Source organism: Lepisosteus platostomus, chromosome 16, assembly GCF_059453375.1.
Source record: "Lepisosteus platostomus isolate fLepPlt1 chromosome 16, fLepPlt1.hap1, whole genome shotgun sequence".
In the NCBI taxonomy this organism is placed as follows: Eukaryota; Metazoa; Chordata; class Actinopteri; order Semionotiformes; family Lepisosteidae; genus Lepisosteus; species Lepisosteus platostomus.
The window spans coordinates 26,579,732-26,651,820 of NC_142626.1; the positions used below are offsets into that span (position 1 = coordinate 26,579,732).

Below are 72,089 nucleotides of genomic sequence, written 5' to 3' on the forward strand. Positions count from 1 at the left end.
TCATACTATATGTACACATCGGTATCGCATGGTGTAGGGTGCAAACTCACATGAGCCAAAATCGCTACATCATTCATATAGTAATATCTTCCGTGTCACATTAACAAGTTTAAAAGGAGGAGACACTTTACATTTTACACTTCACAGAGAAATTTCGCCAGAGCCTCTTCTCTTGTTGTGTCTAATTTAGCATAATAGTTTAGCAGGATTCAAGCACGATTTCAGATGAAAGGCAGTGACGTCAAGCGAGCCCAAATCATAGTTTAACCCGTTAAGAGCCTAAATTACATTTTAGCGTTGCATTTTGAGCTGAAGACCCTCACAAATGAAGAAGGCTTCATAGCCGAAATGTTGCGTTTTCTCTCTTCTCTTTTAAGCATGTGTATGATGCTGTAATACAGTTTAAAATAATTAAAAGTCTAAACAGTATCAACTTGAATTCTTGTCTCTAATAATATAACTATCAAGTGGCATTAAATAAATACGGTCTTTTAGTATAGATTACACTTTTCTAAAATTTATTTAAAAAATAAAAATGATAACAATCTAATCTATCCACGTTTGATCCCCAGATCCCAAGAAAAATAAATCTAAACAGGGAGAAAGCTATGCTGAAAGTTTATCAAGATACTTAGAAGACAAAGATAATGATTTACCTTTCATTTGTCAGATTGTGAATCAATAAAGACATTTAATTAAACACGCGTTAGCGATTTAAATCAAAATAGGGGTAACAGGGACTCTTATTATTTCTCTTTCTCTCTTATTATCAACACTCATTCAATTGTGGTTCCTTTTGGTTTCACGGAGGGCTTCTCAGATAGTTGGGCATTCAGATAGATTGGCTAAAGGATTAGTAACTATATTTTGTTAAAGCAAGTCAGTTTTTTGTGACACATAAAAGACATATTGTGTCATTATTATATAGGAAGGACACAGTGACTCAGACTCACGTTGAATTTTCTTTGACTTCTAAATCCCTTAATTATCATTAAGCACAGGTTTCTCTTTTGATACCATCGTTAGACAAAGCAGGAACTTACTGAACTTTCTAATGACATTACATGTGGAAAGATTACAGATTACAGATTTTAATTGTCTTTAATTTCGTTATACATTTTAGAAAAGTTTAATCTATGCATATACCACAAAACTATTCTCGTTTGTATTTCTGAATGCTATGTATAAAAAAAACTTGCAGCTTCAGTCAACGATTCTAAGATGATCACGAGGAAATGTATTGCATGTCTAATGCAATTCTAACCCCATTTACCCCATTTTGATTAAAATCGCAAACGCATGTATAATAAAATGCCTTTATTGATTCACAATCTGACAATGCAATGTAAATCATTATTTTTGTATTCTAAGTCCCTTAATTCACTTTAGTCATAACTTTCTCACTATTTAGATTTATTTTTCATAGATAAGCTCTCTATTAAAGCTCAGATCAAAGATCAAACAGCAATATCTCATACACTGGGACTGATCTGTGATCTGGAATGTGGTTGAGTGCAAATTGTGGCACTCTAGCAGGCTAGCTGGTGTCTGTGTGGTTCAGCCGGCTGGCTGTGCCGAAAAATAAAAACTGGTATAACAACTCTTAAGCATATTGTAGTTTTTATTAGACCATTAGACATGCAATACACTTCCTCGTGATCATCTAGAATCTTTGAGTAAGCTGCAAGTTTTTTTTTAATTATACATTTTAAACACTTTAATTTTGAAAACAGAACATACATTCCATAAAGATACAGTACAATCACATTCTCCTGTCTTCCAGTGGTGTAAAACGAATAAGTAGGTGATTGAGATAACAATGCAGTGCCCACACTGGGGTAAAGTTTGAAAATGATGTTGGCATGCCTGTAGCCTCCTAGAGTTACAAAAACACTTGCTGTGTGTACAAAGTACATTGTGACTGTTTTCACAGCCTTCACTATGTCGTTTTTAAGCCATTTTTTTTACCATGCTCCAATATTCTTTTGTTCATATCTTCGGAAGGGAAACAGAATGCCTTCAAACCAAATGCATTTTAAAGACCACGACTTGTGAAAATGTTCACAGCTTGCATATAAAACTATGTTTATAAACCTCTGTTTTTTCATCTATGCATAATTACGCACTAACTGGAACCCTAGGGGATCGCTGTGTAGACATGTTCACAGCGCAAGAAATACTGCTCTATATGGTTTCGTGTGAAAAACCTGTATATCACGATAGGAATCATACTAGTGTAGCCTCCAATTACCCAGACTGTAAGCACAGGAATAAAGCTTTGTTTGATTTCTGAAACCCTTTCTTTATGTCCTGTTTTCATTCAAGTAACTGTCAGCTATATACACGATACTGCTGACAGCAGGAAAATTCCTATACTCAGCAGCGTCTTAAAAACAGCACCCATGGTATTCAAACCGATTTTCTTTACACAGAAGACTGAAACAACTTCGCGTTGTGAATCAGTTTTTCTAAGTAAACGTGTCCGTGGCGGGGAGGTGGAGTGTCTGTCATCGGAAGACTTGCCCTGTTCTACTTTGAAAATACCTGTGAAACCGGTTTGTTTACAAACAATGTAGACACAGAGACTCAGACAGTGGAGTGAAATTCGGCACAGGTGGCACTCCCGGGGGGGAGGGAGAGAGAGAGATGTGAAAACTGCTCAGCGCCAGGCGAATGCACAATATTAATGTAGGGCTTTCGGGCTCACATGGATTTGCTCCCTACACCTTGCGGTACCACTGTGTACATACAGTATGAACATGTTGTGATATTTAGAAATATAAAAAAGTCAAAAGAGTGTCCATAATTTTGCTATTGCTATTTTAGTTTGCTATTTTAGTTTTTCGAAGAAATGTTTGTTAAAAGAAAACTCATGGCATTAGCTGGATTTGAACACCCGACTTCTTGCTTATAAGTCAGTCAATTAAACCATCACACGACAGCTACTGGAACAGCCATACACATATACTACTGTTTGTGTTACAGTACATGAATATAATAATATCATTATTAATTTCTTTAGATACGCGATTCCATTTTATATTCCCTATTAATCAAATTCTAAAAGTATGCTTTGTTTACTCCGATAACGAGCGTATTCGCAGAAAAGATTAAAACGATCACTTTTCACAAAGTATATAAACGCACAGTAATATGGTCTAAAGAAGCACGTAAAAACATTTTCAAAACAACCACATGTAAGACTTTGATGCTTAAAATGGAATACTGGTGTGTATTTTTTCTTTAAACTACCAGTACCAGCAATATACAGTTTACATAATATGTTTATGTTCCTAAATTAATATAGTTTATGAGCATCTGAAAGGCATGGTGAATTGGAAATTCTCAAAACTTACTTTGTATGATTGGAAACAAATACGTGATCGGATCAACGAAAAGCTGTGGTATTAATTTTTGTCATTGAAAAAATAGTCTTTTTCGTTTACAAAGATGGTTACAAAGAATGTGGACCAGGGTAATACTTTGAGTTTTCAGCTTGTCCAAGGTCATTCATCATTAATACTATTAGTAATATCTTCAGTAAAGACTTTGACGCATAAAATATTTCTGCATAATTAAAATATTTATGATAAAGGTAGGTTGTGTACTTTTGCCCAACTGAGCAATCTTGCTTTCATAAAATATACCAACTTTTTAATGACTGATGATTAACATGCTGTAATACACAGTTTAAATTTAAATGCTCAAATGCTGTACATGAAAGGTTAAGCTTTATTAGCTCCTTCTGGCGGTTTTACAAGATGATTCAGGATACTATTAACATAATCTAATTTGCATACGGTAATTTGCAGTGTGACGCTAAATGACGAGTTATACCGCATTTTGATGCGACAAACCCACCGCATTATACCACAGCGTACCCCACTTCTTTTGAATGGCTGCATCTGTAGTTTCAACAGTGCATATCTAACAAATAAATAGTGTAGAAACATGGTCATACATCCTTCTAGGATTATTTTTTTTTCCTTTGTTGTGTGATGTGTTCTTTCTTGTTTGCAGGGAGAAAGAAAGACTAATGAAAGAAATAAGGACCTTAACACCAAGACACGAAGTAAAACAAATAAGAATCATGATAACTGGGCAGATCAAGGCTGGAAAGTCTAGTTACATCAATAAAGTCGATTCTCCGTTTCTAGGTCATGTGTCAAGACGGGCCTTGGCTGGTGAAGATGAACACAGTTTTACCAAGGAGGTTGGCGAACTGATTTTACTAGAGATTAATAATTGATAAGTAATAGGTTTATTCCATGCTGAAAAAAAGAAGAAAGAGAACACAACGTTTCGGCCGTGGAGCCTTCTTCAGGTGTGAGAGAGACAGGGCAGTAGGCAAAGGTAAAGTAGCGGGAAAACAAAGGTTGGGAGGGAGGAGTGAGAGGCGGGAGCAGGGGACAGAAAGAGAGGCCAATCAAGAGGTGTGAAGTCAGAATGGGTGCAGAGAGGTGTGAAATGAAACTTCCAATGAATGGAGAAAATGTAAAAGAACAGTAGTCTGTCGTTAAGGGAAGGGAGAATGTGTGATCCTAGCTGCAGAATAATTTTAGTTTCGGTGGTCTTTCTGATGTATGAGTTCGGAAAACCCTCTTTGAGAACACAGACGGAGAGATTAGAGTGGTCATGGCCGTCAGAGGTGAAATGAGAAACGATGGGCTTGGAGAGATCTTTAATCTTCACAGCCCTGACGTGTTCTCTGAAGCGGTCTCCGAGTCTCCTTCCTGTTTCTCCAATGTAGATGGCTGGGCATTTACTGCAAGAGATACAGTAAATAAGGTTGCTGGAGGTACAAGATGCTGTCTGGGTGATCCGGAATTGTCCTGAGGGGCCTTGAATGAGTGTGGTGGTGGCTGTGTACTTGCAGGTGATACAGCGAGCTCTGTTGCAAGGGAAAGTGCCTGGTGTGGATGGTTGTTGAGGGCGGTCAAGGGAGCTGTGAACAAGGAGGTTACGCAGATTAGGTGGTCGGCGATATGAGATGATAGGGCGATCAGAAAAGAGGGCCCCAATGGAGGGATCATCCTGTAGCATGAAAAAGTTCTGGTTAATGGTCCTGGGGATAGGAAGTGTGTTAGGGTGGTAAGGAAGCACCAAAGGAATGCGAATGTTACGGCGGGAGTTCCTGATTGGGTTGATGGTCCGAGGGGTGTTTTTGGCTCAGGCAAGGGCCCTGTCAATCACACTGTTGATGAAAAATGAGTACATTTCGAGGGCTTGGTTCTCGAAGTCGATGTCGTCGCTGCATAATTGTCGTAACCTAAGGAACTGTGAAAAAGGAAGAGAGTTTTTAGTGTGGTTGGGGTGAAATGAGCTGTACAGGAGGTAGCTGTGTGAATCTGTGGGTTTGTAATACCCCAGCAGTGTGATTGACAGGGCCCTTGCCCGAGCCAAAAACACCCCCCGGACCATCAACCCAATCAGGAACTCCCGCCGTAACAACCGCATTCCTTTGGTGCTTCCTTACCACCCTAACACACTTCCTATCCCCAGGACCATTAACCAGAACTTTTCCATCCTACAGGATGATCCCTCCATTGGGGCCCTCTTTTCTGATCGCCCTATCATCTCATATCGTCGACCACCTAATCTGCGTAACCTCTTTGTCCACAGCTCCCTTGACCACCCTCAACAACCATCCACACCAGGCACTTTCCCTTGCAACAGAGCTCGCTGTATCACCTGCAAGTACACATCCACCACCACACTCATTCAAGGCCCCTCAGGACAATTCCGGATCACCCAGACACCATCTTGTACCTCCAGCAACCTTATTTACTGTATCTCTTGCAGTAAATGCCCAGCCATCTACATTGGAGAAACAGGAAGGAGATTCGGAGACCGCTTCAGAGAACACGTCAGGGCTGTGAAGATTAAAGATCTCTCCAAGCCCATTGTTTCTCATTTCACCTCTGACGGCCACGACCACTCTAATCTCTCCGTCTCTGTTCTCAAAGATGGTGTTCCGAACTCATACATCAGGAAGACCACCGAAACCAAAATTATTCTGCAGCTAGGATCACACATTCTCCCTTCTCTTAACAACAGACTACTGTTCTTTTAAATTTTCTCCGTTCATTGGAAGTTTCATTTCAAACCTCTCTGCACCCATTCTGACTTCACACCTCTTGATTGACCTCTCTTTCTGTCCCCTGCTCCCGCCTCTCACTCCTCCTCCATCCCAACCTTTGTTCTCCCGCTACTTTACCTTTGCCTACTACCCTGTCTCTCTCACACCTGAAGAAGGCTCCATGGACGAAACGTTGTGTTCTCTTTCTTCTTTTTTTCAGCATGAAATAAACCTATTACTTGTTCCTTTGCAGCCTACGCATGCTGACGCAGCTACCCACCTGAATCAATAGACATTGTACAGCGTATACTATTGTGTTGCAGTACATGAATATAATTATACCGTTATTAATTTCTTTAGATACGCGACTCCATATTATATTCCCTATTAATTAAATTCAAGAAGTATTCTTATTTACTCCGGTATCGAACGTATTTGCAGAAAAGCTTAAAACTACAACTTTTTATACATGTTATTTCACATGTTAAAGACTTCGATGCTTAAAATGTTTAGGGAGAAATTGAATACTTGTGTGTGTTTTTTCTTTAAAGTACCGAGACCAGCCATATACAGTTTACATACTGTAATACTGTATGTTTATGTTCTAAAATTAATATCGTTTATGGCCTTCACACACTTTATGCTCCTATTCTTTTAATGCTCAGCTACTAACATTTCCCTTCAGTGGTAAAATTCCATATAAATATTCAATACTAAAATGGGCACAGTAAAGACATTTTAATCTTGATGAAGCACGATGATGTAGCCGAATGCCTGCGGTACGTGTTTGTGCTGCGCACTTTGAATGGCTGCATCTGTTGTATTGTGCATTTAATATAATATTGGTTACACCAACTTGTTAGACTGTCTCACTAACATGCTCAAATTCAGATACGCCTAAGTAACTGATACTTTAATTAAATTGATATCAGCATGTATCAGGATAGCAACTGAATTCTCCAGGCATTGAATATCTAACTGTATGACAGTGGAATCATAACTCCCACATAGAAAGACAAAGGAACAGCTGATGATCCCATCCATGCTCTGCTGGCTTGATGCCACTGGGGCTGTACTTTAAGTTTTGAAATAGCCTCAGGAGACAAGTTACACTGGAATTAAAAAGTAATTGTAAGGACCTGAGCACCATTGATGTAAGTAATATAAGAGTAATGTTATAAAAAGATCTTGAAGGTGGAGAAATGGGTACTTTCTTTTTCGAATTGCATGGGATCCTAATTCATGTTTTCAAGGGGTACATGGTTTCAAGGGCTCAAGGACTGCTGTCTCCTGGTCCCATTAACACCTCTTTCAGCAGCAACCTAGCTTTCTGAGGTCCAGGTACTGGCCAGGCCAGCTTCAGTGGGCTGCTTGATAAAATGATATACAGTATCGGCTACTTTATATCTTGGAGTAAAGCAGAACCTCATGAATGATTTAATTCATATTAGCATTAGGTGGTTTTTATTATTTTTTCTGTTCATATTCTTATACAAAGGCATTTTTCCCTTGTCAAATTTCTAAAAAATATATGAGAATATCAGAAAAACAAGAAACAAAATTGAGTTAACTTAGCTGTTAATTTAGATATGCATCAGCGAAATTTCTAAAATATAGTGCATAGTTATTAATACTTTACAACTTTATTTCTTATATCCCATTTGCGTCAAGTTTAGTAAGTGTCCATTTGCAAATCTGAGTATCTGCAGCAGTGCTGTCAGGGCCAGGACATCAATGTCATCATTCAGGCTGATTTCCTCACTGTAGTTCTTCACGGGAAGAATGCAGTTTACAGGAATGCCCGATATCTGATGAAACCTCTCTATCTGAAATATAAAGAAAGACAGATGATTGATTAAATATAACATACAAGTCCAAGGAATTTAATTGTACTTTAAACATTGCAGACATACTGTAAACATCAAAGAATCTAATGTCTATTAATGTCAAATGTCCCAGTGAATGCCTGTGTGTCTGCAGATCTTGGTATGCAGGGAGACTAGTGACACAGCCTGTGCTCTCCAGACTCTGTTCTCCTTTCTTTTGTGAGAAGATGCTTCAGTTCCTCAACAACACATTTCTAAATTACTGGGCCAAGCAAAGAGGCTGCAACCTGCTTGTCTCAGACCCAAGACCCACCTCAGTAATGCATCTCCTGCATAATCTTCAAGCCTACTATACCTCACTGAGAGTCTCAGAGGCCGTTAGACTCTAACAAGATCCCTTAACTTCAGAGCTCTTACTGTCTCCTTCCAGCCGGAGCCTAGATGGCGACTGATTATGAAGCAAATCAGCAAAAGTAATTTAAGCTGATTACAATATTTTAATAAGGTACAAACCTTGAAGGAGTATTTCTTGAATATTAAGGTCAGGTTTGCATTCTCTTTATTAAAGTGTAACTTGAGACAGTAATATATTAATATTAAATAGCAAAGTTTAAACTCACCTGTGATTTGATGTATTTACTCCTGTACACCTTCCTGACATCTTTTCCTACCAATGGACAGGCTTTATCCACCTTAGTTAACAGCACAGCCTGGGGAATATCTGCAGAAACAAAACAAAATAAATTTGTTTTTTTATCAAACCTTCGTTATGCAGAAGTTAAGATTTCAGAGGCAGGGAAATGGCAAAGGTGGAGCTATTATTGACTATTATTTCTGAGCTTCTTCCAGGCAATTTGATTTTATGCACTGTATTTTTGTACTTCACTAATTCAGCTTTAGAATATTCCTCAGATCAGTCTATCAGGTGTAGTGGATCATATTCTTGGGGTAATGTAAGGCTATACTTGTCATGAAATACTATTCATTCAGAATTATTGGAACAAACCTCTCTTTTATTTGGGATCTTTAAAACTTTTATACGTTTTAATTTTGTTTTTCAGATGTAGTGAAAGTTTTGTCTGTACCATTTAGATTGCGTTGTGTTGTGTTTTACTTTCATCATTTCACACTGATGGAGAAAATAATCCGTCATTGATATTATTATATATTTTAGAGTTTTTCTCACAATTTTATTTGACAATGTTTTAGATGTTGTTGTGAATCTGTATTTTACCAAGCAGTTTAATAGTGCTGAATGGAAGTTCCCAATTTATTACAGCATTGATCAGGTGTAGAATTATTTGGTGCATATGTGTAAATGGTAGGTGCTATTTTTTGTATTGTAAGACCTAATATCCTGTAGCGGCAATGCTTGTTAATAAGACAGAATTAAGTGTTGCTGTGCTTTCCCAAATGAGGCCCCATCTCTCTCTTCATCTCTGTGGTGCAGCCACAGAGAAGCTATTCATGCAGGCTGATTTAAAGATGTTTTCTTTCGATAAGGGACAGCTCCCAAATGGGGATGCACTTAGCTAAGCCTGGCTATCATGATCAATGGTCACCCATTGGCGCCTATCTGTCTAGGGAGTGCCAGATGGACATCTGGACTGCATTCCTAGGTGTCAGGAGTAAGTGAGTCATATCTCACCTTGATCAACCAATCAGGGACTGGTAGGGCCGAGTAACCCACGTGGGACTCTGATGCCCATGGAACTTTCAGCCAATGAATGAGCTGAAGTTCCTCCAGGTAAAAACAGGCAACACAGAGAGCCTGTAGGAGACTATTCTAGGGACTATTCCAGTAGGTGAATTCTAAATGAGTATTCCAGGAGCAGAAGGCTCCCAAGGGCAGGACATTCTCGCAGCGCACCTCCTGACCATCCTGAGACTCAGCCCGGACAACCACGGAACGGCCAGTGTGTCCGAGTGCCAGAACTTTCCTTTGTTCTAAGAGTCGAGAGCGGAGGTGGCCAGTGCGTAACCAAAGGATCCACCCAAGGTTAGCATCAGCAGCAAGCCTGCTGAACAGGTCGGAACTGTGGACAGCTGAATCACTATCCAGAACTAGCGCTTCATCAGGAACGAACCGGTCTTCTTCCTGACTTGCTGACCCACAGTATCTTTTCTCCTGTGCACAAACTTTGCTAGTTAAAGCCAACACTAACTAGCCGGTCAGTGAGCATCAGCAGCACACCGTCGCAAGCCGCACAATACAGCCTGGCACGGAGCCAGAGAGCCCGCAGGAGATCTGAATCCCCAGAGATTGGATGAGTATTCAACTTCAATGCATTACAGCTCGAGAATTCAATTGTTATCCCAACCAGTTGATATCAATTTAATTCCTAAGAGTTATGTACTTGTTTTGAGTATCTAATGTAGAAGTTGTAACCAAGTTCAATTACGAAACAGTCTAAATGAATGATATACTGAATGTATGTTTTCTTGATATATGTAACTCTTCGTAACTGATTGAATATATACCTTTTGTATTCTGATAACCCTCTCGATAAGATCTGTTAGGTTTACATGCATATTCTATGTATTAATAAATGTATCCTCGTGTATTAGTACCTGTGTGTGTGCATTGTTTGAGTTATATCGCATGGTTGGATTCTAAAGCCATTAAAAGAATCATTTTGTGATTTACTGCTACAATTCATAATTGTCCCAGTAAATGCCCAAACCCTACAGAACTGGTGCCTCGTGAGAGCACACTACAATCCTCATCTCTGTTTTATTTCTTGTCTTGGCCACAAAACTGTCCATGTGTCATTACAACTCTCCAGGGTTTAAATTCAGTTTAGGTTGATGACCACAGCAAAGTAATTTTAAAACTATCCTTTTAGACAGGACCCTTTAGCTTTAACAGCTGTGATGGCTATGAGCAAGGTACCTACCTCCAGGAGTGAGTGAGCACTGAGGGCTCCTGTAGTGGCGAATTCTGAATTATTGCTGTGCAGTGATTGCAGTCAGTGTGACCCAAAACTTTATTAATGTCTTTCGTAATTACTATACAGCCAAAGAGCAGTCGTCTTTTGCTAATTTGTGCAGATTGCATATATGAGCCTGATTTAATAATATTTAAAAATGCTCTCAAATTCTTTGTTTATATTGTATCTTCTATGATACTAGAGGCTTTCATTAAATCCACTGTTGTTTCTGCAAATGAATGTCTTGAACAACATTTATTATTATTCAAGCTCTAAAAAGGTACTTGTACTTATATTTTGGCATAAATCTTTTAAAGAATCTTAATTTATTTTTTAAATTGAATAGCTAGTTGCTGTTTTATGCCCAGTCAGATTAAATTGAATTGTCTGTTGTTACTCATTTCAGTTTGCATTTACTCTCTAACTCTGACACCTGCCTGTCAGATCTATACATTGTGTGTCCTATAATGAGCTCTACAAGAGAATCTATACCAATCTGAGGGTGATCTTATCCCTCCTTAAAGTCACTATTGAGCAATAAAACAAGGCATTCCTGTAAGCGGTTCCATGGGAGAGATAACTGTTTGACAAATTGTAACAAAAAGTATATTAATCACAGGCAGCCAAATACAAGTTTTTTTTTACTTGTAAATGTTAACTATCTGAGAGATAAAATCATGTTAGCTTAAGTCTCATCAATTAGAAATACGTAGAATGCATTTTCAGCATTTGAATGTTACACATAATTGTGTAGAAAGCTGTGTGTTCATTGAGTCCTTGAGTGTTTTTACAATGAGCTCTAGGCTGTCAGCCAGTTTGGGAAAACATAGGTGTAGTGAATTGAGGGTTTGATGAGCTACAGCTGTGATGGTCTCTATATCGAGTATACAGATGCAGCCATTCAAAACAAGTGCGGTATGCTGCGGTATAACACAGTGGGCGTGTCACAGTATACTGCATCCTACCATATGCAAATTAGATTATGTTAATAGTATCCGGAATCACCTTGTAAAACCGGCAGGTGGAGGTAATAAAGCTTAACCTCTCCTGTACAGCATTAGAGCTGTCACCAGAAAACATTAGGTTTTGAATCCTGATCACTGCTGAGGGACTATCTCTATTCAATTAAGAATTTAAGTTGTATACTCTTTAGACTTTTAAATTTAAACTGTATTACAGTATGTTAATCGTCATATATTAAAAAAAATGGTATATTTTATGAAAGCAAGATTGCTTAGTTGGACAAAAGTACACAACCTACCACCTTTATCATAAATATTTTAATGATGCAGAAATATTTTATGCATCAAAGTCTTTACCGAAGATATTACTAATAATGTTAATAATGAATGACCTTGGACAAGCTATAAACTCAAAGTATTACCCTGGTCCACATTCTTTGTAACTGTCTTTGTAAACAAAAAGACTTTATTTTATTCATTGACAAAAAGTAACACCACAGCTTTTAATTGATCCGATCACGCATTCGTTTCCAATCATACAAAGTAAGTCTTGAGAATCTTCTATTCACCATGTCCTTCACATGCTCATAAAAGATATTAATTTAGGAACATAAACATATTGCTGTATGTAAACTGTACTGTATATGGCTGGTCTTGGTAATTTAAAGAAAAAATACAGACCAGTATTCCATTTCTCCCTAAACATTTTAAGCATAAAAGTTTTATAAAACGGTCCCCAAATATGCGATTTCTGTATAGAATGAATTTTAATTTTTTAAATTTATTTAACATGAAAATTAAGCTGTTTACATTCCTCCACCTGAGAATATAGTCCCTCGTTGCTACGTAACGCAGAAACACAGCCACAAGTAATTAGCAAAGAGAGGACATTAGCTAGCCAATATGATAAAGGAATAAATGATTTGTTTTTTGTTTATTTCTTTAGCACATTTATTTGAACATTTCCATCGATTGTACAAGCACTGAAAAAGTGTCCAATCCCTAGTTTGTCAGGAATTTTCTTTTACTATAACAGACATAAAAACTCCCTTGCTTTAAACTGGGTGTTTCATAATTTCTAAGAATGAAAATGACTTAAACTATGCGACACTTATCATTCAACGAGAGCTCAAAATATCACAAGGATCCTCAAGCAACAAAGACAGCAGAAAAAGATATCAGATACATGAGAATCCAAGCTTTTTTATTTACGCTAAGAAGTAGTCTTTAAAATTTCTTTATCACTCAGTGAAGTCAAAATTCCGGGGTGTGCGTATATTAGAGAATATAGCACGGCTTCGAATGTGTATCAGCCAATCAGATTTCAGGACCGGAATTATTCGTTTTATAATAGGGAATATAGTATGGAATCATGTATCAAAAGAAATAAATAATTATATTAATTTAAGGATCTAAATATCTAGAAAATATGTATCTATATAGCAGGTAGTATTACTGTATTCCACTTTCTTTGTAAACATGGAAAAACAGATTCACAAGGCGAAGCTGTGTCACTCTTCTGTGTAAAAAACCGTGGCTGCTGTTTTTAATAAGTTGCTGAGTAAAGAATAGGAATGTTCCTGCTCTCAGTCTTTACCGAAGATATCACTAATTGTATTAATAATGAATGACGTTGGACAAGCTGTAAACTCAAAGTATTACCCTGGTCCACATTCTTTGTAATCGTCTTTGCAAATGAAAAAACTTTATTTTTTCATTGACAAAAAGTAACTAGTATTTAGTTGATCCGATCACGTATTCATTTCCAATCACACAAAGTAAGTCTTGAGAATCTCCGATTCACCATGCCTTTCGCATGCTCATAAAATATATTAATTTAGGAACATGAAAATATTATGTAAACTGTACTGTATATTGCTGGTCTTGGTAGTTTAAAGAAAAAATACACATCCGTATTCCATTTCTCCCTAAACATTTTAAGGATCAAAGTCTTACATGTGGTTATTTCGGAAACGTTTTTACGTGCTCCTTCTGACCATAATAAGATTATATACTTTGTGAACCTTTTCTGTGAATTCGCTCGTTATTGGATTAAACAAACGCATACCTTTAGAATTTGATTAACAGGGAATATAATATGGAATCGCGTACCTAAACAAATTAATAACGATATAATTATATTCATGTACTGTCTGGCAGAATAAACTGAAGAGTTAGTTAATGCGACACGGAATTGTTAAGAATTATCACCTCTTTTTATATCTGAGAACAAATGAGAACATTCCACTCAATGGGCGATGCATTTTTATCTCAATCACCTGCTAATTCGTTTTACACCATGGGAAGACAGGAGAATGTGGTTGTACTGTATCTGTACGGAATGTGTGTTGCATTTACAAAATTCAAGTGTTTCAAGTGTATAATTAAAAAGTAAAAAAAAAACTTAAAGCTTACACAAAGATTCTAAGATGATCACGAGGAAGTGTATTGCATGTCTAATGGTCTAACCCCATTTTGATTAAAATCACAAATGCATGTTTATTAAATGCCTTTTTTGATTCACAATCTGAAAATGAAAACCGGGGAAGGTCAAGTCAGCTAAAAGTTCAAAAACGATTTTGGCACGCCTGTAGCATTTTCACAAAACCTCTTAGAGTTGTGAGAACACTTGCTTGTACACACGTTCACAACGCGAGAAATACTTTTCAATACGGCTTTGTGCGAAAAACCCATATATCAGCATAGGAAGCATAACAGCATAACCCAGACTGTAAGCACAGGAATAAAGCTTTGTTTGATTTCTGAAACCCTTTCTTTATGTCCTGTTTTCATTCAGGTAAGGGTCAACTATATACACAATACTGCTGACAGCAGGAATATTCCTATTCTTTACTCAGCAGCTTATTAAAAACAGCTCCCATGGTGTTCAAACCAATGTTTTTATACAGAAGACTGATGCACGCTTCGTGTTGTGAATCTGTTTTTCTAAGAAAACATGTGTCCGTGGGGGAAGGTGGAGTGTCTTTCATGGAAAGCTCGCCCCATTCTAAGTTGAAAATACCTGTAAAACAGGTTTGTTTACAAACAATGTAGACACAGACTCAGAGAGTGGAGTGAAATTCAGCACAGAGAGAGAGAGATGCGAAAACCACGCAGCCCCAGGCAAATACACAATATTAATGTAGGGTTTTCGATTTGCACCCTACACCCTGCGGTACCGCTGTGTACATACAGAACATATTGTGATATTTAGAAATATAAAAATGTCAATATAATGCCAATAATATTTGCTATTTTAGTTTTTCAAAGAAATGTTTATTTGTTAAAAGAAAACTCATGGTGACAGCTGGGTGGAACACCCAACCTCAGGGTTATAAATCAGTCACTTGAGCTGTCACACCACCAAGGCCAGTCAAGTGACAGCTACACACATAGCAATGGAAAGTCTAATACTTCTGTTTGTGCTACAGTACATGGATATAGTTATACCGTTATTAATTTATTTAGATGTACGAATCCATATTATATTTCCTAAATCAAATTCTAAAAGTATGCTTTTGTTTACTCTGATAACGAGCATATTTGCAGAAAAGGTTAAAACGATCACTTTTCACAAAGTACATAAACGTACAATAATATGGTCAGAAGGAGCATGTAAAAACGTTTCTGAAATAATAACATGTAAGACTTCAATGCTTAAAATGTTTACGGAGAAATGGAATACTGGTGTGTATTTTTTCTTTAAACTACCAAGACCAGCCATATACAGTACAGTTTACGTACAGTAATATGTTTATGTTCCTAAATTAATTTCTTTTATGAGCATGTGAAAGGCATGGTGAATCGGAGATTCTCAAGACTTACTTTGTATCATTGGAAACGAATGCATGATCAGACCAACGAAATGCTGTGGTGTTACTTTTTGTCAATGAAAAAAGAAAGTATTTTCGTTTTCAAAGACGGTTACAAAGAATGTGGACCAGGGTAATACTTTGAGTTTACAGCTTTTCCAAGGTCATTCATTATTAATACTATTAGTAATATCTTCGGTAAAGACTGTGATGCATAAGATATTTCTGCATAATTAAAATATTTATGATAAAGGTGGTAGGCTATGTACTTTTGTCCAACTGAGCAATCTTGCTTTCATAAAATATGCCAACTTTTTAATGTTTAATTTTTAATTAAATTAAATTCTTAATTGAATAAAGATTGTCCCTCAGCAGTGATTGGGATTTGAAACCTGGTGTTTTCTGGCGACAGCTCAAATGCTGTACATGAGAGTTAAGCTTTATTATCTCCACCTGGTGATGATTCCAGATGCTATTATTTTACTGCAGTATTATGTGGTATGACGCGATATGACGGGCTATGACGCATTGTGATGCGACACGCTCACCGCGTTTTACCATAGCTTACCCCGCTCATTTTAAATGGCTGCATCTGTATCAAGACCAGCCATATAAAGTAGAGTTTACATACAGTAATATGTTTATGTTCAGAAATTAATATCGTTTATGACCTTCAGATGCATAATGCTCCTCTTCTTTTTATGCTACTAAAATTTCCCTTTAGTTGTAAAATTCAATATACAGATGCAGCCATTCAAAATGTGCGGTACAAACCCGCGGTAAGGTAATCTACCCACAAGCCACCCTACGGTGCCCTGCGGTAAGTGATTGGCTGGCCAAAATGACCGACAGGGGCACTCGTGGTGCATTGGTTGGTAGTGAAAAGATTTAATCATTTAATGTCTTTACTGTGCACATTTTAATCCACTTAGTTTTCAATATTTAAATGGAATTTTACCACTAAAGGGAAATTTTAGTAGCTGAGCATAAAAAGAAGAGGAGCATAACGCATCTGAAGGTCATAAACGATATTAATTTAGGAACATAAACATTACTGTATGTACGTAAACTGTACTGTGTATGGCTGGTCTTGGTAGTTTAAAGAAAAAATACACACCAGTCTTCTAATTCTCCCTAAACATTTTAAGCATGAAAGTTTTATAAAACGGTACCCAGATATGCGATTGCTGTATAGAATGAATTTTAATTTAAAAAAAAATTATTTAACACGAAAATTAAGCTGTTTACATCTTCCGCCTGAGAACAGTCACCCGTTGCTACCCAACGCAGAAACACGGCCACTAACTAGCAAAGAGAGGACATTAGCTAGCCAATATGATAAAGAAATAAATGATTATTTTGTTTTTTCTTTTGCACATTTATTTGAACATTTCCATCGATTGTACAAGCACTTGGAAACTGTCCAATCCCTAGTTCATCAGGCATTTTCTTTTACGCTGCGGGCATTCTCCCGGTCTGGCGCCGGTCTGTGTCTTCTAGGATATAATGCCAGTGAACTCTTTTTTTTATGTCCATTATAACAGACATTCTCCTTTGCTTTTAACCGAGCGTCTAACCCCTCTGATTGGAGAAAAAAGACGTGCTGGTTTGCTATACATACTGTACCAGGAAGATGATTTCTTCCTATTCGAAATGTGTATTTTAAAAGTTTAAGAAGTAAAAACCTTACAGCGTACACAGATTTCTAAACTGATCAGGATCGTTATCTTTGTCTTATCCATAATAATGTTCACCGCTCTGTCCAGCAAATTAATAATAAACTTTATTTTATATAGTGTTTTAAATTAATAAGTAATTAGGTTGCTCATAAACCTAATCACTTTTTCTACATAAACACAGCGTAATTGCTCTCTGAAAATGCCTTTTCTTTTTATTAAGGCTCAGATTTCAACTATAGATCGTATTATTATATACTTTCTTGGAAAAATGTATTTTATGTAAACCATGTTTGCTATTAATTCATTTAGGGCTAGAATATGTTCATTGTCTTCCAATCGAGTCGAGTTGACATTAGAAGCTTGCCACGCCCGGACTGTTACACCAACGCATTAGCATGTTAAAGCGATTTCATTGAGGAGCCTAGCTTTCTTAACTAGTAAGTACTGTACTTCCTTGGTTTTGGAGGGGGGAGGTGTCTTTCGCTGGAAATCTCGCCCCCTTCTACTTTGAAAATACCTGTGAAACCGGTTTAATTCGTCACAGCCAGCACTCCCGCAGAGAGGGGGGTTTTACTTGTTAATGTCTTATCTGGAACACATCATTATATCTCATTTTGTATTTCTATGAAAAAATCGTTTGCCCAGCCTAACACTATTGTTGTTATTGTTTTTATCCTGTAAAGCGCTTTGAGGAGCACAGCTTTCTCACCACTTAGATTATTTTTTGATACCATCCTTACACAAAGCAGAAACTTCTTGTATTTTCCGATGACATACAAGTGGAAAGATTACAGATTTTAATAGTCTTTTTTCTGAACCAGGGAAAATCTGATCATGTTTCTCTATAACAATAATAAAAAACTTTATTTTACATATCACCTTTAAAAGTGGCATCTCAAAGCAATACAGTAGATGTAAACCACAGATTACAAAGTAAATACCCAGACAAACACAAACGCGTTTTTAATAAAATGCTTTTATTCATTCAGCAGAGAGAGAGCGTAAAACCTGGGCGTAACAGCTTTTCCTTTTTCTGATCACTCGCTCTTTGGATAAACGTCTCACCTGTCCTGTTCTTTGTTTTCCTAATTTGCTGATTATGCCTTCTGTGATCCACTCCTGCCCTCACAACTAAAGAAGACTATTTTAAATTTCTTTGCGCGGTCCATTGTGCAATTAACCCTTGTATGTGCTGTCCTTAAGGTGATAGAGAAAAAGAGCTGACTGACAAGATTTAAGATGTGGCTGTCAATGTTGGATTAAAAAAAAAAACATTGCCCGACTTTTGTTGCATTGCTTGAAAAATAACTTTATTTCGAGAGACTGGATAAGTAATTCAAGTTTTTTTTTTAGCTTCCTTAAAAACAACTAATAATTTAACTATATGTGCAAACGTTTTATGATATGTCGCTGTTGTGAATGTCTGTGGAGTGTATCTTATTTGCCTGTCTGTCCTGGCTCTCTCGCTTGCCCTCCCCCCCTCTCTCCCTCAATTCAATTCAAGGTACTTTATTAGCATGACAGATGGGTACAATCAGTGTTGGGTATTTACTTTGCTTTGAGATGCCACTTTTAAAGGTGATATATAAAATCAAGGCTTTAACTTGCTTTAACTCCGCAAGTCTGAGTTCTCGTGTCTGTCCTATCCTAACTCGAAAGTATTACAATATGTATCTTTATAGCAGGTGGTGTCCAGCTTTTTAGTATAGATTACACTTTTCTAAAATGTATTTAAAAAATAAAAACGATTACAATCTAATCTTTCCACGTTTGATCCCAAGATCCCAAGAAAAATAAATCTAAACGGGGAGAAAGCCATGCTTATTAAAAGCTATTGTTTATTAAGATACTTAGAAGACAAAGATATCAATTTATGTTGCATTTGTCTGATTGTGAATCAAAAAACACATATATTTAAACCCGCATTTGCGATTTAAATCAAAAGGCGATTTAAATCAATATAAATGTTTATATTGTAATGCCTAGACGACTATTCATTGTTATTAAAATGACTTAAATTCGATCATGTTGTGATATTTAGAAATATAAATTTGTTTGGTGCGAGTGAGGTTTTATTTAATCTCTGACTCAGGGAAACGTTTCATTTTTTCAAAGAAATGTTTGTTAAAAACAATTCATGGCTCCAGCAGGATTTAATCACAGACCATGTGACATGGGAGTCAGGAACCTAACCCACTGTGCCACCAGCAAGGTCACATACAGAGTGCTGAAAAAGCACTACAGAAACATTATCAACAGACAATGTACAGCGTGTACTATTCTTGTGTTGCGGTACATGAATATAATTATATTGTTATTAATTTCTTTAGATACGCGATTCCATATAATATTCCCTTTTAATCAAATTCTAAAAGTATGCTTGTTGACTCCGGTATCACGTTACTTAAAGGCTTCGATGCTTAAAATGTTTAGGGAGAAATGGAATACTGGTGTGTATGTTTTCTTTAAAGTACTGAGACCAGCCATATACTGTATGTTTAAGTTCCAAAATTAATATTGTTTATGGCCTTCACACGCGTTACAGTATGCTCCTATTCTTTTTATGCTCAGGTACTAAGATTTCCCTTCAGTGGTAAGATTCCATATAAATATTCAATACTTAAACGGGCACAGTTAAGACATTAAATATACATACAGTATACATACTGTATACAGTACAGTTTGCATACAGTAATATGTTTATGTTCCTAAATCAATCTCTTTTATGAGCATGTGAAAGGCATGGTGAATTGATTCTCAAAAATTAATGTACTTTGCATTATTGGAAACAAATGCGTGATTGCGAAATGCTGTGGTGTTACTTTTACAAAGATGGTCAATGAAAAAAAGAATGTGGACCAGGGCAATACTTTGAGTTTACAGCTTGTCCAAGGTCATTCATTATTAATACTATTAGTAATATCTTCGTTAAAGACTTTGATGGCGACATCTCAAACATGAGAGGTTGAGCTTTATTAGCTCCACCTTGCGGAAATTCCGGATACTATTATTTTGCTTGCGGTATTATAGGAGAATTTACGGTAACTCGCGGTAGACTGCGTAAAGCGCAGCACAAAATAATGCGGTATCGCCCGTGCATTTTGAATGGCTGCATCTGTAAATATTCAATACTAAGCTGATTAAAATTTGCACAGTAAAGACATTAAATGATTAAATCTTTCCACAACTGACCAACGCACCATGAGTGCCCCTGTCGGTCATTTTGGCCAGCCAATCACGTACCGCGTTATGACGCGTTATGACGTAGTGAGTTGCCTGCGGTACGGGTTTGTACCATGCAATTTGAATGGCTGCATCTGTATGGCCTGTCTGACTTCACTGGAGAGACTTATGTTCTGTCTCTCAGAACAAGGAGAATATAAAGGAATACCACTTCTCCCTAAGTGCGTTTATGTTGGTGGAAAAGTCTGCCAGATGTGTTTTCTGTGTGTTCTCATCAATTAGAAATATAAAGAATATACTAGCATATACAATACTATACAATATACAATATACAATATACAATACTGGTAACTGAAAGAAAGTGTGTGTATGTTTGTGAGGCAGATGGTATTGTTGATTTTGATGCTACTGAGAAGCAGAGCAGAGAGGTGGTTTTGTTTGCAGGTTCTGCACCCAGTATGCTATGAGCATTATTGTGTCTCTGAAGAGATACAGCTGAAAGTCAACACTGTCCACTGGGGCTCTGAGGGAGTGCCTGGTGATAGAAGACCCATAGGCAGCAGAGACTGCTGGCTGTACGTGCCATCAATGATTCCAATCTGAACAGCAGAGCAGCTATAGGCTGCAGAAACCTTATAGTGGGTTTGTGTGCTGAGGAGAAAACAGAGGGTGGATTAATGGCTGAGGGATACTGGTCAGACATTCAGATGATCAGGAGGTGTGGTGAGCAGGCTGTGTTTTTAAATGGCGCACAGAAGACACAGAAGACAGTAAGGCACTGGCGGGGTTCAGCTTCAGCTTCAGCTTCAGTCACCACCGATATGTGGGTACAGTAAGTTAGTCCCACTGCCTGGAGTGAAGACAGGGGAGGTGTGAATGCTGCACATGAACCAGAGTGAAATCCAGAGAGCAAGGAGTGTGGCCTGAAGATCCCTGGCTGTGTTTCAGAAGAATGATGTTAGGTGTGTCTGCACTGCAGGGAGAGAGAAGTACCCCAGCAAGGGGGAGTACACTGAGAGGACTGTTAGGGTGCAGAGTCAATGAAAGAAAAAAGAAACAGGGAATAGTAGTGAGTAGAGAAAACATATACAGATGCGTCCACAAAGAGCTCAACCAGTGGTATCATTTTAAACATGATACATATTATTTTTAAATATTACATTTCATAGCATCTTACATGATAATTTTCTTACCAATGTTAGAGACCACTGATCTGATTTCTGTAATGAGCCGCAGAACATGATCATCCATAATGCTCAGCTGATCTGCTGCCACAAAGTAGACAAGACAGTGGGCCACATCATTCACAGTGGGATTCTTGTTGACATATGAAGAGTCATCACTGCTAGATTTGAATGGATTGAACTGGTAGAGAGAAAGAGAATGGAAATGCAGTGAGTAATGTTCAAGTGTTTAATAGCACTCTTTTAATTACTCTTAATACCTTATTTTTCTTTTAATTCTCTTGAGACCTGAGCTCCACTTTCTTCATAAACATTTAAAGCATCAAAGTCGTTCACCCAGTCACTTACTGTGGTTATTTGGGAAAACTTTTGATGTGCTCATTCTGACTATATAAAGTTTAAATGGTACATGTATGTTTTAAAATGTTTTAACCTTTTCTATGAATATTTGCTTTCGTTATCGCAGTGAAAACCATATACTTTTTAGAATCTGCTCAATAGGGAATATAATATGGAATCAAGTATCTAAAGAAATTAATAACAATATCCAAGTATCTAAATGGAGTTTATAATATAGGGATGGATGACAACAACCACACTCAATTGTACCCAGCTGTCAGTAATTAGCAATCACTCCCATCATCCTTCCTCCACCAAATGCTATAAATACCAACGCAACCACAGGTTACACTGTGTGGGGGTTCTGGCCTCCTTGTCCTATGGCCAGGAGGCCGGCCCTCAGCCATGCAGGTTAAGCCAAATATCCGCTCATCACGCTTTGATCATGGGGTGTCATGATCGCAACCCCTCCTCTTAAGGGGGCTCCAGCCCTTCCTTGTTAGTTTCATCTCCCGCACCTGTTCCCTGTTCCAGCCCCTTTCTAGTTCCCCCTTAAGAGCCAGATGCTGATGCTAATCCAGGCTCTGCATTGGTTCGCACATCATGCGAGCTCAGGACCTGGATGCGCTTGGCTCCTTTATGGTTTTAGTCTCTGTTCCTGTTCCCGTTCCCCTGTCGGTCCAGAATTGGTTCTGGTTTTAATCATCTGCCTCTGATAGATCGCCTGGCCTTGGACTTTTGAGCCGTTTTGGATTTCCCGTTTGACTCATCCCTGGATCGTTTGCCTCGGCCACACCTCCCCCGACCACCAGCACTCCATGGACACGCCCCCCCTGTTTTTATCCCTGTATCCTGCATGCCTTTTTTCCTCATGTATTCTCACTCTACTCTGGATCGTGTCGTCTGCATAGGGTCTGGAAAGAACTATTCCTGACACGTTGTCATTCCTAGTGAAATATATTTCAATAGCTCAAAGTATTATCGTATTCCACTTTCTTTGTAAACATCTCCATCAAATTTATTTGACTAATTTGCTCGTGATTATGTTGGAAACATTTTAACCTGTCTGTTTCAGCTTTGCCTATAACTGACAGTTTGATATAGTAGATTTGGCACTTGCCTATCATCTGGGTGGTCAGTGTTTGAATCCCAGTCAAAGCATGTCTTTTTGTTACAACAAAAAAGACTAAAAAAATAAAGTAGCAAATATTATGTACATTATATTGACATTATATATGTATAACAACATGTTCAATAAATAAATTGAAATATGAATGACCAAATGTGAATTTCAACCAGTTTAATTCAATTCAAGACAAGCCTTTACAACAAGTCTTAAAACAAAGGAGAATATATTACAATTATAATTGAGAATAATAAAGCGATATTAAAATACCACTGAAACTGAACTATAATATATTTGATCACTATTAACAATATTAAATGATTAATAACAATTTTGTGTTTGTATTTTGTTCAGGGTCATTTGTCGCTGTTTTCACAACCTTTGCTTTCTTATTAAATCTCGTATTTTTGAGACAGGATGGTCAATAACTCCGCCAACAAATGACACAGAGCCTTCAAACCATAGGCATTTTAAAGATCATGATTTGTGAAAATGTTCAAAGCTTTTCTTGAAACGATATCTAGTATCTGATTGCATTTTTAGAAAATTTAATTTGAGTAAAGTGAATCCCAGGTGTAAATTATTTAGTATTATGCTATATTTTTTATACATCAGTCAAAGCGTTCTGAAGTCTCTCAAAAACATAAAAATGCAACATAAAATACAGTGTTCATATCTAAGTTAGACATTGCATGACTTTAAAATCCATGAAAAAAAACGTGTTTAGTTATTTATGGGTTTAGATATTAACACTACTTATGCACAAAAAAGGGTGATTTTTCATTCTCCTGGTCATCTTAGAATCTTTGTGTAAGCTGTAAGTTTTTTTTTTTACTTTTTAATTAATTTTAAGCACTTTGATTTTGTAAACAAAACACGTATATAGTACAGATAAAATCGCAATCAATTCCTTCTTGTGGTGTGAAGCAATCAGCAGGTTGCTGAAGAAACAGCACACCACCCGCTGAGCTCAGCAATACATAAAGACTGTTCTGCAGCTTTGTACTGAGCGTGTCTGTCTTTAAAATGTAATAATGGAATGAAAGTCATTTCTTTTAACATGAAGTCTTTTAATTATACTTAACATACCTTTCTCACCAGTTAGCTTTATATTTGAAATCAAAGCTTATTGTACTTCCTAATGACATTACACATGGAAAGACTATACATTTTAATTGTTTTTAATTTTTTTACAAATAAGGTAAGGATAAGGTCAGGTAAGGTAGGCTTAGTAGTGATTAATATAGGCGGCCTCTGAGACTTGCTTTTAGGCATGGTTGTGGCCCAGTTGATAAAAAAGTTGAGAACCACTGCTTTAGATCCACGGATATACTAAAACAGTAGCTCACACGGCAGTGTAATCTGTAATGTATAAATTTACTTGTATGTACAGTATGATTCCATATGGTTTCAAAGCTGTATGGGTTCCAAGTATATGTGAACTATTTTTTTTATTCCATTTATTAATCCAATCTCTTGATACACATCCGGCTATGTAAAAATATAGCCAAAAGGATTGCTCTAAAGGTTAAATTCCAAGCTAAAAAGACAAGACTCACCATGTCTTCTCTGTAACTTTTCAGTTAACAGCTCATCCATGGTCATTCATAATTAACATTATTAATAATCCATTCCGTATTGGACTTAAATTGGAACATTTTATAAAACAAATATAAAAAGAGGCGATACAAGATGTTCTCCTCTATATCTCTTTAGTTTACATAATAATTCCCACAGAGCACATAGTAAACAACAATGAATTAAATGTAACACATCTGTCTTCACTGTTGTGGTGTGGTTTCAACATATTGATAAGCTGCTCTCCAGTTACTGGCAATTGTAATAATAACACTTTGTATAACTTAAAGAATTCAGTGAAGAAATCTTTAATCATGAAACAAGCTATAATAGTGGACAATTTTAATGTATTTAGAAAGTAATACTCTAATCGGACTTTGAACCTCCTGGGTACAGCGCACTACATGCCAGTCCATTGCCTATTACCATAAGGACAATAAAAGTAAAAAAAAATGTCAAAATGTTTCCAAAACATCCACTTCTGATATTTTAGCTGCTTAGTTACACAATTCCATATTAATATTACTATCAAATGGTATTTGAAGCAGGACATTTTTTTATTTTTTTACAATAACAGCAAGTGGTGTTCTAACTAAATATACTTAGAGATGGAGAAAACATTATAATGTTTTATGAAGTACAGTATATAAACTTTATAATGTTAGAACAAGCACGTTAAAACTACAATCCACTGTAAGGTTGTGTACTTTTGTGTGCACTCAATTCCCCTTTGGGATCAGTAAAGTCTTACCTATCTTTTGTCCAACTGAGCAATCTTGCTCGTATAAAGTATACCTACTTTTTAACCAGTTTAATGTTTAACATGCTGTAATACACGATTTAAAATTAAATTATTTAATTGGAAAACGATTGTCCCTCAGTATTAGCCTGGATTCGAAACCAGGCATTTTCTGGCAACAGCCCAAATGCTGTACCTGAGACATTCAGCTTTCCTAGCGCCACAAGGCATTTCCAGTTACCATTGTTGTGTCTAACAAAGGAGATACGATCCGGGTGTGTATGAAGCAGGAATGATCTTTATTACGTGTGCACACGGGAGCCAAAGCTGATGAAGCACTGACTCAACTTATTGATACAAAAGGACCCTTTTTATACAAAATCACAAACAGAAAACCCACCCAGAACAGTTTCAGTACAATTCCATGCCATATATGGTGTAAAGCCAGGGCTGCTAGTCTTGGTACATGATAAACTGTAAAAACTGTAAGGATCCTTTTAATTATTGTTTAAGCAGACATTATGTACTTATAGATTTTGTTAATCATGGCTTAAGCAGATATCAGGCACTCTCAGTTCTGGTCAGGCTGCCCTTCACGTTCCAGGTGCGCAGCCATCTCGAACTAATTTTTCATTTTTGTAGCAGGATAGTGAAATGATGTAAGTAAATTATTTACACAGTAAAAGCAAACTAGTGAAATAAGAGAAATAAATGTTTGATCCTTCACTATTAACCTAATTAAAAAAAAACATCCGGTACCTTGCAGTATGTTGTGGAACTTGCACTGCATTTTGAATGGCTGAATCTGTACATCTTCAGTCTTGGAAGAAGCACCTAATTAAATCACAAGGTTGTAATGGAGTCTGCTGTGTAGCGGCGAGGCTTTTAATAAGAAAGAATTAAGTGTTGCGGTGCTTTCCCAAATGAGGCCCCATCTCTCTGTTCATCTCTGTGGTGCAGCCACAGAGAAACTATTCATGCAGGCTGATTTAAAGATGTTTTCTTTTGATAAGGGACAGCTCCCAAATGAAGATGCACTTAGCTAAGCCTGGATATCATGATCAATGGTCATCCATTGGCGCCTATCTGTCTAGGGAGTGCCAGATGGACATCTGGACTGCATTCCTAAGTGTCAGGAGTAAGTGATTCATATCTCACCTTGATCAACCAATCAGGGACTGGTAGGGCCGAGTAACCCACGTGGGGCTCTGATGCCCAGGAAACTTTCAGCCAATGAACGAGCTGAAGTTCCACCAGGTAAAAACAGGCAACACAGGGAGCCTGTAGTGGACTTTTCTGAAAGGGAGAATCTCAAAGGAGAATTCCAGGGCAGGACGGCCCAGGAGCAGAAGGCTCCTAAGGGCAGGACATTCTCGCAGAGCGCCTCCTGACCATCCTGAGACTCAGCCCGGACAACCACGGAACGGCCAGTGTGTCCGTGTGCCAGAACTTTCCTTTGTTCTAAGAGTCAAGAGCAGAGGTTGCCAGAGAGTAACCAGAGGATCCACCCGAGGTTAGCACTAGCAGCAAGCCTCATGAACAGGTCGGAACTGTGGACAGCTGAATAAGTATTCAGAACTAGCGCTTCATCAGGAACAAACCGGTCCTCTTCCTGACCTGCTGGGACCCACAATCATCTTTTCTCCTGTGCACAAACTTTGCTAGTTAAAGCCAACACTAACTAGCCGGTCAGTGAGCATCAGCAGCGCACCGTCGCAAGCCGCACAGCACAGCCTGGCACGGAGCCAGAGAGCCCGCAGGAGATCTGAATCCCCAGAGGTTGGATGAGTATTCAACTTCAATGCATTACAGCTCGAGAAAATTCAATTGTTATCCCAACCAGTTGATATCAATTTAATTCCTAAGAGTTATGTACTTGTTTTGAGTATCCAATGTAGAAGTTGTAACCAAGTTCATTTACGAAACGGTCTAAATGAATGATATACTGAACGTATGTCCTCTTGATATGTGTAACACTTTGTAACTGATTGAATATATATCTTTTGTATTCTGATAACCCTCTCGATAAGATCTGTTAGGTTTACATGCATATTCTATGTATTAATAAATGTATCCTCGTGTATTAGTACCTGTGTGTGTGCGTTGTTTGAGTTATATCGCATGGTTGGATTCTAAAGCCATCCAAAGAATCAATTTTGTGATTTACTGCTACAATTAATAATTGTCCCAGTAAATGCCCAAACCCTACAGAACTGGTGCCTTCAGAGAGCACACTACATTTTATTGGCGTCCCTGCATGGGCTATGGTAAGACTGAAATGAATCAACTGAAGAAAGATGTGAAGACAGGGGTTTGTATTTAATCTTTTCTGTAGGGGGTTTAGACTTCCAAGTCACAAGCAGGGGTTTATGGCAGGAAAGGGGGTTAACTGATAAGGAGTGCAGATGCCAGCTAGGAACCCCCCTGGGTGTAATGTTAAACTGACCATTTGCCCAGAACATCATAAACTGGCCAAATACCATGAACCCCCCTCTTTACCATCAGACCGAGTGACGTCAGAAACGGAGAAGAAAACTGTATATAACCCAAAAGTTTGTAACAATACGGGGAACAATACTTCGGTTTTGTTGTTTCTTGCGGGAAACAAGACTTCGGCTTTATTGTTCCTTGCATGCAATAAACTCATCTGTTTCACTTCATCTCGGGATCAAGAACCTTATTTCTTCTGTTACAACACAACCAAGCGGAATAATTCATATAAAACGCCGTGGGTTTCATACACGACAATACAGTGTGCTGAAAAAAGTTCCCCTTGCTCTTTAAGCAATGCTTGATTGTTTTGTGATCTTTTGTGATCTACCGGGTTTGCATACTTGATCTTGTGGTTTTCTGAGGTAAAACTGTGATTTCGTACTTAAAAGTAATACTCTTTAAGTTTAACAATGGTTGCTAAAAGGTCTGAATTCGAGTCGCTATTAAGCACTCTCTCTAGCAGCGACAAGTCTGACTACGATCTCCGTCATATTTCCATCAGCGGAGAAGCGAGAATAAATCTCCATTCTCTGAGAGAGCTAGCGAAGGACATAGAGAGATTTGACCTTGCAGTGTCAGAGAATCATATCGAGAGTTATATACAGGACCTCAGGTATACCCTGCAGTACCTGCCAAATGCCACAGAACAGGAGAAAGTGTTTCTGGTCAGGAAAACTACCAGCAGACAAGTACATGAGTGGATGGCTAGACAGATGAAGAAAGTCTGTAATGATTTTGAGCAGCTTTGTCAAGCACTTATCCAAGAATACAGTGCGTTTATTGACCCGACTGCCGCGATAGCCGCCACCCTTAACATTAAGCACGAGAGAGCCGAGTCCCCTCGTAAATATTACGAGAGACTTAGACAAACTTATTTTGCAGGGCGAAATGATGAGGGTTGCGAAGAGAACACACATTTCAAGGGTTTATTCATTGTGAATCTTCACCCATCAGTCAGAAAGATGATCTTAATGCATACAGATGCACAGACCATGAAAATGACTGATATTAAGAGATTCGTGCAGAAAGCCTGGGAGTATGATGTCCAAAGTCGTCTGAGCAAAAAGCTGTTAAAGCGACTGTGTTCGCCGTCAGAGCCAGCAGGGTTAATTCCCCTCTGCTCGAAGGAGCACAGGCTCCTGAGCTGGCTAAGCCCCGTTCCAAAGCACTCACACAGGACCGCACCCAGCGTCCTAAGTGCCATGAGAACACCAGGGGAGGGAAAGAGCTAGAAAAGGCTGAACAAAAGGATTCAGTAGCCGCCCACCTGGCCAGGCTTGAACAAGTTTTATTAGGACAGAGACGACCACTCCCCAAGGCTGCCGGAAGCGTGAATGAGCTGATACTCTCTACTGGAGGAGGTGGAGACCCGTCCCCTCTTCCTCCCTCAGTCTATCTGATTGAGCGGAAGGGTTCCTGCCTGGATGAGGTCAGCCACTCCCAAGCGAGTGCTGACTCCACCCCTGAAGTCACAGAGCAGGCAGTAAAACACAGAGGAAAAGCAAGAAGCTTTTACCTCAAGGCTGCCATGGGAGATGTCTTACCCAGTGAGACACTGATTGACACTGAGGTTGAAAGGTGTTTGATGTCACACGGCAAGCTCAAACAGGTAGAAAAAGAAAAGGGCATGCGACTCAGAGTGGAACCTTTGGTGGATCACCAGAAAGGCAAAGTGTGGAAACAGGTCAAGGCTCCTAAGCCTTCTGTACAGAAGGAAAGGGGGGCCAAGAGGCAGACTGTGCTCACACAGTGCCCACCGAACACAGAAGCCTATGTGAAGATTCCTTCTGTTCCCTCTGGACAAGAAATAAAAATATTTTCTTGTTCCCCGGATATACAGGGAAGTTGTGTCCCGGCTGAGGTCCCAACAGCCTCCCTGCCACAGGAGCGGTGCTCCGAGCAGCCGCCTGATCCACCAGCTAAAGCACACCCCTTTTACATCCCTAAAGAGGAGCAGATCTCCCCACCTGGCGATGAAAAGGAGCTTTCCCTGTGCACCCTGGCACCCAAGAGGGGTCAGGACCACCACCCTGCAGTGGTGGAAGGGATCCAGATGCAGGAGAGCAGGTTGGTGATGTAGCCCTCACCCTTAGCCCTGAGAGGTCCTCTATTAGTGAGGATCTGCTTGAGCAGCTGTCACAGGGCCACCACCAGGTGCCCCTGGTGCAACATTCACAGGTTAAACAGGAGGTCCAGCTGGACGCTGAGACTACTGCGCTATGGACACACCTGATCCCAGATGCCGACTCCCTCTGCTGTGACCCAGGGAACCTGCAGTCAGGTAACATTATTTCTCACAACTACCAGGTAGTGAGTGAGACTGACCTGATTGTTCCTGCCTCAATGGCAGGGTTGCCAACACACCCAGTCCCCCAGAAGGGACAGGGAATGAAAGCCGAGCCGGTTTTCTTACAGCCACCAGCTCAGTTTGTCAGTCTGAGTCTGACCAACAGTGGTTCACCCAGACTGGAACTGAATGGTCAAGCCACCCGCCTGCCAGTGCAGGACATCGCAAAACGGGGTGTCAGAATCCCTGCCTGCACTGACATTAGCCTGGTGGGTGATAGTGAGTTCAAAGACCGTGAACTAGCTATCCCAGTGCTGGGGCAGCTCCCTGAACCCCTAGAGAGGGAAGGGGGGAGAGAGCAGGTGTCCTACACCCATGCCCAGCAAACGATTGTAAACATGCCAATAGAGGGATTCCTCAATCAGGAAGTGTGCAGGGTGGACCTGAACAGTGAGAATGGGGTAACAATCCTAGATCACTCAGGTGCTCCAGATGACCACTCAGCCGAGGGTCAGGCATGCTCCACCGCTGCACCGCCCCCTGCAGGGTTCCTAGAGCACAGGCATGAACAAATCGAAAAAGCAGATGCCCTGGAAATGGCGGAGCAGCATCAGCAGCTGCTTCAGATCTCCCCAGATTTCCAGGATGTTGGTGCCCAAGATGCCACATGGCATACTGAGAAAGACACCATGTACACGCTGCGCCAGCTTAGAAAGGCGACAGTCACTCAGAAGGAGATGACTGGGATCAGCCACCTGAAAAAACTTTTGGGAGGACTGATTGCTGCCACCACTGTTGTGCATTTGCTTTTTCTGGTAAGTTTGTGTGCTACTGGCACTCTCACCCTGACTGCCCCAAGAAGGCAGGTGTCAGAGATGCCAGGGGGTAGTGACAGACTGTATCAACAGCAGCAAAGGCTGGAAAGCTTAGGGAAAACCCTACAGGCAACTTTCTATGCAACAGGGTTAAACCTTATCCCCCAACCAGTGGACATGATTGCCAGTGTTATACAGTGGGTTTATGCTTGTGTGCAACAGGTCAGAATGTTGACACAAGACCTGTTAAGGGAGCTTAGTGCCACTGTAGCCAGTCTAACCACGGCAAAATTCCCAACCCACTTGATTCCACTCTTCTCAGTAGAGGAGTATGTGACATTAACCCCATCGCTCATAGCTCACCCAGAAGGCAATCCAAGATTGAATTTGGTTCCAAATCTTGAGATGGGTATGGCTACCAAAGCTATCCATTGGCTGTGTCTAAACGATTCACCAATGAAGGGTGTAAAGCTACTAACGAGCAGAGGGAGGTTAATGAACCCCATGAAAAGCAGGTGGGATGTAAATAGCTGGTCAACACACCATTTAACTGTCACCATGACTTGTGACAGGCATGATACAGCTACCTAATAAAACAGTTCCTGTAAGTTCCCAAGGAGGCCATAGTACAGCTTGGTGACTTACTGTACGGTCTGGAACCAGACAATATAAGACCAAACTTGAGGTCGTGGATGCCTTCAGGTGCCACACTATTGAACTGGATAGAAATCCAAGAAACAGTAAGCCCTGAAGAGGTACAGGTAGTTGAGTTTGCTTTAATGGAACAAACCTCCAAACCACCCTAGCAGATACCCCAACAGGTGTTGTGGTTTAACGGGGGGCTGGTAACAGGAACTGTTGTTATTGTAACACTACTGCCGGGTAGCTGGATCATGACAATGTACTCTGAATGCTGTACACTCACATCAAGATGTACTCTGGGTAGCATGAATGAGTCAAAGGTAGCAAGTCAAAAGAAAGGAAGTTTCTTCTTCCCAAATATCTGCCTACAGAGGTATCAGATATTGACAGTGAACTTCCTGATGTGTAATTCCTAGACAGAGATGATGTCTCCTACCTTGTTTATACATACAGTACTCCAGATGTTGTTTATAATGTTTGTATCCAATGCTGGTTCCGGTATGAATTCTCGAGGAGTAATGTGGACATTTAAGGTTAATGTTCTAATGACAAGGGACATCACTTAACTCTGTTTTGTTTTGAAGGCCACAACGCCTTAGGACCTCGTGACCTTCAAAAAGGGGGGATATGTAGCGGTGAGGCTTATTCCTAAGAAAGAATTAAGTGTTGCGGTGCTTTCCCAAATGAGGCCCCATCTCTCTGTTCATCTCTGTGGTGCAGCCACAGAGAAACTATTCATACAGGCTGATTTAAAGATGTTTTCTTTTGATAAGGGACAGCTCCCAAATGGGGATTCACTTAGCTAAGCCTGGCTATCATGATCAATGGTCATCCATTGGCGCCTATCTGTCTAGGGAGTGCCAGATGGACATCTGGACTGCATTCCTAAGTGTCAGGAGTAAGTGACTCATATCTCACCTTGATCAACCAATCAGGGACTGGTAGGGCCAAGTAACCCATGTGGGCTCTGATGCCCAAGAAACTTTCAGCCAATGAACGAGCTGAAGTTCCTCCAGGTAAAAACAGGCAACACAGAGAGCCTGTAGTGGACTTTTCTGAAAGGGAGAATCTCAAAGGAGAATTCCAGAGCAGGACGGCCCAGGAGCAGAAGGCTCCTAAGGGCAGGACATTCTCGCAGAGCGCCTCCTGACCATCCTGAGACTCAGCCCGGACAACTACGGAACGGCCAGTGTGTCTGAGTGCCAGAACTTTCCTTTGTTCTAAGAGTCGAGAGCGGAGGTTGCCAGAGAGTAACCAGAGGATCCACCCGAGGTTAACACCAGCAGCAAGCCTCATGAACAGGTCGGAACTGTAGACAGCTGAATCAGTATTCAGAACTAGCGCTTCATCAGGAACGAACCGGTCCTCTTCCTGACCTGCTGGGACCCACAGTCATCTTTTCTCCTGTGCACAAACTTTGCTAGTTAAAGCCAACACTAACTAGCCGGTCAGTGAGCATCAGCAGCGCACCGTCGCAAGCCGCACAGCACAGCCTGGCACGGAGCCAGAGAGCCCGCAGGAGATCTGAATCCCCAGAGATTGGATGAGTATTCAACTTCAATGCATTACAGCTCAAGAATTCAATTGTTATCCCAACCAGTTGATATCAATTTAATTCCTAAGAGTTATGTACTTGTTTTGAGTATCCAATGTAGAAGTTGTAACCAAGTTCATTTACGAAACGGTCTAAATGAATGATATACTTAACGTTTGTCTTCTTGATATGTGTAACACTTTGTAACTGATTGAATATATATCTTTTGTATTCTTATAACCCTCTCAATAAGATCTGTTAGGTTTACATGCATATTCTATGTATTAATAAATGTATCCTCGTGTATTAGTACCTGTGTGTGTGCGTTGTTTGAGATATATCGCATGGTTGGATTCTAAAGCCATCAAAAGAATCAATTTTGTGATTTACTGCTACAATTAATAATTGTCCCAGTAAATGCCCAAACCCTACAGAACTGGTGCCTTCAGAGAGCACACTACAGCTGCATTGGATTGCATCTGGATCCAGCTACTTCTCCTATATCATTGAGAGCAACCTAACAGTCCTAGACACCTGTTCACCACCCTCACCAGACTGTTCAAGCCAAACCTACCTACTACATTACCTGCTTCATCCCAGCTTTGTAACACTGTCTTAGAGGTTTTTGGTTGTCCACCAGAGTTATACTGTTCCACCTCATTCCTGGATGATTGTTGTTGCTGTTCTCCCCTTTCTAGTTTTCACCCTATATCTAAATTCTTTTTCTGGCTAAAACTTTAGAATGTGCTGTTAGAATTTAGTTATGCAACTATCTCATTGCAAATAAGCTTTTCAAAACCTTCCAGTTTGGTTTCAGACAATAACAGCACAGGAACTACCCCTGTAAATCCTTGTTCCTGATTGGCTCTGTACTGCTCCCCCTACGATTCTGCATTTTCCCAATTGTTCAGTTATTAACATCACAGGATTGGAATTATCATTTCTATGATAATTTCCTATCATTACTAAAGTCTATTGGCAATGGGGGTCCTGGTTACAGGGGCAGGGCTGGATGACCTGGAAGCCCCTAGTCTGGGCCCTGCATGGTAGTGTCACAGGGCTATTTGTCATCCGTAGCTGGGATCTCAATGCAGAGAACCAGGTGTTTCTGAACACCCCTTTTTTAGGGACCACACCACCCTAGAAAAGGTGGCCCACACATTGTCCACTCACACTTTCTAAGGTAGGCTGCTTCACCTATTGGGGCATTGAGCCTGGTGATTGAAAATGTCACAGCAGTAATGTGTTACTATGACTAGCAATATGGAATAGTCATAAGGACTAGCAATAGTCATAAGGACTCTTCTGGATAGCAACTATGGTATGGATAGACCCATACACAGGACTGCACTCATTGCAGCAGAGTTGAAACATTGTAATAATGATATTACTGGTCAAAGTGAGACCAGACTTCTGGGTCTATAAGGTAGAATGGAGAAGGCTATGTATGGTGTTGACCGCAATTAAAAAAATGCTTCTCCCCACGGAAACACCTACTGGCTTAAGCAAAAGGCTTACTGTATGTCACTTTGCATCCCTGTCATTTGTAAGTAGCATGCCACTTGTAACGGAAGCGTTTTTCCGGACCCTATGCAGATAACACGACCCAGGGAAAAGTGAAGAAAACACGGGGAAAAGGTCATACAGGATACGGGGATGAAAACAGGGAATGTCCATGGAGTGCTGGTGATCGGGGGAGGTGAGACCGAGGCAAACAATCCGGGGATGAGTCAAAAGAGGAATCCAAAGACAGGGCAAAAGTCTAAAGCAAGGCGATCCATCCGGGACTGACAATTAAAAAACTAGAGCCAGATTGGGACTGGCAGGGGAAACGGGAATGGGAACAGGAACAGAAACTAAAAGCATAACGGAGCCAGGCGCATCCAGGTCCTGGGCCTCGCATGATACGGAAAGCAATACAGAGCCCAGATTAACGTCAGCGTCTGGCTTTTAAGGTGGGCTGGAAGGAGGCTGGAACAGGGGGCAGGTGCACAAAATCAAGTCCGAAGTGAAAGAGCTGGAGCGCCCTTAAGGGGGAGGGACTACAATCGTGACACCACTCTCCTTAGTGCTTATGCACAAACTCTGAAAACAAATAATGAAGAATGTTGGATGAAGCTCCAAGTCCCCAGAACAACAAAATCCTTCTACTTCAATGCAAGAGTAGAGAACAATAGTGACAATTGGAATGGGTTGCTTTGGAAACCCAGCATTGGATATGGAAGAGAAAAATGGATTGAAGTCTCTGTGCTGAGCATAGTCTCACTATCACAAACACCATCTTTCAAATGAAATATAAATACAAATGGAGGCACCCAACGTCAAAGCACTTGTATTTTATAGATTACATCATTGTTAAGCGCTCCGATATTAAATATGATATTGTCACATGAGTCATGAGAGAAGCAGAGTGCTGGATGGACCATAGGATGATCATAGTTAACGAATGAAGGATGGGTCAAATAAAGAGCTCTTCCAAGAAAAAAAAAACAACTGCAGTGATTGTGTTTTTGTGGCACACAAGAAGTGGAGGTACTGTATGAACCAACATGCAGCATTCTAGAAAACCTTGAGGCTTAACAGAAGAAGGTGCAATTGAGGAATGGACTTCTTTATATCGCTCCATGAGAAAGCACCCTAATCCATCAGCTATAGTTGAAAGAAACATCAAAACTTGTTTGATGATAACTCAAAAGACATCTCAAATCAGCTAGGTGCCATGCACAAGAACTACAACCCCACTTCTAAGGTTTTTAGAAAACAGTAAGAAGAATGGAGAAAAAAAATATTTACAGAATGTTCTGCAACAGTTTTGAAATGAGTATTGGATATCCAAGGCACATGAAATACAGAACCACAAGGACAAATATGGCATGCTAACGTCTATGACACATTGAAGACCATCCAATGCCATCAGTACATCAGTAGAGCAAACATTTCCAAGCACTCTTAAACAATCCAAACCTTGTTAAGTTCTCAGTTTTGGGAAATCTTCCAGTCCTGCCCACAATCAAAGGTCTTGACCTCCCACCCACCTTCTCTGAGGTCTACTCTGCTATCATGTCTCACAGAAATTACAAAACTCCTGGGCCTGACTTCATCTCAGCTGAAATTTTGAAACAGGGAGGTTACATTTGCATGTGAACCATTCATCGCTTCATTGTGGAGATAAGGACGCATTCCACATAAATGGAGAGATGAAAACATTATCATCATTTATAAGATGACAGATCCACCTGTGACAAGAGCAGGACAATATCTCTCCTCTCAGCTGCTGGCAAAGGTCTTGCGATGGTCATGCTTCACAGACGTATTGCCACAATCACTGAAGAGCTTCCTGAAGACAGTGTGCTTGTACCAGTCCTATTTAACATCTTCCACCTGTGAGTTACACACTCCTGCGCACGCATATTTTTGTAGAAAGTGAGGTATTTTTTTAACTTTTGGTTGGACCGGAACCTCTTTAATATGAGGAGATTCCAAAATGCCACTAAGCTAAAATCAGAATATTTACTTGAGCTCCAGTATGTTAATGATTGTGCTGTTGTAGCACACACCCCAAAAGCACTGCAAGCTACACTTACAGCAGTTGTACAAGCATACAGTAGAATCACACTGTTCATCAATATTACAGAGACAGAGGTTGTGTGTCAGTGGTCATTCAGAACTCCACCTGAATTACCTGTTTCTTACCATTCTTGACTCAATACTTGCTGATGTGCCTCACCTCAGATTCCTCTCCAAGCCCTCTCTCTAAAGAGGCTAGTGTTTAAACAGTTGTTTTTCCTAAAGCAGTTATGTGTTGGTGGAATTGTGATGCATTGTGAGTACAACTTACCGTGTATCCATCTTTTATATGGCCTTTCACCAAACTGACGAAGACATCAGGACTTTTCACAATATTATCTATTCCCATGACATCATAGAGAACAAAAGGGAGAACTCCATCTCCTTCTCCATTTGCACAGTCCTCTACTCTGTATGGTTTAAACTAAACAGAAAAGTCAGAAAAGCAAAATTATAAATTCTGAGAGAATTATCCCCATTGTGCAGATGAAATTTAATTACCACTTTTAGGCATCAGTGTGTTGCACTTTAAAGGTCCGTATAGATATTTTAATACAATTGTACTAAAAGACTAGATCATCTCACTTCAGGTCTTCATGGATAGTTGCCTTTGTTTTGGCACAAATTTAGTCATTATGGAGACTTATTGGAAACATTAAACAGATTTCTACATTTGCTCTTTTCATATTCTCTCTTCAGGAACTGATTAAAAAAATGACTTATCATAAACAGGTAAGCTTTGACTACTGCACAAATTAGCACCTGCACTTTAAGGTACTGGACTGTCTGCACTACTGTATGTCCTGTCTTGGCTGTATTAAAACATCTAATGTCTAAATTTATTGTAATGTCCATTGTCTGTTTGTCATTTGTGCATATTTTTACTTTTTTTTCACTGTTACTGGCTACAGCTGAATGAGTAAGCATTTCAATACACTTACTGTATATGGCAAATAAAAAATCTTGAAATCTTGAAAGTCTATTTAGTTGTGGTGTTGTCAAAATGCATAATGCTTCAAAGAGGTTTGCATCCTACTACTGATCAAGTCCAACAATGTTTCACTTTGGAAATCTGATGATCAGGATAAAAGGTGGTAAAATTTCTGCTTATCACAAGTTGGGAGATGTATGGACCAGATGTCTGGGACTGTATTGACTTTAAGTTGCGTTGAATGCACACTGTCAGCCTAAGTATTGATGCATTTCATTCCTTGTTCTCTGAGCTTCCTCATTAATTATTATCCTTCATTAATGGTGTGGCTGCAAGACAGGTTTGATTGTGCCTGTGAATGGGAGGGGGGCTCAAGAACAGGGCATGAATACACAGTGCACCTGTATACAGCTGGTTCCTCAATGAGCCCTGAGCAGTGAGTTGTGAGCTCTGCCCACACCCAGAACATCAAAGGAAGACTTCCACATCCCCTGAGAATAAAACTTGAGCCCTTGTTAAGGGGGCACTAAAAACCCAAAGTCAAGAGAACAGGGTAGAATTTTGAAAAGTCAGACAGAAGTTAGAAAACACAGAGATTGTAGCTATTGGACCCAAGAGAGGACTTGGATATCAGGTACTGAAAGCAGCGGAGAAAAGCTTCTCCATCTTACTGTAAAACATGTTTGGAGTTGGAGACAAACTGGGAAGTGAAAGGAGCATAGATACATGTTGTTTAGGATGCCTGGGACAGAGGAGGGTGCCTGAAACTACACCTTTTCTTTGCTGTGGTGTAAGGAGGCACACCACGCCACCAGCCAGAGCTGGTTATGGAAAATAAAAATACTGGACTGTTCTTTTGGAACATTTGGTTCTGGTAACTGGGGTCAATGGGGTTCTTGTACTTAATATTAGTTGTATCATCTGTTCTGTGTGTTGAGTGGGCAATCACAGAATTTTTTTTAGCTTTAGCAAGCAGCCATATCACCCTGCAACTCACAACTGGCAACCCACTGAAGCTCAGCAGGTGTGAGCCTGGTCAGTACCTGGAGGGGAGATCTCCTGGGAAAAACTAAGGTTACTGCTGGAAGAGGTGTTAGTGGGGCCAGCAGGGAGTGCTCACCCTGTGGTCCATGTGGGTCCTAATGCCCTAGTATAGTGATGGGGACACTATACTGTAAACAGGTGCCATCCTTCGGATGAGACGTAAAACCGAGGTCCTGACTCTCTGTGGTCATTAAAAATCCCAGGGCGTTTCTCGAAAAAGAGTAGGGGTGTAACCCCGGTGTCCTGGCCAAATTTCCCATTGGCCCTTACTGATCATGGCCTCCTAATAATCCCCATCTATGAATTGGCTTCATCACTCTGCTCTCCTCCCCACTGATAGCTGATGTGTGGTGAGCATTCTGGCGCACTATGGCTGCTGTCGCATCATCCAGGTGGATTCTGCACATTGGTGGTGGTGGAGGGGAGTCCCCATTACCTGTAAAGCGCTTTGAGTGGAGTGTCCAGAAAAGCGCTATATAAGTGTAAGCAATAATTTATTATTATTATATAAATACTTTTATGTGAAGGGAAGACTGAAATACTGTAAATAACTGGGATATTCTGCACATTAGGATAACTGTGAGTTAACTGTGAGTGCACTGAAAAAAAGAAAAAAAAGATCCTGTTGCAAGAAAAAAAGGGTCCTAGCATCCTCATAATTGCTATATCGACACAACAAAAGCAGTTCCTGCATTTAGGCGTCACAATCCATGACATTAACAGTCAGGAATAATCCATACATTAATAGTGCCAAGTCACTGTAGAGTTTGCTATATACTATCATAACTAAATTACCCGTATGTTTATCAGCATTGCAAATAATTTATAAAGAATTTGAATATATTATTCCATTCAACAGACCCTCTAGATGGCTACTAACCTTCGTGGTAAAACTGTATTTATCTTCACCAACCAAAGCTCGGCTTGTCAAATGACCTTGAAACACAGAATCAATTGTATTGATGTAACTGGACTTTCCAGCCTTGATCTGTCCAGCCATCATGATTCTTAATTCTTTTGCTTCTTTGTATTTTGGTGTTAAAGTCCTTATTTCTTTCATCAGTCTTGCTTTCTCCCTGCAAATAAGAAAGAAGAGATCCCACAATAAAGAAAAAATAATACATCCTAGAAGGGTGTATAACTGGGCTTCTACACTGTTCTGTGGGTAGATACTTATTGTCAAAAACAGCTTGACGAAGTGGCTAACAAAATAATAGTAAATATTGAAATTTTGTATTTACAATTTCCTGTGATATTACGATTGTAAGTAGAGGTCACTCTACTAAAACAATCATTTTCAGACCAAGAATTATATTTTTTCTACCACTCTTCCTGTTCACATTTTTTTTTCCTTTTGCTACTCAACTAAGAACATCTCTGTTAATATATACAGATCCAGCCATTCAGAATGCACGCAGGATAATGCAGTAATTTGCAGTGAACACACCTCAGTGCAACATAGCACACCACACTTTTTAATATTGTGTTGAAGGATAGCACTGTTTTGTAAAACTGCCAGGTGGTGCAGTGAATGCTTAACATGGTGTCTGGAAGCCTGGTTTTGAATTCCACTCAATACTGAGCCCCTTGAGACAAACATTTCCAATGACAGAATTTAAGTTGTATAGAGTTTAGACTTTTATTAATTTTCTATTGTATATTACAGAATGTTAAACATTAAATTAATTTTTAAAAAAGAAACAAGTTCTATTTTACAAAACAAAATTACCATGTTGGGTACAGTAAAGAAATAGTTTATTTTTATATCTTGTTGTGAGTGCAACATGCTTTTTTTATGTTTAGATCCAAATGTTTTACATTACTTTTATATTATTTTTACATTTTTATTGTTTTACATCCACATAGATTTGGAGAGCTACATTACTCTGCCAGATATATATAAGGAACAATTTAATATTATAGCATAATATAAACACATTGAACCTTTTTTAATACACATTGAAATTATGTATATTTCTTTATAATGCTTAATTCAGGAACAAATAATTAGGAAGCAATTTTATTTGAGATTTTTATTATGAAAAATATATTTATATGCGTGGCTTCTTACTCCAATTACTGACAACCATGACTAATTACCAGGCATTATGGATTCTGGGTTTTACACTATGGGTGTCAGGAGGTATGAGACGGGTTAAGGAATAATGTAGTTTTTCTTTCCAATTTCTTCCTCTTAACAATTTTATACTCATTATTGTTCTTAACTGAACACCTTCTATCAGTTCTTCAGGGACATACAAACACAGCAGCTCTCCAGGACTGTATTGAACAGCTTTCATCTCATTCTTACAGCTCCACATTGGGAGGTACAGTGTGATGTGGGTTTCATACTGTGTTTTTAAATACTTACTCTTTGCCCCAGACTATTTCCCTCCATGGGTTAACAAGTTCTAAAAAACAGAAATGACATCATGACAACCTTTATGTAACTTAAAATCATCAAAGTTTCTTCAATCCTTTTTCCTTACCTGGTTCTGGTTAACTACAAATTGACAGTAAAGTATCAGATTGTCTGAGACTGTTGCAATAACATGAATTTAGAGTTTGCACTGTATATTTTGACACCATAATAGAGTGATATGAAGAGGCTTGTAAATGCTTCTGTACATCTATCAGTCTGTATTTATGTGCTATATAAATGCAGTTGAACATGAACCCCTTAAGCACTGGTCCCACTGCAGTTCCTCTCCCCACTTTAATCTCCATGTCTTTTAGCAGTCCAGATTATTGAAAGTCAGGTTTATCTTGTAGCCTTTGACAACACCATATACAATCTCAGATAAATGTAACAATTATTTAGCTACATATGATAATGATATAAATGAAAACATTCAGATGTATAATTCTTCCTCTACTCTTTTATATGGAGTGTGAGACAGAAGGAATCTTCTCCTGTTCACCACTAGAGGGCCATTAACACTACCAAAGCAGCCCTCTAAATTGTTTTTTCCTCCAAGATTGTCACCTGAGAATGTGTCTCTTTAGCACCTGGGCTTCTGATCAAGAGCTCTATATTAAATTCTCACGCATCTCCCCTTCATTCATCCCAGGACCATGCTGTCAGCTACACAGCTGAGGTGACCTTTTTTCTTCTCTAAAAACCTCAGAGAATGATTCTATTTTTTTTTCCTCAAGGCTAAACGCGGACCAGTTCAAAGCTTTATCCCTCTCCGAATGTCCCCACAAAGAAGACTTATTTGATGGACTACACCATGACAGAATACTCTCAGATGCTTCATTTGTCATGATTTAGAACATCTGGCCTTTGACTGTCCGAATCAGCCAGATCCCAGGCAGGTAGATTTAGAAGACGGAAGAAAATCCAACTGCCCTGTAGCCTCTACTCACAAAAATTAAAGTAAAAGGGAAAACCATTGATGCCCTACTGGACTCCGGTAACTTGGGTACCCAGAGGGACAGTTCTTAAAAAAGAAATTGGAATTCATCCATATCCATGTAGATACCAAAATATATCCCACCACTGGTATTAACTTGAACACCTCTCAAGGTAAATATCGTGCTACCGTGGGTGTGGCCAAACAACTTCTCTATCCCATATTATTAGGAAGAGAGTCCAGAATTCCATCATCCAGACACCAATAAGAACACCCATTGATTAAGATAAGATCTTTATTGGCCATATACAATTTCTTGTATTAGAAATGTGTCTTTATGCATATCCTAGCTTGCTCTACATGAGACACACAGACGGGGAGAGAGAAGCTTGAGGACAGAGCGCAGGGTCGGCTATTTATATGGCACCCCTGGAGCAGCTGGGGTTAAGGGCTTTGCTCAGGAGCCATACAGAGTAGGATTAATCTGCCGGCCGCGGGATTCAAACTGGCAACCTTCCAGCCACAGGTGTAGATCCTTAGCCACAGAGTCACTGCTCTGTCCCAGATTGATTTGCTTCGAGGATATGGTGAATGACACCACGAAATGCCATAGGGATAAGAAGAAGCCATGGAGACCCAGAGGGAACCAAGAGAAAAAGAAGCAACAGAATCTAAAATAGATGTAGATTTATTGAATATAGAATTAACAGATCTAAAAGTGAGTGATCGCTGAGGTCAGTTTAAAACAGGGCAACTGGAAGAAGGTCATCTGAAACATGCATGTGTCACGTGAAAAAGATTGAGGGATTTCTGTGTGATCCTAACCAAACCCTTTCCTCTTCTTATTTTGTGGTGAGAGATTATCTGCTTTATTAGGTCCAAAAGGGAGAATGCAAAGAGATAGAACAGCTGCTTGTGCCACAGCCTTATCAAAGAACACTCCTCAATCTTGCACGCAGCCATCTCCTGGGAGGTCTTCTTGAGGTGAAGAAAACAGCTGAAAGTCTCCTCAAAGGTTTCTTTTGGCCCAGAATAAGTAAGGCGATAAAACAGTACTTCCAGTAGTGTCCTGAGTGCCAAAGGACAGCACCTCAGCCTTATTATAAAAGCCCCCTTGGTCCCATGCAATAATAGAAACATCTTTTGAGCGTATAGAGATGGATCTCTTATAAAATCTGCTAAGGGATACCAATATATATTAGTGACAGTGGATAATGCTACACTATATCCTGAGGGAATTCCTTTAAGGGTAGCCAGTGCAGAGAACATTGCTAGAGAACTCATTCAGTTCTCCTCTAAAGTAGGAATACCCCCAGGAAATCCTAACAGACCAGGGTACTCCCTGTATGTCCAACATTATGAGAGAGTTAAGTAAACTATTTGGTATTCATCAAATTGGAAACTCAGTTTATCATCCACAAACAGATGGCTTGGAAGAGCGATTTAATAAGACACTAAGAAGCATGTTAAGGAAGACTATGCACAGGGATGGATAAAATTGGGATCAGCTTTTACCCTATTTAATGTTTGCGATATGGGAAGCTCCCTAAGCTTCTATGGGATTTTCCCCTTTTGAATTATTATATTCTGGAAGACCCGGAGAATAATTGGATCTAGTGAAAGAAACATGGGAACAACAATCTTGTACATGTGGAACAAATGAGGGAGAGGATGAAGGCAGATTTAGAGAAAGCACAGGCATAACAAACCCAAATTTATAACCAAGGGGTCACACTAAGGGAATTTCATCCAGGGGAAAACTTTCTTGTGGCTTTGTGGTGGGAATCTGACAGTAAAAGTTGGGTCCTGTTAATTATAAAATTAAAATTAAAAAAGAAGCCAATTTCAAATCTATTACATTAATTTGTTGAAGGAATGGCATGGGACAGAATCCTCACCAGTCCAGTTTGTCCTTGATCCTCTAGAAGAAGGCACTGATCCAGTAGCCAAGGGAGACTAACAGTAGCTCAAAACCAGAGACAAGACTTGCAGGAGTTCCTGTCCCAGAATAAAGATGTATTTTCCAGAATACCAGGAAGAAACCACTTTATTCAACATCACATTGTTAAAGTAGCCAGGTAGATCGTGAAGAATCCTGCGCGGAGTAGTGTAACCGCGTTCTAATGCCGTAAGCCTGAAACCAGTCCAAAAGTTCAAAACCGAAGGGAAACACAAAACAAAGTCATAAACCAGGGAGCCAGAAAAATGAAGAGTACCAATACCAATAAAGCAAAACCAAAACAGCAAGCCGACAAGCGTAATCCAAGAATCAAGGCCTGAGGAGAAAAGCAATCCGTAAGACAGGGGAAACGAGACCAAACGAGACGAAGAGAAGTGTTGAGTACTAGGAGAGAACTTCCAAAAATACTGAGCAAAGGGTGAATGACTAAGGTTTCCTAAAATAGAGAAATGCAGAGAATGTGAGGATCGAACGAAACAGGTGAGTGGTCAGGTACTTTGAAAAAGTCTGCGCCTTCTTAAAGCGGCAGTATGAGAAGCTGGAAACATAACACACATCATCACGGAACCAGGGAAAAATGTATAGTCTCCCCTTACCGCATTCCCAAAGCAATAAGAAAGATTATTAAGAGAAGGTGGAGCAAATGTTAGCAATGGTAGTTTCATAGTGAGTGGGCCTAACCAATTGTATTTGGTTCCAAAGCCAGACAGAACAATTAGGTTTTACTATAACTTTCAAAAATGAAATGAAATCTCAGTGTTCGATGCTTATCCCATGCCGCGAATAGATGAGCTTATTTAACGGGTGGGCAATGTGCAGTATAGCACATTATTACAGTATATAGACTATAGATAAAAATGTACTGATGAACATGGCAGCAGGAGGTTGACTCTGGGCTTTGGGATTGGTTCCATTGGAGTAACTGTTTAAGCAGTATGGGTGGAGGTTTTATAGGTAGGGAGGGTAGCTGGAGGGTGTAGAAACAAGGTGTACTATTCCACTGAGAATGAAGTGTTATTAAGGATTTCTAATAATCTGTGTGCCTTGACCAAGCAGTCTGGTGCCTCTCTCTTAGGTTTTCAGAACACCATGAAACCCAATGCTATTTCCTTTTCCTCACTTTAGTTATATGGGCTGTGTAAGGGGGTGGGTATGATGTGCACACAATTGTTTGATCAAACTCATTCCGAGACAATCCCACTCACGGAAACAATCCAAGCAACCTTTTATATGATCTCTGATAAAAGAGCAACATATCACAGGGATAGTATAAACTGTTTTTTGTTTTTTTTTTAATAAATTTCCACTTAAGTGACAAGCCTGTCTTTCACTTCATACTGTAGGATAAGTGCATTACTTTTTAAAGTAATGGTTAACTCCATGGTGAAACAAGTAATTGTTAAAAGTAGACAAAAAGAAATACAATTTTGGCCTGCTGAGCCACCTTTTGTCTCATATTTGTTTGTAGATTATGTATGAAATACGAACCTTACCTGGATTTGGCGGTGGTGTTGGGGGGGAATGATGCTTTTCTGTATTAAAAAACAATTATGTGTGTTAAATTCAGTTAGGATTGGTTTCATGAAACAATACTACTTTTAAAATTAACTGGGTCTGAATGCTTCCAGGTACAGTAACTCCCCAGACTCTTGTTTTACTGCCAAACAGTTTCTGAAGAGCAGTGGTATGAAACATTTTGTACCAAACAGGTTGATGTTCATGTAAAAAGCACAGAGGTTTTATGATCAGCAGCACAAGGCCAGACAAACAGAATTACCCACATGTTCCAGGTTGAGAGCCATAGCATCTGTCAAGGAATTGTCTACAGTGTGTATTGCAGTTAACATCCTGGTGATATTGTAAAACGCCTTCCATGGAGCAATGGTTAAAAGTCCAGAACTATACCTGATTGCATCTCAGCCAGTCAACAACTTGTGATGTGGTATCTTAAAAGATGGAACCTATCCAATGACAGGGTTCTCTAAAGCTCCCTCCATCTCACCTGGCAAATTGACAGTCGTGTATTCTGTTTTTCTTACAGAAGATTCCAAAACTGTTCTTGGCAAAATACGAAGGACATCTCAACCTAAAACTATTCAAGCTGCTATTGTGTAAAATGACGAGTGCATAAATGTGTTGTAAAAGGTTGTGGTTTCTGGTTTCTAAATTGAGCATAGGATTTTATGCTACAAGACCTCTGTTCCTTTCTTTTATATTATATTATGTTCGATTGCTTCCTAAAAAGTACTCTCACAATTTACCATCAGAATTTTTATTACAGTAAATTAAAACCCCTGTTCACTACAATGGTGTAAAGAGGTTAGTTTCACAGAGGGCTCAGAGAAACTGGCCCGTTCAATCTAGCTTATCCTCCTGGAAAAGCCTGTTGAGAGTTGGGCTGCAAGGCACAGGGGTTAAGAAGATGAAAATGGCACTTTTGTTCCTCCTTTTTTGCAAACAAACTGACCTTTCTGTGCCCTACATGCATTAATGCCCAAATCCAAGCTATGGTCCAGGACCTTTGTTTCAATATATTAGAGAAATTGGTCCAGCACTGTTATCCTTGTGTCCCAGAGAAATGGAAAATATTACAGCTCTGAATGGTAGGCCAAGGAATGCAATGTAGCTGTGGGATATATTTCAATTAAGTCAGTTCAGTTTGGAAATCAACCTAAGAAACACAGCTAGTTTTACACAAGGTCAGCTTGAATTTCAGAGAGGAAAAAGATCAACTTTTAACCTCCTTAGGTCCTACAGCCTCAGGGCAAATGCCATTGCTAATTGCAGGCCAAAGAGAATAAAAGCCTCTTTCATGTCCTTGAAATATTCCTAAATTCCTGAAGTCCAGGAACTCTGCTTGTGTTTCAGGGAATCTGAAGTTTCTTAGGGCACTGTGAAGTCCATGGTACAGATGCAGCCATTCAAAATGCGCGGGCGATACCGCATTATTTTCCGGTACGCTGTACGCAGTCTACCGCGAGTTACCGGTAAATACCGCAAGTTACCGGTAAATACCGCTAGCAAAATAATAGTATCCGGAATTTCCGCAAGGTGGAGCTAATAAAGCTCAATCTCTCATGTTTGAGCTGTAGCCATCAAAGTCTTTAACGAAGATATTACTAATAGTATTAATAATAAATGACCTTGGATCAAGCTGTAAACTCAAAGTATTGCCCTGGTCCACATTATTTTTTTCATTGACCGTCTTTGTAAAAGTAACACCACAGCATTTTGCAATCACGCATTTTTTTCCAATCATGCAAAGTACAGTATTTTTTGAGACTCGATTCACCATGCCTTTCACATGCTCATAAAAGAGATTGATTTAGGAACATAAACATATTTCCGTATGCAAACTGTACTGTATACAGTATGTATATGTATATTTAATGTCTTAACTGTGCCCGTTTAAGTATTGAATATTTATATGGAATTTTACCACTGAAGGGAAATCTTAGTGCCTGAGCATAAAAAGAATAGGAGCATACTGCAACGCGTGTGAAGGCCATAAACGATATTAATTTTGGAACATAAACATACAGTATATGGCTGGTCTCGGTACTTTAAAGAAAACATACACGGAACATGGTTTCATTATGACCAGAATTGGTCTTGAGATATTTTTAACTTGATTTACAGTATTTTAGAGGTATGTCTTGACACCGATACTACGTAAATACTGCTCACGTACTGTATATGTTTCTAGGTTTATATTATGCATTTCATACAGTCAAATTAATTTTGAGCAACTGATAAGAAGCGCGAAACGGTATGCCCAGGGTGTTTTAGTTTCGTTTTGTGCGGGGACTGCTTTAACTATATCGCCGTGGATTGATTAGAGATATCAAGTACATACAAGTCATTTTTTAAATGTTGTAGTTCGTCTTGTAAAAATGTTACGAGAACATCATCTGTCAACAATTACACAGGTTCTGTTTCCATATTGCCGATTTTGGTTACGTAATATTATTTTCTAATTTCACATTGTGAATATATGATTTGGGCAAACAGAGCCGCAAAGAAGTACATTATGGGTTGTTGTTTTTTTTTTTTGCAGTTTTATCTAGAACAAGCGATGCTTAAACCTTTGTCTGGTTCTTGTGAAACTATCCAAACGACAGTTACCTACAGTAGGAGTTGACTTCAGTGATGTCACTGATGGGATGTTTCTAAAAATCCATCCTCTGTAAAACGTCTTCTCTAGTTGTCCTGCATATGTATTCGCTAATGAAGCTGTGTGTTCTGAGCCTGGTTCTCTACATTTCTGTATGAACCAGCTTAGAGGGCTAAAGACAGCTAAATGACTATTTTTTAACAAACATTTCTTTGAAAAAATGAAACGTTTCCCTTGGTCAGAGATTAAATAAAACCTCACTCGCACCAAACAAATTTATATTTCTAAATATCACAACATGATCGAATTTAAGTCTTTTTAATAACAATGAATAGTCACCTATGCGTTACAAAATAAACATTTATATTGATTTGAATCGCGTTTTGATTTAAATCGTAAACGCGTGTTTAAATATATGTGTTTAAAGCCGATATACTGTATAAAAGCGCTGAATCTTATGGAATGTGTTCCGCCGGGGATTCAAAAAAATTATTTTTTTTAATCGCGTATCTAAGGAAAATTGCAGTATAACTTTGTTCATGCACAAACAGTGGCATGTTACATTATAATTTAGGTGTCTCCTCTTGCCAGAAAGCTCTAAATTGCATTTTGAGTGCGGTTTTTGACTTTTTCTAAATTGCAACCCATAAATAAAGCTGATACAGTTTAGACTTACTGTATTCTAAACTGTATTACAACAGCACATTGGACAGTGCAACGTAAATTGCAAAAATGCACTTGGAATCTGTCCAAGCCCTACTACGAAAATTATTTAAACTGCGACACTTATCATTCATCTTTAAATAAACTTTATTTTATATAGCATTTTAAGCAAATAGGTAATTAGATTGCTCATAAACCTAATCGCTTTTTCTACATAAACACAGCGTGATTGCTCTCTGAAAATGCTTTTCCTTTATATTTAGGCTCAGATTTCAACTATAGATCGTATTATTATAAACTTTCTTGGAAAAATGTCTTTTATGTAAACCATGTTTGCTATTAATTCATTTAGGGCTAAAATACGTTCATTGTCTTCCAATCGAGTCGAGTTGACATTGGAAGCTTGCCACGCCCGGACTGTTACACCAACGCATTAGCATGTTAAAGCGATTTCATTGAAGAGCCTAGCTACTAGTTAACACTGTACTTCCTACTTTGAAAATACCTGTGAAACCGGTTTAATTCGTCACAGCCAGCACTCCGGCAGAGAGGGGGTTGTACTCGTTAATGTCCGATGACATACAAGTGGAAAGATTACAGATTTTAATCGTCTTTTTTCTGAACCAGGGAAAATCTAATCATGTTTCTCTATAACAATAATAAAAAAAAACTTTATTTTACATATCACCTTTAAAAGTGGCATCTCAAAACAATACAGTAGATGTAAACCACAGATTACAAGGTAAATACCCAGACAAACGCAAACGCGTTTTTAATAAAATGCTTTCATTCATTCAACAGAGAGAGGGAGCGTAAAACCTGGGTGTAACAGCTGTTCCTTTTTCTGATCACTCGCTCTCTGAGATACATGGGAATCCAGGCTTTTTTTATCAACGCTTTCTTTTCCCTATACCAGATCTTATGGAACCACTTCAGAAGGGTGTCAGCCAGTCAGATTCCAGGAATCGGTACTTTAAAGGAAAAATACACACCGGTATTCCATTTCTCCCTAAACATTTTAAGCATCGAAGTATTTAACTAACATGTGAAATAGCGTGTGAAAAAGTGGTAGTTTTAAGCTTTTCTGCTAATATAATATGGAATCGCGTATCTAAAGAATTTAATAACGATATGATTATATTCGTGTACTGCGACAGGGCTAAGTAGGGCTGTTTCGCCTCTCTCTTCATGCGACTGTACCAGGAAGAGGATTTCTTTCTATTTGAAACGTGTATTTTAAAAGTTTAAGAAGTAAAAACCTTACAGCGTACACAGATTTCTAAACTGATCAGGATCGTTATCTTTGTCTTATGCATAATAATGTTCACCGCTCTGTCCAGCAAATTAATAATAAACTTTATTTTATATAGCGTTTTAAACGAATAAGTAATTAGATTGCTCATAAACCTAATCACTTGCTTTTTCTTTTTATTTAGGCTCAGATTTCAACTATAGATCGTATTATTAATAACCATAATAACAACCAACCAACAAAAACAACCATATAAACATAATACCAACCAAAAACATAGATAACGACCACAATACAAAATCAAATATATCAAACCATTATACTCTCGCAAATTCCTTCAATTATCATAATCCCGCCCCTTATGCAAAACCAAACCCTCCTCCCATCCCAGTTTATCCTCTTTATCATAAACAAAATCCACCTCAATTTTCAACATAAAGCATTACACAAAATCAATACCTCAACACTCCATACTCAACAACGATAATTCACAAACAGCCAGAACATGTAACTCCACATTCCCAAACAGACCTTATTTCCATAGCCCCGTCCCTTATGCAAAACCAACATCCCTCCCCTGTTCTCTCTCTCCCCTGGCGTTTGTAATCGTTTTTATTTTCAAATAAATTTTAGCAAAGTCATGTATTTTAAAAATCTTAAGATTTTTATATTTATGTCTTTATTTAGTGGTTTCATTAGTGACAAAGGCTAAACTTTCTTGGAAAAATGTCTTTTATGTAAACCATGTTTGCTATTAATTCATTCAGGGCTAAAATATGTTCATTGTCTTCAAATGAAAGAAGGGTTCCTTTCACCGTGAACGGGTTGAAATTAGAATCTTGCCACGCCCGGACTGTTACACCAACGTATTAGCATGTTAAAGCGATTTCATTGAGGAGCCTAGCCTTTCTTAACTAGCACTGTACTTACTGGGTTTTTGAGGGGGGAGGTGTCTTTCGCTGTGAAACCAGTTCAGAAAAAAGACGATTAAATTTAATAAACGATTAAGGGTATTTACCTTGTAATCTGTGGTTTACATCTACTGTATTGTTTTGAGATGCCACTTTTAGAGGTGATATGTAAAATAAAGTTTTTTATTATTGTTATAGAGAAAAATGATCAGATTTTCCCTGGTTCAGAAAAAAGACGATTAAAATCTGTAATCTTTGCACTTGTACAGTATGTCATTGGAAAATACAATCAGTTTCTGCTTTGTGTAAGGATGGTTTCAAAAAGTAATCTAAGTGGTGAGAAAGCTGTGCTCCTCAAAGCGCTTTACAGGATAAAAACAATAACAACAATAGTGGCTGGGCAAACATTTTTTTTATAGAAATACAAAATGAGATACTGTATAATGATGTGCATGAACAAAGTTATACTGCTATTTTCCTTAGATACGCGATTAAAAAAAATAAATTTTTTGAATCCCCAGCGGAACACATTCCATAAGAATCAGCGCTTTTATATATCGCCTTTAAACACATATATTTAAACACGCGTTTACGATTTAAATCAAAACGCGATTCAAAACAATATAATTGTTTATTTTGTAACGCATAGGTGACTATTCATTGTTATTAAAAAGACTTCAATTTGATCATGTTGTGATATTTAGAAATATAAATTTGTTTGGTGCGAGTGAGGTTTTATTTAATCTCTGACCAAGGGAAACGTTTCATTTTTTCAAAGAAATGTTTGTTAAAAAATAAAGTCATAGTTCCATGGGATTCGATCACAGACCGTGTGACATGGGAGTCAGGAACCTAACCCAGTCACATGCAGAGTGCTGAAAAAGCACTACAGAAACATTATCGACAGACAATGTACAGCGTGTACTATTCTTGTGTTGCGGTACATGAATATAATTATATCGTTATTAATTTCGTTAGATACACGATTCCATATTATATTCCCTTTTAATCAAATTCTAAAAGTATGCTTGTTGACTCCGGTATCTCTTTAGTTAAAGACTTCGATGCTTAAAATGTTTAGGGAGAAATGGAATACTGGTGTGTATTTTTTCTTTAAAGTACCAAGACCAGCCATATACTGTATGTTTATGTTCCAAAATTAATATCGTTTATGGCCTTCACACGCGTTACAGTATGCTCCTATTCTTTTTATGCTCAGCTACTAAGATTTCCCTTCAGTGGTAAAATTCAATATATACAACGGGCACAGCAAAGACGTTTACTGTAAGTCTTTCTACGACAGACCAACGGACCACGAGTGCCCCTGTCGGTCAACCAATCACTTACCGCGGAACCGAGCGTCATCTTGCGTCACAATGCGCGACGCCACCTGCGGTACGTGTCTGTAACGCGCACTTTGAATGGCTGCATCTGTAGTAGTTAATGCCATTCCCTTTTCCTCATTTTAGTCACACTGTCTAAACTCAGGGAACAAGTAATGGTTAACTCAACAATGAAAAATAAAATGTAGAAACAATATTTTTCAGCTACCTTTTGTTTGTAGATTATGTATGAAAGATTAATCTTACCTCGTTTTGATTCAGAACTGCCCATTTCTGTATGGAAATAGAATTATGCATGTTACATTCAATCAGCATCAATTTTGTGACATTTATTATAATCCATGTGTCCAAGTGTGTTAAGATTTCACATCACTGTAACTTGAGTGTTGTCTGGTTGTTTTGAGGGAGTTAGAAGAGCATAAGTTGGAATAACATATTAGGAAATTTGGATAAACACTGGTGTCTAATTAAATAAAGCTATAATACTCAAAGAATATCCTCATATTTCTACAGTATATTCATCAAAAACTTATATTTTCTAACATACTAATATATACAAGAACTTAAATGTTTTATTATATATGTAGATAATAAGGGAGAGTAACATAAGTTTACTGTTTACTGCATACATGTCAATACTTATACTGTACCATTTAATCATTGTAATAATGTAATTCAGTAATTTCATGACATGTACCTCAGGAATTGATTTGGGACCCCCTGCTATTCCTCATTTACCTGTTCCCACTTGGCTAACTATTAAGATTACATAAAAAGGTCTAAATTATCATTTCTATGCTGATGATGCTCAAATCTGCGTTATACTAATGGTTATACTGGTGTTGATGAGTGGCAAAAGTTTATTGTCATTATACTCATATACATATACAGGTATATGGTATAACGAAATGCTATATAGCTAGCTCTCAGATGATAAGTAGTACAAAATAACAACAATACATTTGTATAATAAAAGAAAGACCGAGACAACAGGCAGTGTGCAAAACAACACCAGGCAATGTGCAAAACAACAAAAGGTAACAGGTAATGTGCAAAACAACATCAGATGTGCAAAAATATACACCAACAGAATAATTAAAGGATAGAACAATGATGGGGAGTGTTTTGACATGGAGGCAGAGGTAGATTTCAATATGTGTTTGAGTTTTTGGTAAGAAAGAAGGCACTGTGAGGTTCAGACCGTAGGTGAGAGAGGCTGATATATGAGAGTCAGATATACAGTACAGTGCCTAAAATGTATTCACTCCCATGGAACTTTTCACACATTATTGTGTTACAGCATGGAACCATGATGTATTTAACTAAGAAAAGTAATTAAAAATAAAAAAGTAAAGAATTTAATGCATCTAATATTAAATTATTATCTAGTAATCTAGACCTGCTTTAAAAAGGTATATCTGTTATTCTGTTGTTACAATGCAAAACAGTTTAAGTACAGCATTGATGCAGATGTTTACATAAAATACATTCATGTATATGTTAATGTTTACATTTGTTTAAAAATTTATGGATAAAAAAATATTTTTCTTACCAGTTTCAAAGAAAGGCTCTGGTCTGGTCAGCCAAAAAAAAAGATAGTGATTTAAACCTTGGCTTCAAGTCACATATATTTATAGAAAACACAGAGAACCAATCAGGAGATGACTGATAAACATGAAACTTTTATTTTCACTTTCAGTATTGATTATCATTTCAAGATGTTTAATCATTAATCATTAAGGGCACTGTTCCTCGTGTCACACTTTCATCACAATCACTGCCTTTGGAGAAGCTTTCATCACTTGGATATGTTCGGGATTAAAGTTGTGCTTAATGACATATTTCATACAGCTTACAGTATGTGAAACAACAATAACAGCAATTTTCACTTTCTTAAACTCTTTCAATGTTCCTAACATTTCTACACGTTGGTGTCTATATAATTACTTGACAGGACAGGGCTCACCCACAAATGGTTTCATGCACATATTGTTATATGCTAGTTATACCAATGTGGATTAAGACCTAACTATTTAACATTCTCTAATGCATATGTGATATCAGTAAACAATGAGGGCACACACTTAATTGAGACTACCTAGTAAGTGTCTTCACAGCCTGTAGATCACGAACGACTGGAGTGCTTGGCGGTTGATCTCAAGAATGTTTTGTGAAAAATCTATTTACTTTTTTCAATAGCCCAATCATCCATTCAATTCATTCTATGCATATAATCTCATACATTTTACTGCCCTTGTGTGTGTTTAACCCTTGTCGAGTAGGTTGTAAAAGTCTCTGTTACCTGGTTGCTGGCTGATGGAGCTGTGTAAATAAAAAAAGTGTGTTACTTTCAAATGCACCCTACATCTGCTACAGTGCATAAGGAGCGAAACAGTCTGGCCATGATAAATTCACCAACAGTTTGATAAGTTTGTTGCCTATTTGATAGTTGTTGTTTTTGAGCAAAAATGAGTGAAGCATAAAGAACGGAAACTTACCATTACCACAGGGAATGGGAGCATGATTATTTTTTTGTACATTTGCATTCAAAGTTTGTGTGTCTAATCTGCAATGCTAGCGTCTACACGAAAGAAAGGGAAACATAGAACAACATTTCAAAACTCCACACAAAATGTATGATGTGGACTTTCCTGCTAAAAGTGAGTTACGGAAAAGAAAAGTGGAAGAGTTAAAATCTCAACTAGCAGCACAGGAGTTGGTTTCCACAAGGTCCAATACAAGAGTGAAAAGCGGAAATCATTGCATCGCTCTGTGATAAACACAAAAAGTAATTCAGTGATGGAGAGGTCATAAAAGAAGCATGTGCTGAGGCAGCTGACTTGCTGTTTGGAGATTAAAAGAAAAATGAAATCTCAGCTGCCATCAAGGACATTCAATTGTGAAGAAATACCGTAACAAGGCGATGTGAAGCAATGGTGAAAGAGCACCGGCGATGGCTGGCCTCACCAGTGGATTCATTGCACTCTGCAAACAGTGAAACTTTTCTGGATTTTATTCATTATCACTGCATAATTCATCTGCAAGCATTGTGTGGGAAGATTTTATGAGAGACATAATGGACATTGTGATGTCCACCTGGAGGAGGCAGACGCAGACCACATAGACTTGTTGCTGCACACTGACATGCAATGTCTCAGCAGAGGTAAATTTTTGATGAGGTTCAGAGAACTGTTTCTCAAGTCGTCTAAACATGCTGGCCTGAATGAGCTGAATGTTGAGCTGCAGGGACAAAATAAAAATGCCATCGACATAATCAACAGTGTCAACACGTTCAATAGAAAATTACAAGTGCTCTCCAGTAAGCAACAGTGCCAAGACCTGTGTTACACTAATCATATGCATTCAGAGCTTGAGCATCAGGGCAAAGATACAGCACAGCTTGACAGCACGTTACATTGAACAAGTTCAGGAGCTCTCATCCGAGTTCCACACACATTTCACTGACATTTCTGGAGCCTGTTGCCTCACACATGTGCTTCCCATTATGCCCAGATTTAGATGTGGATGATATAGCCTCTCAAAGTGGGATCACTCTTTCACCTCGACACAACAGCAGTGGAGAAGTAGATTCTCACTCTGCAAAATGCCAGTTAGATGAAAGCCAGGGCAACTACTGAGATGAAGAGGGAGTTCTGGGAGCTGCTGTTGGAGGAGAAATATCTCAACATAAGAAGATGTGCCTTTTACTTGTCTGCCTTTTTGAAATCACCTTATTTGTGTGAGTCTGCATTCTCTCACATTAAAATTATTAAATCAAAGTACAGATCTACTATGACAGATAAACACCTTCTGGTCTGCCTGAGATTTGAATCCAGCTGCTACTGCCCTGACTATGAAAAACTGGCAGTTGCTTCTTAGTGCCAATGATCACATTAAAGTATGACATTCTTTGTCCTAAAATGGGGAACATGTTCACTGTAGCATTAGTCACTTGCTTTTATTTGCTGTCATTTTAGTGATGGGTATCATTATTGTACTGATGTGCCCACAGTCTGTTTTTCCCATATCAGAGCTCCAAATTCACACAGGTAGATCATACTGGACTGGAATTAAAAAGTAGATCTTACATTAAAAAAGGTTGGGCACCCAGGGTCTTCACTATGTCTAGAGAGGTATGCAAGCTGAAGAGCCCCCAGTGAGGCTGTGATGTTGTTTAGTGCAGTTTTCTGCAGTTACTCACCAGTCAGAAATATCTTGCCAAGACAAACCTGGCCTTAGAGGTTAGTGGTAGTGGGATAGGAGAAGAAATTTGGTGCTGACAGTCCCTGACCTCTTATAAGGAATGCCTGAATCTTACAGCCAATGCACCAAGCAGAGACTTGCAAAATTTAGACACAAATACTGTATATGTTTTTGTTATATATTTTTCAGAGAAAGAAATATTTTAATACCCAAAAAAGACAATGTGGTCCTCACAATTTGTCATTGGATTTAGAGAAATGAGTGTCTTCTGGAGGGCTTTTTGTGGTCTAGAAAATAACATTACATCCTTAAAGAGCTGTGTCAACTAATTGAGAAATCCAGTGACATGATTCAAATGCTGCAATCGTTTCTCTCTCTTTGGAAAACTGTCAACTAATGATGTTATTATGGAATTATAGTATTTGTTCTATTCTTTGTTGAATTAACTTTTTAATTATATATCTCCTCGTATATGAAAATGTGTTTTTCCTTAAAAGATTTTTAAAACATCTTTTAGTTATTAATGATATTTAATTAATTTGAAATAAATTACTGTATGACTGTTGTGAATTACTGTACATTACGCTTATGTCAACTCTATTATCCTCATGTCCACAATTATACTTATAAATTTGTCATCTTTTAAATTATATGTATATATTTAATGATCTGTTTATTGTATATCACTGAGAAGCAGTATTATCTTATTTGTACAACAAGGATTTTTGTGATTTCATATTTTACATACAGATTTTTATAGATCTATGCAAATAGACATACACCTTGGTCAGATGGTATATTTTAAGGCTACACTTGAAAAGAATTAAAGATGTCGTGTCTCGTAGAATCTGAGGAAGGTAATTTCCCAAAACTGGAGCAGCGACTGAAAAGGCACGGTCACCACAAGTCAGTACTTTAGCCCCGGGTACAGTGAGTAGAGGACCAGCCTCAACTGAACAGAGCCTCCAGGGGGAATGTAAACATGGAGGAGTTCAGAGATGTAATGATGGAGCCAGGTTGTTTACAGCCTTGAAAGTAAGTCAGTAACAAGATCTTATGTTGAATATGTGATTTTATAGGCTACCTATGGAGATAATTACATGTTGGAGTGATATGATGACAGGGTCTGGTGTGAGCTAGTAGTCTTGCAGCAGAACTGTTAACATATTGCAACTTGTTGAGAAGAGAGTTAGGGATCTCCTAGAGTCAAGAGTTGGAGAAATCGAGCCCTGAATTTATAAATGCATGAATCAAGTACTTAGCATTGGACACTGATTTAAAAAATGCCTAATATAGGCAATATTTGTAAGGTGGAAGAAATATCATAGCGGCTACTTCTGAATAAAGTATTCAAATGCTAACAAAGTCCAGTTGTATTTTGATCCATTGATCAGGCATGCATGATACGCTTGTTTGCTAGCAGTTCACAAAGTGGTGCTGCAGGCTGACTTAGGGCAGAATTCTGTCTACGTATGGGCTTACTCTCTGTCTCAGCACTTGGAACAAAGTTTCAAGTCCTGCACCCAGTCCGCAGCACTGGCAGTCACGTGATTGAGTCTGAGTTGAACACAAAAGTGGATGGAGGAGAGCAAATCTGAGCTGTGTGCAGTGCCTTTTAACTGGGGGAAATATGGCTGGTAATTGGTCTACAGGTTGCCAGGCATATGCTGTTACCATGTCCAGCAGGTTCCTGATTTGTTGGTCAACTTGATAAAAGACTGACCATAACCTCTGACTCTAGAACCATAATAAGATGTTTTTAGGGTTCGAGTAGACATTTACTGTAGGTGCCAGAAGTAGGCTATCTATTATGATAGTTCAGTTGGGTAGCTGCATCAGCATGCGTAGTCTGCAAAGGAACAGGTAATAGGTTTATTCCATGCTGAAAGGAGAAGAGAGAAAATACAATGTTTTGGCTATGAATCCTTCTTCAGATGTGAGTTACAGACCAGACAAGATAGTTATCTGTGAAGATGGCTTCACAGCCAAAATGTTGTGTTTTCTCTTCTCTGTTCAACATGGAATAAAACGTATTACTTGTTCCTTTGCAATCCATTATGATGACTGGTTACCTCCCAATCTTGGGAGCTGTCCTTATCAGGAGGACTACATTCCTAAGTCAGTAAGCATGTGAATAGTTTATCTGTGGCTGGACAAGTGATGAGAGAGAGGGCCCCACTGGGAAAGCAGAGCAACACTTAATTCTGTCTTATTACTAAGCATTGCTGCTACACTGTTATGGAGGAAGCTTTCTGTAAAAAAGTATAGCCATTAGGTGAGGCTTCAACTAAAGGAATAGTATCAGTGGGTCTAAGCCAGGTTTCTGTTAGTAGGCACAGGTCAGAGTTGGTGTCAAGCACCATATCATTAACCAGAACTGATTTGTTGCCTAGTGAGCAAACATTTAACAGTGAGCATTTAATGGTTGTTTTCATTTTTAACTGATTTAGGTTTACCAGTGGAATTAAGATTAAATTGTCAACACAGGAGCCCCTAAGGGAACATCTGAATTTTAATCTAGGTCTAGTGATAGCTGCAATACTCTGTCTATTCACACTCATACCTGGTTCTGAATAGTAATATGATTGATGGGATGCCGTGTGGTAGAGAACCTGGGTTGGTACAGGAGGTGAACTAGAGGTGAGAGTACAGACAGCACGTGATTTAAGATCACATGGCTGAGACTTGGGTGGTGCTCTTAGTAGTCAAGCAAGCAACTTCTCTGCTATATTCTAGGATAGAATTAATAATACCCTGTGGTTAAAGTGGAGACCATCCCGTTTATGAAAGCCAGGCTGTTCCCAAAAAATGTCAGAATTATTAATAAAGGTTATTCTATTGGATGCAGACCAAGTCTCTAGCCAGCGATTTAGGGAGTATAGCCTACTATAGGGTACATCCCCTCTATATAGGATTGGTATATTAATGTCAGAAACTCTGGCCCCAGGGAGGCATTTTACAGAGACCACTGCTTTTTGATGGTTAGGAATTCTAACATTCCTGGTTATCGAGTCGCCAATTATGAGCATCTTATCCGCATCTACAGATGTGCTGCCTAAAGCAGAAAACCTGTTGCTGAGTCGGATGGGTGACTGGTGTGCAGGGGTCTAGTCTTTGAGCTCTTAGACCCCTGTCTGACCGTGACCTAGGGCTCCCGTGTGGTTGCTGCTGATGCCGGCGCCGAGCTAGAGACTGCTGGGCCGGGAGGGACTGCAGCCAATTCTAAATTGACTGAGTGCTCCGAGCTGAATCCCATCCCTCAGTCTGTTAATATCTAATAGTGTGCTAATGCGCCCCTCCAAAACACAAATTCTGTCCTCCAACTCTACTCTAACTAAACATTTCTGGCATTTAAAATTATCTATTTTGTTGGTGGAACAGTCTACACTGTACATACCGCAGGACTCGCAAAACACAGGAGTGCTCTCAGTGGAAGACATAATCACAACTCACCCTTTGTCCTTATCCTGCCCAAGCCAGGTGGTTAGTCATCAGGTTTTGGAGTTTGTTTTACGGGGAGACGCCGAATGCCTAAGCCAGTCGCTGAATACCAGGCTTACTCTCTGCAGTCGGTGTAGTTAATCGACAACGGCGTAGTTTATCGAAAACGTGAAGTAAAACTTTACATAAAACAGTGTTAGTTGTTATATTATAGATATACAGATGCAGCCATTCAAAGTGCAGACACGTACCGCGGGTAATTGGCTACATCCTTGCGCATCCTGACGCGCGATGACGCAAAATACCGCAGTACGTGATTGGTTGACCGACAGGGGCATTCGTGGTGTGTTGGTTTGTCGTAGAAAGATTTAAATGTCTTTACTGTGCCCGTTTTAGTATTGAATATTTATATGGAATTTTACCACTGGAGGGAAATCTTAGTAGCTGACCATAAAAAGGGGCGGGGGGGTTCCCTTTAGATCTCCCTTCAGATTTAAAAGGTTATTAATCATATCTTCGGTGTTGCATCTTTACATTGGCATTATTAGTTTTTCACTTGAGTGTATGGAGGATTGTCAGCTGTCACTGAGAGTAGACCTCCCATCTTAGGCTCTTTTAAATTTTTATAGAGAAATGGAGGCTGTACAGTATGTGTTACAATATAAACATTTATATTGATTTAAATCGCGTTTTGATTTAAATCGCAAACAGGTGTATAATTATATGTATTTTTTTATTCCCAATCAGACAAATGCAACATAAATTGTTATATGTGTCTTCTAAGTATATTAATAAACTTTCAGCATAGCTTTCTTCCCGTTTAAATTTATTTATTTATTTAAACGCGTCGCGTTGTGAATCTGTTTTTCCGTTTTTTCAAAGAAAGTAGAATACAGTGACACTACTTGCTATATACTGTAGATACATATGTTTAGATATTTAGACCCGGCGCGGCACCGAGAGAGGGAGGAGGCGCGGAGCTCAGTTCTGCTGCCTGGGGCGCTTAATACATCAATCGCGTCTGCATTTATAACTTAGTTTTTAAAATTAGTCAAGCAATATGAAGCATCTCTTTTTACTTTTAAGTCCCTTAATTATCATTAAGCACAGCTTTCTCACCACTTAGACTACTTTTTGATACCATCCTTAGACAAAGCAGAAACTTCTTGTACTTTCTAATGACATACAAGTGGAGAGATTACAGATTTTAATCGTCTTTAATATTGTTACGTTATACATTTTAGAAACGTTTCATCTATACAAACACCACAAAACTATTCTTGATTGTATTTCTGAATGTAATGTTACACTTAGTTCACTGATTTAAATAAATCTAATTAAGAAAGTTAGGTGTTAGCATAAACTATTAGTAATCAACAATATTGAATTTAGCACTGTAATAAGTTGTTGCACTTTCCCCCGCATCTTGTAAAAATATATTTTCATTGTTCAAATATAAATTAAATCTGACTATCATATAATAAGTTAAATACAAAACTAAAGAAAAAATAGGGTAAAATATAATTCAAAATATTTTGCTAACAATGTATAGTGTGCGCTCACTAGGCACCGGTTCTGTAGGGGTTTGGGCATTTACTGGGACAATTATTAATTGTAGCAGTAAATCACAAAATTGATTGTTTTAATGGCCTTAGAATCCAGCCATGCAATATAACTCAACGCACACACAGGTACTAATACTAGAGGATACATTTATTAATACATAGAATATGCATGTAAACCTAAGAGATCTTATCGTGAGGGTTATCAGAATACAAAAGATATATATTCATTCAGTTACGAAGAGTTACATATATCAAGAGGACATACGTTCAGTATATCATTCATTTAGACCGTTTCGTAAATGAACTTGGTTATAACTTCTACATTAGATACTCAAAAACAAGTATATAACTCTTAGGAATTAAATTGATATCAATTGGTTGGGATAACAATTGAATTCTCAAGTGGTAATGCAGAAAGTTGAATACTCATCCAATCTGTGTGGATTCAGATCTTCTGCGGACAAAGAAGCAGTGGAAGGCTTGTTGCTGTCCAATCCGCGCTCTCTGGCTCGGTGCCAAGCAGTGCTCGGTGCGGCTGGAGTGAAGTGGGGGAGATCCCTGCTGCTCTGCTGATGCTCTCTGAAGACCGGCTAGTTAATGTTGGCTGCAACTAGGGGACAGGGGAAAAGTGACTGCGGGTCCCAGCAGGTCAGGAAGAAGACAGGTTCGTTCCTGAAGAAGTGCTAGTTTTGAATACTGATTCACGAGGCTTGCTGGTGATGCTAACCTCGGGTGGATCCTTTGGTTATGCGATGGCAACCTCCACTCTCGACTCTTAGCAAACAAAAGAAAGTCCTGCACTCGGACACACTGGCCGTTACGTGGTGGTTCGGTCTGAGTCGGAGGATGTTCAGGAGCAGCCCTGAGACTGAATGTCCAGCAGGCATGCTGCGAGAATGTCCTGCACCCTTGGGAACTGTGCTACAGGCGTTCTGTGTTGCCTGTTTTACCTGGAGGAATTGCAGGCCATTCATTGGTTGAAAGTTTCATGGGCATCAGAGACCCACGTGGGGTTAACCTGCCCTACCAGTTCCTGATTGGCTGATGATGAGTAACCATGCACTCTGACCTAAGGGTTGTAAACCAACTTTGAATAACACTTTCCCTTGGAATCTCAGACTTTAAGGCGCCAGAAATGAGCATTTGTTAGAGTGGTTGATGTGGTTCAGCTTTGGGAGTTGCTTCTTATCAGGACACTCTATTAGCTAGAAAAACACCTTAACTGTGAACCAAATGGAATGGCCTCTCTGTATCAGGCACCACTGAGATGAAGGAGAGAGGGACTGGCAAGGGAGCAGAAAACTTAATTCCTGTACCTTAATAAGCCTCGCCGCTACACAGGCAATGCACTGGGATAGGGCGATGCTGTTCATGAGCCAATAGCATTTAAACCACAACACCCATAATGCTGCAACTAAGTGTTTTACACACTAGGCAGGTCCTCTGACTTTTCACAATTTTGCTTTGTTTTCTGAAACCTTATTTAATTTTTTATGATTTTTTTTTCAATACACCACCATTAGACATGCAATACACTGGAATAGGGAGGTCTTCTTCATGATTCAATAGCTTTTAAACACAACACTCATAATGCTGTAACCAAGTGTTTTTATGATTTTTTCAATACGGCATCATTAGACATTAGAAATTTCTTTTTTATAACCTTGGTTTCTTATAAGTTCAAGTTTATTGTAATTATACTCATACACAGGTATATGGTATAACGAGGTGCTTTTTAGCTAGCTCTCAGACGGTAAGTAGTGCAAAACACCATACAATTGTAAGAAAAGAAAGAGAAAAATGACAACAGACAACGTGCAAAACAACAACTGATAATGTGCAAAACAACAAAAGTTGTGCAAAATTGTATGTCAACATAATTAAATAAAGCATACAAAATTATGGAGAGTAAATGTCCTGACATGTGAGGTAGAGGTAGATTTCAATGTGCATTTGAGAGGGTTCAATCTGAGGGTTCAGAACTTAGATGAGAGAGGCTGGGAGGTTAATAGTTTGATAGTGCGGGGGTAAAAACTGTCTCTGAGTCTGGTAGTCCGGGCCCAAATGCTCCGGTACCATTTTCCAGATGGTCAAACAGTCTGTAGCTGGGGTGTATGGGGCTTTTGATGATGCTTAGAGCTTTCCTCAAGCACCGTTTGTCATAAATATCCTGGATGGATGGGAGAGCAACCCAGTGATGGACTGGGCAGTTTTCATCACAGGCTATAGGGCTTTGCGGTCAGCAATACTGCAGTTGCCATACCACTGTAGCGGTGAGGCTTATTAATACATTAATACATATCCCCCCTTTTTGACGGTCACGAGGTCCTGAGGCGTTGTTGCCTTCAAAACAAAACAGAGTTAAGTGATGTCCCTTGTCATTAGAACATTAATCTTAAATGTCCACATTACTCCTCGAGAATTCATACCGGAACCAGCATTGGATACAAACATGATGAATAACATCTGGAGTATGTATAAACAAGGTAGGAGACATCATCTCAGTCTAGGCATTACACATCAGGAAGTTCACTGTCAATATCTGATACCTCTGTAGTAGGCAGATATTTGGGGAGAAGTCACTTCCTTTCTTTTGACATGCTACCTTTGACTCATTCATGCTACCTGGAGTACAATTTGATGTGAGAGTACAGCATTCAGAGTACACTGTCATTCAGGATCCAGCTACCAGGCAGTAGTGTTACAATAACAACAGTTCCTGTTCCCAGCCCCGCGATAAACCACGACACCTGTGTTGGGTATCTGCTAGGGTGGTTTGGAGGTTTGTTCCATTGAAGCAAACTAACTACCTGTACCTCTTCAGGGCTTACTGTTTCTTGGATTTCTATCCAATTCAATAGTGTGGTACCTGAAGGCATCCATGACCTCAAGTTTGGTCTTATGTGTCTGGTTCTAGACAGTACAGTGTTAAGTCACCAAGCTGTACTATGGCCTCCTCGGGAACTTGCAGGAAAACTGTTTGATTAGGTAGCTGCATTGTGGTAGCTGTATCATGCCTGTCACAAGTCATAGTGACAGTTAAATGTGGTGTGCTGACCAGCCATTTACTTCCCACCTGCTCTTCATGGGGTTTATTAACCTCCCTCTGCTCGTTAGTAGCTTTACACCCTTCATTGGTGAATCGTTTAGACACAGCCAATGGATAGCTTTGGTAGCCATACCCATCTCAAGATTTGGAACCGAATTCAATCTTGGATTGCCTTCTGGGTGAGCTATGAGGAATAGGGTTAATGTCACATACTCCTCTACTGAGAAGAGTGGAATCAAGTGGTTTGGGAATTGTGCCATGGCTAGACTGGCTACAGTGGCACTAAGCTCCCTTAACAGGTCTTGTGTCAACATTCTGACCTGTTGCACACAAGCATAAACCCACTGTATAACACCAACAATCATGTCCACTGGTTGGGGAATAAGATTGAACCCTGTTGCATAGGAAGTTGCCTGTAGGATTTTCCTTAAGCTTTCCAACTTTTGCTGCTGTTGATACAGCCTGTTACTACCCTCTGGCATCTCTGACACCTGCCTTCTTGGGGCAGTCAGGGTGAGAGTGGCAGTAGCAAACAAACCTACCAGAAATAGCAAATGCACAACAATGGCGGCAGCAATCAGTCCTCCCAAAAGTCTTTTAGGGTGGCTGATCCCAGTCATCTCCTTCTGAGTGACTGTCGCCTTTCTAAGCTGGCGCAGCGTGTACATGGTGTCTTTCTCAGTATGCCATGTGGCATCTTGGGCACCAACATCCTGGAAATCTGGGGAGATCTGACGCAGCTGCTGATGCTGCTCCTCCATTTCCAGGGCATCTGCTTTTTCGATTTGTTCATGCCTGTGCTCTAGGAACCCTGCAGGGGGCGGTGCAGCGGTGGAGCATGCCTGACCCTCGGCTGAGTGGTCATCTGGAGCACCTGAGTGATCTGGGATTGTTACCCCATTCTCACTGTTCAGGTCCACCCTGCACACTTCTTGATTGAGGAATCCCTCTATCGGCATGTTTACAATCGTTCGCTGGGCGTGGGTGTAGGACACCTGCCCTCTCCCCCCTTCCCACTCTAGGGGTTCAGGGAGCTGCCCCAGCACTGGGATAGCTAGTTCACAGTCTTTGAACTCACTATCACTCACCAGGCCCATGTCAGTGCAGGCAGGGATTCTGACATCCCTCTTTGCGATGTCCTGCACTGGCAGGCGGGTGGCTTGACCATCCAGCTCCAGTCTGGCTGAACCACTGTTGGTCAGACTCAGACTGACTAACTGAGCTGGTGGCTGTAAGAAAACCGGCTAGGCTTTCATTCCCTGTCCCTTCCTGGGGACTGGGTGTGTTGATATACGACTTCTCTGTATATCCGGGGAACAAGAAAATATTTTTATTTCTTGTCCAGAGGGAACAGAAGGAATCTCCACATAGGCTTCTGTGTTCGGTGGGCACTGTGTGAGCACAGTCTGCCTCTTGGCCCCCCTTTCCTTCTGTACAGAAGGCTTAGGAGCCTTGACCTGTTTCCACACTTTGCTTTCTGGTGATCCACCAAAGGTTCCACTCTGAGTCGCATGCCCTTTTCTTTTTCTACCCGTTTGAGCTTGCCGTGTGACATCAAACACCTTTCAACCTCAGTGTCAATCACTCACTGTGTAAGACATCTCCCATGGCAGCCTTGAGGTAAAAGCTTCCTGCTTTTCCTCTGTGTTTTACTGCCTGCTCTGTGACTTCAGGGGTGGAGTCAGCACTCGCTTGGGAGTGGTTGACCTCATCCAGGCAGGAACCCTTCCGCTCAATCAGATAGACTGAAGGAGGGAGAGGGGGCGGGTCTCCACCTCCTCCAGTGGAGAGTATCAGCTCATTCACGCTTCCGGAAGCCTTGGGGAGCGGTTGTCTCTGTCCTAATAAAACTTGTTCAAGCCTGGCCAGGTGGGCGGCTACTGAATCCTTTTGTTCAGCCTTTTCTAGCTCTTTCCCTCCCCCGTTGTTCTCATGGCACTTAGGACGCTGGGTGCGGTCCTGTGTGCCTGCTTTGGAACGGGGCTTAGCCAGCTCAGGAGCCTGTGCTGTACACAGTCGCTTTAGCAGCTTTTTGCTTAGAGCGACTTTGGACATCATACTCCCAGGCTTTCTGCGCGAATCTCCTAATATCAGTCATTTTCATGGTCTGTGCATGCATTAAGATCATCTTTCTGACTGACGGGTGGAGATTTGCAATGAATAAACCCTTGAAATGTGTGTTCTCTTTGTAACCCTCATTTTTCGCCCTGCAAAATAAGTTTGTCTAAGTCTCTCGTAATATTCGTGAGGGGACTCGGCTCTCTCGTGCTTAATGTTAAGGGCGGCGGCTATCACGGCGGTCGGGCCAATAAACGCACTGTATTCTTGGATAAGTGCTTGACAAAGCTGTTCAAAGTCATTACAGACTTTCTTCATCTGCCTATCCATCCACTCATGTACGGCTCTGCTGGTAGTTTTCCTGACCAGAAACACTTTCTCCTGTTCTGTGGCGTTTGGCAGGTACTGCAGGGTATACCTGAGGTCCTGAATATAACTCTCGATATTATTCTCTGACACTGCAGGGTCAAATCTCTCTATGTCCTTCGCTAGCTCTCTCAGAGAATGGAGATTTATTCTTCTAGCTTCTCTGCTGACGGAGATATGTGGTCAGACCTGTCGCTGCTAGAGAGAGTGCTTAATCTTCTTCTTCTTCTTCTTTTTCACAGCCTTAGTCCCAGACTGTTCTGATAGCGACTCGAATTCAGACCTTTTAGCAACCATCGGAAACTTAAAGAGTATTACTGTTAAGTACAAAATCACAGTTCTACCACAGAAAACCACAAGATCAAGTATGCAATCAACCCGGTAGATCGCAAAAGATCACAAAACAATCAAGCACTGCTTAAAGAGCAAGGGGAACTTTTTGTCTTTCGGCTTTCAGCATACTGTATTGTCGCGTATGAAACCAGCGGCATTTTATATGAATTATTCCGCTTGGTTGACTCATTTCAGTCTTACCACGCCCATGTCAGGGACACCAAGTAGTGTGCTCTCACGAGGCACCAGTTCTGTAGAGTTTGGGCATTTACGGGGACAATTATTAATTGTAGCCGTAAATCACAAAATTGATTCTTTTAATGGCCTTAGAATCCAACCATGCGATATAACTCAAACAATGCACACACACAGGTACTAATACACGAGGATACATTTATTAATACATAGAATGTGCATGTAAACCTAACAGATCTTATTGAGAGGGTTATCAGAATACAAAAGGTATATATTCAATCAGTCACGAAGAGTTACATATATCAAGAGGACATATGTTCAGTATATCATTCATTTAGTCCGTTTCATAAATGAACTTGGTTATAACTTCTACATTAGATACTCAAAACAAGTACATAACTCTTAGGAATTAAATTTATATCAACTGGTTGGGATAACAATTGAATTCTCGAGCTGTAATGCAGTGAAGTTGAATACTCATCCAATCTCTGGGGATTCAGATCTCCTGCGGGCTCTCTGGCTCCGTGCTAGGCTGTGCTGTGTGGCTTGCGACGGTGCGCTGCTGATGCTCACTGAAGACCGGCTAATTATTTTTGGCTGAAACTAGCAAGAGTTTGTGCACAGGAGAAAAGATGACTGTGGGTCCCAGCAGGTCAGGAAGAGGACCGGTTCGTTCCTGATGAAGCACTAGTTCTGAATACTGATTCAGCTGTCCACAGTTCCGACCTGTTCACGAGGCTTGCTGCTGATGCTAACCTCGGGTGGATCTTTTGGTTACTCTCTGGCAACCTCTGCTCTCAACTCTTAGAACAAAGAAAAGTTCTGGCACTCGGAAACACTGGCCGTTCCGTGGTTGTCCGGGCTGAGTCTCAGGATGTTCAGGAGGCGCGCTGCGAGAATGTCCTGCCCTTGGGAGCCTTCTGCTCCTGGGCCGTCCTGCCCTGGAATTCTCCTTAGAATTCTCCTTAGAATTTTTCCCGAATAGTCTTGGAGCTCTGTGTTGCCTGTTTTTACCTGGAGGAACTTCAGGTTGTTCATTGGCTGAAAGTGTCATGGGCATCAGAGACCCACGTGGGTTACTCAGCCCTACCAGTCCCTGATTGGTTGATCAAGGTGCGATATGACTTACTTACTCCTGACACTTAGGAATGCAGTCCAGATTTCCATCTGGCACTCCCTAGACAGCTAGGCGCCAATGGATGACCATTGATCATGATAGCCAGGCTTAGCTAAGTGCATCCCCATTTGGGAGCTGTCCCTTATCAAAAGAAAACATCTTTAAATCAGCCTCCATGAATAGCTTTTCTGTGGCTGCACCACAGCGATGAAGAGAGAGATGGGGCCTCATTTGGGAAAGCACAGCAACACTTAATTCTGTCTTATTAATAAGCCTTACCGCTACATCGCACTTTGATGCAACTTATCAGTATGCTTTCTATTGTGTATCTGTAAAAGTTAATGATTGTTACGAAGAGTCTTTCAGGACCCTATGCAGACAACACAATCCGGAAGGGAGTGAACACACACAAGGAGGAGACAAGGAACAGGGCTAGTAGACGAATGGGGGGGCGTGCCGATGGTGCTCCGAGGGGCATGGTCCTGGAGAACTGTCCAAAAAAGGAGTCCGAAGGGAAGTCGTGTAGGCAGATGACCAGAGCCGGGTGATCGATCCAAGACAAACTAGACAAAGTTAAAAGCAGAAGCAGGATCCGTCCGTTGAGGGGTTGTAGACAGACGAGACAAAGTTAAAAACCAGAGCGGGATCCGGTGAAGGGTCAGGGAGGAAAAGGGGCAACAGAACAAGGCACTCCAGGCCCCAGACTTGGCTGATTCAGAACACCTAGGAGACGAATGCCACCTGAGAAGCAGAAGTAGGGCGACTCGGTGGTAGGCGAGCCTCCGGGCATCTGTGTTCCAATGCAGAGCCCGGAACAGAGTAAGCATCTGGCTTTTGTAGGGAGGCTGGAACAGGGAGCAGATGCACAAAATCAACTAAAAAGTGAACGAACTGGAGTGCCCTTAAGGGGGAGGGACTACAATTGTGACAGTGATGATCTGGGGAGATATCTTTGCCTTCTTCATCCATCTTAGGATGTACAGGCACTGTTGCATTTCTTAATCAGACAAGTGGTGTTGAGAGCATGTGAAGTCCTCAGTGATATGGATGCTGTTGTGGAAACTTTATCAAAGAAGAGCCAGGAGAGGGTTCTCATTCACTCAGTAAGGCATTTATTTATATTGCAATATGGGAAAAAGCAATCACTGGTCTGTGCAGAGAAGTGAAGGCTGAGTCAAAGCAAGCAGGGAGAGTCCCTTGTTTTTTTATCTTTTTTAACACTTCAAGGACAGGAGAAGCAGTAATTTACCATTCCTTATAGCTTTCTGCTTTAGGCAAAGAAAGAGAGTAGTTATGCAAATAGTTTCTCATCCTCCTTTTTCAAGCAGCAGAGATAAAAATTATTAAAACATCTCATGCCCTTGACTTGCTGGGTGCAATCACACTTTGTTCTAAAAATCCAGCTGCATCTGTAACACAGCTCTGCCTGTAAACAACATTTTTAGGATAAAACACTTTTTCTCAGTAACTTTCCATTACATTCCCTCCTTTTTATCCTTAAACATGTTCACACCACAGAGTCCTCATAGGGGTCACCTGGTGGGTCCCAGGGCTCCTCAGAGTCTGTTCTGAGCAGTGCACATTGCTGAGTAAACCTTTTCATTACCATAGATCGAAGCATAAGAATCATACAGGACATACAACAGCACAACAGCAAAAACAGTACAACAACAGGCATGAATAGTTTCAAGAAAAACATTCCCCATGACCCAAATAACGATTTTAACAATGAAAAGAAGGGGAATTCAGAGGCTGAGTTCTGGAGGTCTAACAAAAATCTATTTTATAAAGCCATCAGCCTGACTCCTCTTAATTCTTGCTTAATTCCGTCAAGGCCATCCAGCATTACATTATATTAATAAAGGAGTACATTTCATAGAGGGTTATTTGCAGTCAGCGAGCATTAGCTATGGATTGGAGACTTAGACCTGACGAGAAAATCAGTTCCGCCGGTGAGAATAGTCTATAATCATCTGGGATCCCTACCATAGTTTGGGAATACCTTTCTGCTGAGGTTAAAGCCCTCTTGGCTCGGGTTCCCTTCTGGGTAGTCAAGGGCTGGGTGGAGTCTAGCAAGTGGGAGTCTACCTGAACTACTAGGATTGGGTGGTGCAGGGTAACGAGTGCACAAACACCCTTCCACTGAGGAGGAAGGCTATTATACACCTTTGCACCACATTGCCAATACCAGTCTATTAACACCATAGTTCCATCGGACAGGGTAGGGTTGGTGGTAGTAATATTACAGCCTAGGGTTCGTCTTAAGGATGGACCCTGACATTTGTTCTCATAGCAATGTGAGTGGTAGATCATGGATGGGAGGTGAACTACTATTTTGATTGGGGAGTCAGTCCAAGTAATGTGTTTTATCATGATTCCAAATCGGAGGCACTCAGGTTTTTTTGTCGCTGATGTAAGACATGTGAAGACTGAAACTCAACCCTCGTGAGGTAGTGTCAGACGTGTTGAAACTTAGTTCAATGGAGCCTGGGACATGTCCCCCAGACCCATTCATTGTACTGTAGTTGTACCCCTTGGAGTAGGCCAATGAGGTTAGGACAAATCCTCCGGGGTCAGGCCTCTGAAACCCCACAACTAAACTTATACACTCAGAGCAAATACCTGCAACTGGCTGAGGGATGAGCCTTCCTGGTGAGGCTGTGGAATGAGGCATTAGAGAACACACATAACAGGACGCATTCGGTCGAGTACTTTTCACAGTATAGTTCATGTAACAACACCACAAATTGTCCTGGAAATCAGCATGATCGGTCTCATTCAGCCACTCCAGTGGGGAAACAACCTCTCTCTTCTGTCTGCTTTTTGGAACTGGAGTAGTCCCGTTTGGCCCTCCAGTAGTCAGAGTCAGTTGTCAACAAAATGGGGACAATCGTGAACAGACTGAGGGAGATGGGTCCACACAGGCTTTTACCGAGTGACCACCCAAAGCATTGGAATGGGTGCCAAAGACACTGAGACACTCAAACGTCATCATTGCTCTGATAGGCCGTCTACTTGTAGGCCTTCTTGCAGTGTGATGCATGGATCCAGGGTACTCTTTCTGCAACCTTCACGGCGGTGATTGTGGTCAGTAGAACTGGTATGGGCCTCTCCACCTGGGCGAACAGCACTTTTTCCTCCTGAAGTCTTTCACCAGGATCCAATCTCCTGGCTGGAGATCGTGGCAGTAGTCTTGGTCTGGTGTAGTTAGGGCAGCTTTAACCTGTTTGTGAATATTACTGGCAAGTCTAGACATTTTCCAGCAGTATGCCAGCAGACACTCATCAAGTTGCGTGAGGTCTGTGGGCATGCCCCCTTGTATCCCACTGCGTACTTACTCACCATCCCTCCTTTTGACACATGGTCCTTTCCATGTGTCAACTTTGCGATGTAGGGAAGAAAAAAAAAGGAGG

General features: G+C 39.8%; 1 protein-coding gene and 1 pseudogene across 3 annotated transcripts; both read right to left on the bottom strand.

The window, feature by feature from the left end:
• Window positions 1–7,526: 7,526 nt before the first annotated feature.
• On the bottom strand, window positions 7,527–55,310 carry LOC148647118 (interferon-induced protein 44-like). 3 transcript variants are annotated; one of them, XM_088609362.1, is made up of 10 exons: window positions 54,848–55,310; window positions 53,902–53,924; window positions 52,596–52,622; window positions 45,560–45,598; window positions 41,122–41,161; window positions 39,631–39,826; window positions 37,047–37,199; window positions 21,665–21,836; window positions 8,526–8,626; window positions 7,527–7,905 (listed from the first exon to the last, which is right to left on the bottom strand). In XM_088609362.1, exons 3-10 carry the CDS (start codon window positions 52,618–52,620, stop codon window positions 7,723–7,725), a joined length of 909 nt encoding a protein of 302 aa, XP_088465488.1. In that variant the 5' UTR covers window positions 52,621–52,622; window positions 53,902–53,924; window positions 54,848–55,310; the 3' UTR covers window positions 7,527–7,722. The 3 variants fall into 3 exon arrangements, with proteins under 3 accessions (XP_088465488.1, XP_088465487.1, XP_088465490.1); XM_088609361.1 differs by lacking the exon at window positions 54,848–55,310 and adding an exon at window positions 54,652–54,669; XM_088609364.1 differs by lacking the exons at window positions 7,527–7,905; window positions 8,526–8,626; window positions 54,848–55,310 and adding an exon at window positions 20,878–21,122 and having other exon boundaries at window positions 53,902–54,425.
• Window positions 55,311–67,740: 12,430 nt separating this feature from the next.
• Window positions 67,741–72,089, bottom strand: part of LOC148647119 (uncharacterized) — an 8,619-nt pseudogene continuing 4,270 nt past the window's right edge.

Bases quoted from the DNA above. Each gene is read 5' to 3' on its own strand.
- LOC148647118 (XM_088609362.1), bottom strand. From the start codon at position 52,620: ATGGGCAGTTCTGAATCAAAACGAG. The intron at 37,200-39,630 runs GTTAGTAGCCAT...TTTTCTGTTTAG, and splicing joins AATACAGTTTTACCACGAAG to TTTAAACCATACAGAGTAGA. The intron at 21,837-37,046 runs GTAAGTTGTACT...TCTCTCTACCAG, and splicing joins ATATAAAAGATGGATACACG to TTCAATCCATTCAAATCTAG.